The sequence below is a fragment of the Sprattus sprattus genome, assembly GCF_963457725.1.
Source record: "Sprattus sprattus genome assembly, chromosome: 18".
In the NCBI taxonomy this organism is placed as follows: domain Eukaryota; kingdom Metazoa; phylum Chordata; class Actinopteri; order Clupeiformes; family Clupeidae; genus Sprattus; species Sprattus sprattus.
The window spans coordinates 21507253-21578380 of NC_137916.1; the positions used below are offsets into that span (position 1 = coordinate 21507253).

General features: G+C 42.9%; 8 protein-coding genes and 1 long non-coding RNA gene across 9 annotated transcripts in view; 2 read left to right on the forward strand and 7 right to left on the reverse strand.

The window, feature by feature from the left end:
- Window positions 1–616: 616 nt before the first annotated feature.
- cox6a2 (cytochrome c oxidase subunit 6A2) lies at window positions 617–2904 on the reverse strand. Its single transcript, XM_080856338.1, has 4 exons — window positions 2772–2904; window positions 1717–1800; window positions 1222–1367; window positions 617–847 (listed from the first exon to the last, which is right to left on the reverse strand). The coding sequence occupies exons 2-4, from the start codon at window positions 1793–1795 to the stop codon at window positions 758–760; spliced, it is 315 nt and encodes a 104-aa protein (XP_080712464.1). The 5' UTR covers window positions 1796–1800; window positions 2772–2904; the 3' UTR covers window positions 617–757.
- Window positions 2905–9063: 6159 nt separating this feature from the next.
- LOC308378864 lies at window positions 9064–15255 on the forward strand. The gene is made up of 3 exons (XR_013968983.1): window positions 9064–9232; window positions 13610–13669; window positions 15209–15255. It is a non-coding gene; the product is annotated as an uncharacterized lncRNA (long non-coding RNA).
- Window positions 15256–15717: 462 nt separating this feature from the next.
- On the forward strand, window positions 15718–33147 carry LOC308379171 (uncharacterized protein; the record flags this gene model as incomplete). Its single annotated transcript, XM_080856229.1, has 18 exons — window positions 15718–15726; window positions 16463–16489; window positions 17230–17292; window positions 17513–17614; window positions 18115–18180; window positions 18618–18671; window positions 28511–28561; window positions 28894–28944; window positions 29047–29094; window positions 29652–29693; window positions 29962–30021; window positions 30110–30178; window positions 30603–30743; window positions 31082–31138; window positions 31227–31304; window positions 31831–31902; window positions 32643–32702; window positions 33113–33147. Exons 4-18 carry the CDS (start codon window positions 17551–17553, stop codon window positions 33145–33147), a joined length of 948 nt encoding a protein of 315 aa, XP_080712355.1. The 5' UTR covers window positions 15718–15726; window positions 16463–16489; window positions 17230–17292; window positions 17513–17550.
- Window positions 33148–36910: 3763 nt separating this feature from the next.
- LOC308378933 (perforin-1-like) lies at window positions 36911–39642 on the reverse strand (the record flags this gene model as incomplete). The annotated part of the gene is made up of 4 exons (XM_080855959.1): window positions 36911–37769; window positions 37984–38201; window positions 38678–38816; window positions 39110–39642. The coding sequence occupies 4 exons, from the start codon at window positions 39640–39642 to the stop codon at window positions 36911–36913; spliced, it is 1749 nt and encodes a 582-aa protein (XP_080712085.1).
- A 4660-nt stretch (window positions 39643–44302) lies between these two features.
- LOC308378932 (perforin-1-like) lies at window positions 44303–46889 on the reverse strand (the record flags this gene model as incomplete). The annotated part of the gene is made up of 4 exons (XM_080855958.1): window positions 44303–45161; window positions 45393–45610; window positions 45959–46097; window positions 46357–46889. The coding sequence occupies 4 exons, from the start codon at window positions 46887–46889 to the stop codon at window positions 44303–44305; spliced, it is 1749 nt and encodes a 582-aa protein (XP_080712084.1).
- Window positions 46890–51784: 4895 nt separating this feature from the next.
- Window positions 51785–54364, reverse strand: LOC308379270 (perforin-1-like; the record flags this gene model as incomplete). Its single annotated transcript, XM_080856343.1, has 4 exons — window positions 51785–52643; window positions 52922–53139; window positions 53400–53538; window positions 53832–54364. The coding sequence occupies 4 exons, from the start codon at window positions 54362–54364 to the stop codon at window positions 51785–51787; spliced, it is 1749 nt and encodes a 582-aa protein (XP_080712469.1).
- A 2549-nt stretch (window positions 54365–56913) lies between these two features.
- Window positions 56914–59493, reverse strand: LOC308379261 (perforin-1-like; the record flags this gene model as incomplete). Its single annotated transcript, XM_080856333.1, has 4 exons — window positions 56914–57772; window positions 58050–58267; window positions 58528–58666; window positions 58961–59493. 4 exons carry the CDS (start codon window positions 59491–59493, stop codon window positions 56914–56916), a joined length of 1749 nt encoding a protein of 582 aa, XP_080712459.1.
- A 2573-nt stretch (window positions 59494–62066) lies between these two features.
- Window positions 62067–65339, reverse strand: LOC308379260 (perforin-1-like; the record flags this gene model as incomplete). Its single annotated transcript, XM_080856332.1, has 4 exons — window positions 62067–62925; window positions 63140–63357; window positions 63699–63837; window positions 64807–65339. 4 exons carry the CDS (start codon window positions 65337–65339, stop codon window positions 62067–62069), a joined length of 1749 nt encoding a protein of 582 aa, XP_080712458.1.
- A 3612-nt stretch (window positions 65340–68951) lies between these two features.
- LOC308379803 (perforin-1-like) overlaps window positions 68952–71128 on the reverse strand; it is a gene marked incomplete at both ends in the record, with an annotated part of 4260 nt that continues 2083 nt past the window's right edge. The window contains 2 exons of the mRNA XM_080857067.1: window positions 68952–69837; window positions 70527–70750. Of these exons, the coding sequence (XP_080713193.1) occupies window positions 68952–69837; window positions 70527–70750 (1110 nt within the window). The remainder of the gene's footprint in view (window positions 69838–70526; window positions 70751–71128) is intronic.

Consider the following 71128-nt stretch of genomic DNA (forward strand, 5'->3'; position numbering starts at 1 on the left):
GGAGCCAAGTTTGAGTGACAGGTGTCTGGTAAATCTGCTCTGCTCTGTAGTATGGACTTTTGTTAGTCAGAGTCATATGTGGGAGTCATATAAAAGTGGTATTTTTCCATCTTAAACAGGAACACATGTATGATCTACCAGCCATCCTCTCCTTCTCACCAAGTCAGAAATGTGTATATACTGTAAATGCAAAAACATATAGAGAACAAAGATGTATAATGACATGGCTCTTCTTTACGATAAGAAATCTTAATAAACCAGACACCAAGATGTCATTTCACTGTTGACGTTGTTTTCAAAGGTTAAATACAAATGTAGTTAGGCTTATTTACAACCAGTTCACCTGTCTCCTTGAGATGTGCATGATACCAGGTATATGGTGGGAAGAGGTAATCAATGCATAAAATGTGCAATTACCCAGGATAAATACTAATTGTCTGTCACAGTCCTTTATGTAGGCATATGAGCTGCACTTTGAGTTCAATTATTTTCGATTCATTTTTATTTTTATTAACGATATACAGTCATGTCTTCAGGAAAACAAAGGATGTTCCGCAACACCAGTTACATTTAAGCAAGTAAAGACTGAGCAAACCAAGCTACACAGAGGTCATACTTGAGAAAAAAAGGAAGGATTTTATTCCTGTCATTTTTGTATCCCCTTGATTAGTCCCTGTGCCTATGTCATAGAGAGCTAACTAGTTCATAATGGAGGAGTGAACGTAAGGTTTCTGGTAGACACCAGGGGGCGCTGTGATTAGTGGTCATGGCCCTCGTAACCAGTGGGTAAAGCGTTGGTGTGAGGGTTGTGGATGAGAGAGTGGTTGCCATCACCCCAGGGCCAGGCCTGAAAGAGAAAAAGGGAAACAGACTAGGTTTAGATTCCATTTGGATAAATGTCTGTCAGTCATTCTGTTGTTACAGACATTCTGTAATCGTTCTACTTTCTGTAACTGTAATTGTTCTGAACATGTCTGCATAGGTCGCCCTCTTCAACTAACATCCTGTGGATTATATTTCATTACCAGTGGTGCCCTCACGTCTTTGATCATAGCCTCTGTTTATATTGTAATATTATGAAATCATGTTGTTGGGGTGAGACAGCTTAGTGTGATTCCATGGGTCATATTTATTCCTTTCGATGCTCAAACTGGACTGGAGCCTGGCTGCCAGTGAGAAGGTGTGGAAGCTCATGGTAAACAAAGCTTTGTCTGGCCATACCTTGGTGCGGATGCGCAGGTGAGGGTAGGCCACAAACTCTGGCTGTGGGTGACCTGCATGTGCCTGAGCCTTCATGTAAGCATTGGCCATGCACACACCAACTCCAGGCAGAGCCAGGACAAATGACAGGATCTTCCAGGTTTTCGCTGCAGGGGGTTCAAATAGTTTGAATAGTGTGCAACTCACTGATAAAGAAAATCTACTACAGTGAAAAGCATGAGACACCATGACTTCAAAAGTAACTTGACAGATGCACATGGTCTCAACACTAAGTCAAAGCAGAGAGAAAGTTGTTTCAATCACAGTAAGCTTCAAATATTTGTATGGTTCTGGGAATTTTGTAATTTTTTTGTTGATAATTGCATTCCAACATACTATTACGCAGCTCATTTATTCTCTCTCACTCTGTCCTCTCACGTACACAAAGCCATCTCAGACTCCATGGAGAGACACAGGACAGCTACACAAGTGAAAAGATGCTGAATGAATACAAACCTGATCCTTCATGACTTTCATGAGACGCTGCAGCGGCAAAGGATCTGCGGAACAGCAAACGAGCAGGCGATGAAGCCATCTTTCCTACAAGGTGAAGATACAACAACAGGTAAGACTTTTATCCTTACAGTTTTGCATCAATACTTGGTGCATATTAAATAAATATGCATTTCTATCTTGTTTTGATAACATTCCGGTTTGTAATTAATGTATGTGGGTTAGTGGTGTGTTAGCGGTATGAAGGAAAGCAGAACATATTGAAGAAACTACAAAATGCACATATGTGAACTGTACAGCTCAAATTACACCAGTTTCCAGACCATGGCTGGTCAACTGTATTATTTGGAGGTCACTGTATAGGAGTATACATTTGATATAGTAAAAAGGGAAATTGAAAGCCAAAGCCAGCAGCACACTTTTGTAGTTTATCCAATTCAAATCTAATTCCTCATAATAACCACTTTTTGTTCAATATAATCTCAATAATTCACATGGGAACAAGAGATAATCCATGTGTTTCACCGTGTTGATCAGAGAGCACTTTTTGGAGTGAAGTCACTGTAAACATGACCTTACATTGACACCAGAGGGCTCTGTTTCAAAGCTCTGTACTTGAGAGTAGGTGAAACTACTCCACTTCACTTTTCACAGAACATAGTTTCTCACGATCAATTGCTTATCATATTGGAAAATCACTAGTTGTTTGGTTGTGTTGGTGGAGAAAATCATATAATAGCTTACAGTTTTAGTGCCAACATACTTTCACTTGCCCTTTCTTTAACTGCAATTTTTAATAGTAGCTTAGAAATAAGCCATTTTATAAGGCTACAATATGAAATATGAAAACATAAAGATATATCAATTATTTAAGATTTTGCATGCACTGTCTTTTCAATCTAAAAAAAACATCTTAACACGGCCCCTGTGTGACCTATGAGCAATGATCAACAGGAAATATTTAAGATCGGCCTGGTGGTACGATAGCAAATGAGGAAACATAAAAGCGAAAGCAGACCCTAAAGTTCAAATGTAAACAATAGAATTCCCACACTTACTCTTCAGTCTATGTTCCTTCTCTCCTTTTCTTATAAAAAAATGAGTCCTGTTTCCCCTTTTCTCTTTGCACCTTTAGCTGTTTGTCCTTCAGTCTGTCCTGGCAAGACTCCTCCCCTCTGCAGTTTGTCCACCTGCCAAGAAACATGAAGTTTATATTTGGTCAACTGCCCTGTCGAGCAAAACTGTGGTAGAGGTTCAGATAAAGAGGTGGGGTAATATGGGCTAAAGGAGTCTTGGTTGCAGTTTTCTATCATCATTTACCGCTGTGTGAACATGTGTAGGTGTGTCTTTTTTTGGGCAACATGTTAATCTGGGAAAGAATACCTCATGTAAAAATGTTTACTACTTTAATCTTCAATATAACATCCTGAATGTGTCTGCCATGTATTTCAGCTTTAAACAGTGTGCATCTAACTGGTCAGTGACATATATAGGCTATATGTTGTGGTTTACAGTGATATAACCTATTCATGTACAATATATATCAATTAATGATTATACAATTAATACATCAAAATATACATAGGTAGAGTGGTAGTAGAACTGCAAACAAATTAAAAACACCAGAGGGTTGTGATCATTCTAGAAGATAGTAGGCCTACATATAGCTACTGCGTTTGTCCTCGGGTGAACCACTCTACTCCATGGCCCTCCTGAGCAGTTGCCAACTTATGAACCGCCTTCTTGGTACCACATTTGCCTTACGTATGATTGACAGATATTTCCAACAATCGCTGCTCGCATATACAGAGCGCTTCCTCGACATTGAATCCGTTCCAGATGAACTTCGTCCAGGACAAAAAATAGTCAACACTATCGTGGCACAGGACTCGTAAAATGTCGTGTTGGTAGTTTGGTAGTGCGCACGACCCACGTATCTTTGCAACTCTTCGTTTTGAATTCAGAACGCTCTTTCTCTGTCTAACTGAGGAGTAGCCCATGGTAACCTGCCTTTTCAAACAGTTTAGACTCGTTGTTGATATTCTGTGTTATCAGAATATTGTAGATACGTTTAAGGATATATAATCCAATATGGGAAACGTCTGTAAAATCAATTATGTTCATTTTATATGGGTTATTCGATAACAGTATTTGAACATGCTGAAGTCACTGGAGGGATACTAATGATTACCGCCGCAATGTAGGCCTACTTCTACCTTTTTTCACTAGTTTTGTCATCATTGCCTATATAGACTTAGGCCTATGGTTGTAGCCCCATAGGTGTCTGTTTCCATTGGTGCTAGTGGCCACTGGAGTGGAATGGAGTCAAAGCACTTTTTGGGCAAAAGCATGGAAACTGTTTTGAAAAATATTTAGGGAAAGCTGGCCTCTAGGAGGCGAATTCCCCTAGTTCATTACGATTCATTTGTGGAGTGGTGCCACCTGGTGAATAATGTTAACTGCAAAAATGTAACACTTCACTTCCTACTGATGTAAAAGTTAAAACTTTCGGAATATTTGACAGTTTCTTGGAGCTGAAAATGTCTTGTTTTTTCACTTAAATTAACACTATGCAACAATTTTACACATTTTGAAATATGGTTTTATAGGGAGCTAGTTTTGGGACCATCCTCAAATTCATTTTGATAACATATGGTCATGTGAAGGACAGATAAACACACGTGTCTTCCCCACTAGCCATCCAGGATATTCCCTATGTAGTTCTGTGTAACGGGCTGGTACACCAGCAAAAATTGAAAAAAGCTTTAACGCGCATACATTGCCAGCTAAATTGCCAAAAGACACCAGTTAGTTTGTTGGTAAGGTCCAACAGTGTCAGTTGGGCTGTTGGTGGTGTCAGCAAGGTTTTTGCATGACTTTTAGATAGTTAGCTTACTAGTTTTGGAACAGAACTCCGTATTGCTGCTTTAATTCTCGTTCTTTCTTTCACTTAATGTGGCGGTCATGATATTACGCACCAGTATGTGGTAGTTGTCCACTAGATGGCATAGAAGAGCTTTCACTGTGTGGCACTGTAGATGGTATGTTTCTTCCTGGCTGTGTCATTTCATTCTCTTAACACAGAATCAGTTTGGTGGTGTCATCTGCAATGGAAGGAGAAAATAATAGAGACACAGGTCTCCTGGAATATTAACTTTAGTGATAAAACAGTTAACTGCACATCAAGTTACCCCTGCCTGCATATACTACTTTAACTATTACAGATGCTACTAGACTATTGTTTCTGTAATGCCTGGGCCTGAACAGAAGGACTGGAATGTCACCTATGGAGAACTGAGATGAAAGAAATTCCATAATGGAATGGAATTATTCACAGGAATATTTGTTTGATAGTAGCTGATTTCGGAGCACACCCAGTGGCTTTATAAACCATTTGGACGACTATTAAAATGAGAGAGACATCAATGACAATCCAGTGCACCACAGGCTCTGTAGTATTACATGTTTTCATACAATACCTCAACTTAAGTCTTTTTAGTCTTTGAAGCTTTACCTCTGTATAGCCCATCCTAGATGGTGTAATGGCAAAGGGAAGGGAAGTCTCTTTTCATCAGTTGCTTGACAGTTGGAGAATCCAAGAACAGTACCTCTCCCATCACACATATTAACAAATGAATACCACACTCAGCACACACACAGGTCTTCATGAAACTTCCCCTATTCTTGGTCTTAGTGGTGATAGCTTAGCTATGGTGATAAGGTGGCTTCAAATCCCCCTCAACCCCAGTATATATTTCCCTCAGTATCTTCTAGATGTTGATGCGTTAATTTCATATGACTTGGGAGGGTGTAACCACTTTTGTCTTCTTCTACCTTTACTCACCTTCCTTAGATCCTCAGTCTATGCTACCTCAAGTCGTCTCACGATCAACCCAACGCTGTGCTATTAATCACTCTCTCACTGAGATATAAGGTATCGCTTTCATCCAACTGAACATGCTTTGAGTGTCTCTTATTTTATGGGCAGACCTCAGCATTTTTATCACATGGGTTTGGTGGTTTGGTCTCTCTACTAAATTCCTGTGCTGCTTTTCCTATGGGTCCGCTTCCTCATGCTGAGTACGGTGACCCAGCCGATACATTAATCTGGCTTGTTATATAGACTGTGTTCACTCTACCATGTCATATCCTGTAGTCAGTGATGTACAGAAAGCGCACTTCTAAGAGAACCCTGTCAGAGTGGGATATCGGGGATCACCACAAAATCCCATGAGTACTTTGGGGTTTTGAAATATGGTCTGGACTGTGTTATAGCTTGTGAGTTATTGCAGTAAAACAGGAAAGTGATTCTCCTGGGGCGCACATACGTGAGTAAGTGTGTATATTTTATGTGTGAGCAGTGTGCATTTGAATGTATTTGTGTGTGTGTGATGTGTACCACATGAAGTACTCACACAAACACACACCCACATTCATACATGTATGTGCCTTAATCCCTGTGTATTATTTGGATGTGTATTGTTCCGTGACCTGCGCAAAAAGTACAGGCCATTGAACATGTGGAAGAGTGAACATGTGAACACATAGGTGTGTAAGTATGTGTGTGTGTGTGTGTGTGTGTGTGTGTGTGTGTGTGTGTATGTGTGTGTGTGTGTGTGTAGCCTGAGCTTTTTTGTATGCCAAGCTAAAAGTGTGAATCTTTTTATTCCTGCCTGTGTTTGGTGAGCGTTTCCCGGCTCTGTCTGCGCTGCTTCCAGGTCCAATGCAAACAGCTGGAGGAGCCAGGCGTGAAGTCAGTCCAGTGGCCCAGCGAGGGTGAGGGTTAGTCAGTCATGCAGGCCGCCAGTCTGGGCGTCTGGTCCGCTGTTTTTGTGGGCAAGGGTGCCGTCTTACTGTATGTGTTAGACTCTCATCAACACACACAGACAGACACAGAGAAATGCCTACAAAAATATGTGAAAATCTGGCCAGGAGACTCACCCAGACACTCACTCTTACACACACACACACACACACACACACACACACACACATAAACGCACACATGCGGGCACACACACATACACACACACACACACTACGCTATATTCTCTCTCTCTCTCTCTCTCTCTCTCTCTCTCTCTCAAACACACACAAACACACACACACACACACATACACACACACACACACACACACACACACACACACACACACACACACACACACACACACACACACACACACACAAGAGAGAGAGGGATATAGACACAGGGAAATGCAGAAAACCTCACTCTTTCCCTTTTTAAAAACAAACATGAAATTAGATCATTAAAACTACAGTTGAATATTCAGAATGCACTGCATCTCTGGCACACCCCGTACTAGTGCAGACAAACCTGGGGTCGGTCCATGCAGGCACCTTTACATTTACTCATCCTATATAAATTCCCTCTCCCCTCACCAACTGTTTTAAGTCTTTTATTGCCACGAAACTGGCATTTTCATGCCTTGACAAATGCCACAAAATCTGCTCACTTGCGTGTCCTAGTACACCTGCTTTTGTAAACCCTGGCACAGTTCTGTGTAACTTAGCTGAGACATAGACTCAACACAACGCAAGTGTGCATATGCACAAGCAGAATGGGCACGCGCCTCAACAAAGTCTGCATTTACCACTCCCACACACACGCACACACATGCACACACACACACATGCACGCATGCACGCACACACACACAAGCATGTACGCGCACACACACACACACACAAAAAAAACACACACACACAGACACGGCGCACACACACACAGACACACACAGACACACACACGGCGCACACACACACACACATGCATGCGCGCACACACACACACACGCACGCACACACACACACACACGCATGCGCGCACACACATACACGCACATACACAAACACATAAACGCACACACGCACACACGCGGGCACACACACATACACACACTCACACACGCGCGCACACACACACACACACACACACACGTGAACGCACACTCGACACACATACACAGAGCTCACTCCAAACCCCTTGAATATGGCAACACAGAAGCACACTGGACTGGCATGGAACTGCCCTGGCGTCAGGCACTGTGTCTTGGGCAAGGGGTCAAAAGAGGCCATGCCAGACTCTCCCCTGCTGGCTGCGTGCCGCTCTACTGGAGCCCTGTCACAATTGGGTCCAGGCCCTGACTGAATAATATAAACTACAATCCATTGCAGCTAATTGATGAGGCAATCTTTCTCTGGTTTGTGTTATTCTTTCTCTGTTCGAGGGTGCTTAGCCTGTTCCCACCCAGTAGTTCACACTGTGTTTTACCCTTGGCTGTCCTGCTGCCTCTCTGTCCAGCTCTATGTTATTCAGGCCATGTTGTGAAATATTTTTTACACATCACAGCCAGGTGTTGTTCCCATGGAGTTGACATGTCAAGTGGAAATATGGGCATGAATAATAGGCAAAGGTGCAGTTTAGCAATTGCAGTTCTTTCTCTCTCTCTCTCTCTCTCGCTCTCTCTCTCTCTCTCGCTCCCTCCCTCTTACCCCCGCAGTGTCATAGTACAACTCCCTCATTGTGTTAAATTTACCGACCATTTGATGAGGGAGTCTAGCAGAGGAAAGTCTGTGTTCAAGTGTACCAGAGCCCAACCAAAACATGATTCCAGCACACTGTTTTTGACAACACAAGGTCCTCTTTTCTTGCAAGTGAAGTAGAGGCCGAAAGACATATACACACACAGAGATAGGCAAACAAATGAAAATGCATAAATGACAAGGAAAAGTGAGAAGTGCAGAGTGAGTGAGAGTAAAAAAAACATAAAAGTGTTGACCTTTCTCTAGTCTCGATGTTGTCGAAGAGGAAAAACAAGAGGCCGATGAGGGGTGATATGGGGTGACAGTGATCACAGAATAGAGACGCTTTGTGCAGAAACACTTTAATGTGAAATTCTTCAAAACGGAACCCTCTGAAACTGGATGGACATTTGAGTGGAGTGACTAGGAGGGAGAAAAAGAGAAGCAGAATGATGATGTCGATGTGAAAGTGCGAAAGAGATGACGGTAAGGAGGGGACTAACATATGCAAAAGAGCAGGCCATGGATACCCTTCTGGTTCATCTCGACCTAGATCAAATCACAGTTCTGTCTTTGTGCAAACCATTTATTACCGCAGATGCATTCTCTGTTAGCAAGAGCTCTTGCTGCTTACTCAAATGCCAGTGGAACAAAATCTGTCTTACTTGGTGTGACTGTTCTCTAGAATGAGAGAAGGTGTAAGATACACTGTATGGTAACATTTGCTTTTCCTCTCTCCTTTTCCTCTTTCAGTTTCCGGGTATTTTCTTTGTGTCTGTGTTGGACAGGGACTTTGCCCCTGTTTTTGGCGTTGTCCGTGACTGTAGACGCCTAAGCAAACCGACGCTGTGGAAGAACCAACCATCAATATTGTCACTGTCTGACTGAGCCAGCGGGAGACGGAGGCTGAGGGTGAGAGAGGACAAGAGGGGATGGAACCGTGGAGGGGAATCTTCCATTTACTGTCATAAGGTCTGCATACACACACACACATACATTAGACACACACACACCAGCACACGCATACACACACACATACATTAGACACAAACCCCATGCGCACAAGCACACACTCGGTCATGCTTTGCACACACCCTTCCTCATATGTTCCCTTGACCTACAGTTGGAGCCCTCTCTTCAAATGTTACTCATCCCCTCTGGTAAAATGGTCCCCCATAGCATCAAGGCCCAATACATATGCCAACTACAGTCTGTGACCTCACATTCATTCCTTCCCTTCCACCCAGATGTGCCTTGTAAAAGCTCCAGCGAGGGCCAGGAGTGGGGGGTCGAGTGATAGCGGAGGGAAGCACTGGGGCCGGGACCACTGGGCTGATTGGTGACACTGACTAAGTGCTGCCTCCATGATAAATGCGGCAGTTTCAGGCTGTAATGGGTCGAACCCACTCCTCTGGCTGATCTGACCCCGTCAGCGTTTTTTGCCATACATCACCGCCCTGGCCCAACCCACTGACATATTGTTTCAATATGAACTCGACCAAGCAGTAATTTCTGTCTCATTTATGTCTGAGTGTTATTCACCCATTCTCTCTCTTTCTCTCTCTCTCTCTCTCTCTCTCTCTCGCTTTCTCTCTTTCTCTCTCTCTCTCTCTCTCTCTCTCGCTTTCTCTCTTTATGTCCCTGTTTTCTATCTACTTAGTGAATGTCCTCTCCAGGTAGTTTATTTTAAAGGGAGAGCTGGATTTGGCAAGGCTTTGAATCTGGTAGACCCCCTCATGTAGAGTTGAGTATCTAGTCTTCCACTGGGACTTCTTTGGAAACATACACTTTGGCCCAGATTACCTCTGTGTGCCTGTTAACCCTGGTGTAGAATCACCATTTCATCATATTATGAGTAAAGTTGCTTCATTTTTCATAGACTCTCAAGGGAATACTTAATAGGAATGCATATTAACTGGCAACTGTAGTTTACATTCATGTAACATCCAGCAACAACCTATACACTAGCCTACACAGTCAGCAAAGATCTAACACCGATGTGCTGCTGCTGTAACTGTCACAGTTAGGTCTGGAAACCAGTGGGGCCCTCCATCGTACCGATGTGTGAAGATTGTCAGTTTAAACCACTCAGCCTGAATAGTCCAAATATGAATAAGAAAGGAGAGAGAGAAAGAGAGGGAGAAAGAGAGAGAGAGAGAGTGTGTGAGAGAGAGAGAGAGAAAGGGAGAGGAAGAGGAAGAGGGAGGAAAAGGAGCAGACGGACAAGAGGAGTGAGAAGTTGTTGCTGTGGTTTACCCTTACCCATATTGTTGCAACACTCTGCAGAGCAAAACACTACCAACCTGACACCCTCCGATGACTTCCTAGTCTAATACAGCGTGTACACGGATTGCATGAAACCACCAGTGGTGCCACAATAACAAATGGAGGGCCTAAACACACGAGTGCAGTTTCGCAAAAATCTCTCGAGTCCACCACAGTGCCATCTGCTGGCGTGAGGCCAGAGGCGCACCAACTTGGAGTGCAGGGTGAACCCTCAAGAGCTGGGTGGGATGATTGTAGGACACTTCACCAATAATGTGTCAATTAAACAAACCCAAACACTAACATCCACACACACACACACACTCACACACACACACACACACACACATACACCACACACATGTATATACAATAGCACATTCACAGAAGGTGGTCTAGTAGAAAGATTGTTTACCCCGACCACCTCTGTGGTGGAATACAGTCAAAGGTCCAGGCACTATACCTCAGTGTTTCCTACAGACGGTGTGTGTGTGTGTGTGTGTGTCCATGCATGTATATGTTTGGGGATGACGCATCTATTCCTTACTTGTCGTAGCAGCAGGTATCAGCTAATAAAATCTTTGAGTGTGCTTTGTTCTAATCCTGCCACCCTTCTCAGGATGGTGTCTGTAGCAGGTCAGGGATTCTCATAAATGGAGCATCCAGATGTCTGCACCCCTTAGTCATCCAGTGTTTTCTTAGTTTTTGTCTCTTTTCTCCAGTGTTACATCTATTTATTTTTACATGATGAAATTCATGATGACAGAAGACAATAACTGGAACATTTAATATCTTTTTAATGTAGTTCAGCATGATAAGTAATGAGAATATTTACCAGAGAGAGGCATGTAGAGACCAATGCAGTGAAAGTGGAGAAACAGAAACAGGCAGAGAGAGAGAGAGAGAGAAAGAGAGAAAGAGAGAGAGAGAGAGAGAGAGAGAGAGAGAATGAGAGAGAATGAGAGAGAATGAGAGAGAGAGAGAGAGAGATAGAGAGAATGAGAGAGAGAGAGAATGAGAGAGAGAGAGAGAGAGAGAGAGAGCGCACCACCCTATGCAGACACGTTTATGTAGCTGCCTGACATCTTCATCACACTCTTTCCTGTTAACAAACAAAGAGGGGAGTGCATGCAAAACACACACACACACATACTGTATATTCACTGTAACACCCGTTGATGATAACACTGATTGGTGTCAAATGGATAGATAGATGCTGAATGGTCCAAGAGAGCATGAAGCATTCCTCTTTTTTAAAGAGGTGTGGTAAGAACTTTCTGCTACCTGACCAATAAGCACTCGCTCATTGTGATCCAAACAAAACCGAAGAACCCAGGCAGCAGGTTATACAACCTGTTATTGAGTTTGTCAACGAGGCATTCATTTCCCAGGCGGAAAAAAAAGAATAATAATAAACAAGCAGAACCCCTAAAAACAGATACAAACAGCATGTGGTGTTGAAAAATGCCCCATCCCATTGCTGGACAAATATGAAGTCATTGCATTGAGTTCTGAACCAAGGACTGCTAATTGGTGGATGGCAAACTTTTACTGTTGTTTAATGTGGATGGCTGGTTCTCCACATCCTAAGGCAGTGGCTGTTCTCTCTCCCTAAGGCCTGTGCTCTCTAGCTCTCATCTATGGGGAAGTTTCCATCGTTGTACATAGAGAAGGTATTGTCTGTGTGTCTAAACATTTGAGGTCATAAGAAAGTCCTTAGTTAAGACCCCTTTTCTCTTTGAATTCACAAACAACCGTGGGTGTCATCTGCACCTCAGGTGTTGAACTCCTGGAGTCTACCAGACCGATGCTCACCTGACTTGTACCTATACAATGCCCAATGAGCCAGAGCCCAAACATCAACCACTAACTAATTTTCTGCCAGGAATCACAAAAGGCTGCAGTGCCACACAGCTTGACAGACAGACGTAGGGCAAACACTGCATATAGCACCATGTGCTTTCATGGAGTCATTTAAGGATGCATATTTTAAAGCCTGGTAGATCCAGAGCAACGCTTATCCAAACTCTCCAATATGCAGTAGGTCACATCTGACAAAGCCTTGGGGCATGGTGAAGTTGAATAAGGCTGGATGAAAGCCAGGTGGTACACAAAGGCACAAGCAGTAGCGCCGAGGAAGAGAAACTTGTACATTTCCTCTCAGAAAAGTGGCAAATCTCATGCCTAGCCAGAACACACATTCACTAACGTGTTTCCTTTTCTGCTATAAATCGAGACACTGAGGTCATGGCGTGGGTGTGTTACCCTGTCTGAGGAGGAGTTGATGGGGCGGGTGAAAGCACAGGGTCACTGAGGACTTTGTCCGGAGGGGGATCATCTCTTTCTTTTTTTTTCAGTTGTGCATTAGGAAAAGTTGGCCACTGCCTCTCTTTGCCCGAAGTGACCCTCTATGCAAGATTTTTGTCCCCACTTCAAACACAGTACGCACCCCTCTGACAAAAATGCCCCCTGAAATACTCTTCTTAGGTCCTCATATCTTTTAGATTTTTTTTTTTACATTTGGCTGCTTCTGTTATGTGTGCCATCCATCAATTTTCTCCCAGTCCTGCCGTTCTGTTTGCCCTGACTGGTGAATGTTCCTCAGCAGCATTGCACTGCTCTTTCTCTCACTCTCAGGGCCATGTTAATACTTAAAGCTTTCTGCTCTCCCTGGAGCAGTGTGGGCACAGTCTGTGTGGTTGAGGTATAGGTTCTGCTACATGCTTTTTACTGGTGAGTGGGAGAAAGAGACAGGATGGGGTGGGGGTGATCGGGGGATGGCTAGTGTTGGTGGTGGGGGGTGGGGGGGTCGTAATGGGCAGGTGTTGGGCCATGGGTGGGTGCCCAGTTACTGTGGGGAGAGGGCAGGGCTGTCCGGGGGTAGGGCATGGGATCATAGACCATATTTAAAGGATGGGCAGAGTCCCGGGATCTCCAGTTAAGTGGCATCTCTGTCCAGCTAGCTCATCTCTCTCTCTCACTGTCTTACTCTCTTCGTCGTCCCCGAGTCTGGTCTGTTTGTCTGCGTTTCCCTGTCTCACCATCCATCCCTCTGTCTCGCCTGTCTGTTGACCACCATGTTAGGACGGGCTCTCCTGCAGACCTCTCTGGTCCTCTGGCTGGTACAGCACACCTTGCAAAAAAGTAAGTATGTTTTGCTACATTAAGCTAGGAACCGAGGTCAAGAAGACACAAGCATTTAAAAAGGCTACGACATCTTACACATACCGGTATGCATATACACATAAAAAACATATATTGTAATGCTTTTAAAAATATAGAAGTACTGCTATGTGTTAATACTGTAATAAAGTAATTTTGCTTGGTACGAGTTTAGCGAAAATGTGAAAAAATGAACAAACCCATGAGGGCAACGTTAAGAGTACCACAGTACCAACATATTCAGGCCTGATCCAGAGGCTCATGCAACTAGCCTGGATAACCGTAAAAGCTGTTTCTGAAGCAAATTGTCAGTGTAATGTCATAAGAAAGTTGAGTTCAGTTGAATTGTATTTTAATGTTTATTATGCTTCTGCCACTTTCATGGTGTTTTTTCAGTCTGTGTGGCTTTTTGTCATTATTAGTTCCATACAGGGTTTAGACTGATGTCCGTTTCTACTGCCTGTTAACCAGATTAGCCTTAGGCAAAACTAGGACGTTACTGTCAAGATCGGAGTCAACTGCAAGTCTATCTATCTAAATATCTGCTACCAGTGACCACTGTCCAGGCCTCAGGGTCTTAATGCATGCAATATTACAGGTATAATAGATAAAGAACCTGTGTTATTAGGCTGCCTTAAAGTGGCCCCTCAGTTCAAATTATACCAACCAAAACTAATACAGTGACAGGTGTGTTTAGGTGCATGTAAACAAGACAACATGTAATGCCCCCGTTTAACTACCAGATTCTAAAGAAAGTTTATTTCTAATTTTGCTATACTTTTCCAGCATCAACGTGTTAGATTCCCTATGGCTGAATTATATTGAGGGAAACACCTTGAGGCTTTGCGCCTAGTGGATAGTTTCCCAATCAGTGACGCTTTAGCATGCACTCTGCCAAAGATGCATTTTATATCTTCCGTTGTTGGTTAGAATCAAAGTCTGAGACCAGGAGGTGGCAGCGGTGGTCAAAATTTGACAACTCACTGCTAGAGCAGCACTTCACTGTCCTCACAGTGTGCCCACTTCAGTCGTCATTCCCTACTCATCAATGAGCGTCTGTTCCGAAGCCCAGAGTTGGGATGAAACGGCATCCCATAACTCACCTAATTGTTGAACGCAATGGCAGAGACCTACATCTGGACCAAAGATGTTTAATCTGCACAGCCACATTGGCAATACCAGGCTACAGTATACATACAGAAAACTTTTGCGTCTCCACATTTTCACCTTTTGTAGCATTTCTTACATTAATACTATGAAACAGTTAAATCAGCCTGCAGTCCACTTGGCATTGGCACACAGCTAGGTGGTCAAAAACAGAAGCTCTCTTCGGCTAAGTACAAAAACATTTTTAGCATCGTTAAATCATTTTGGGCATCTAGTGGTTCTCAACATGCTTGTGTCTATTGGTAATTTGACGAAGTTGTAAGCCCTTGAGGAATGTAAGGTAAATAGGTTATTGTCTCTGTGGGCAGGGAGTGAGAAAGAATATGTCAACTCTGCACTATTTTTCTTTCTCAGGCATAAGCAGACCTCAGACTGGAGCCTTGGGAAGACTGATGCCAAGAGGTATAGTGCAATCACATTTTGCTCCTGTGTGTTTGTGTGTGTGTGTGTGTGTGTGTGTGTGTGTGTGTGTGTGTGTGTGTGTGTGTGTGTGTGTGTGTGTGTGTGTGTGTGTGTGTGTGTGTGTGTGTAAGATAGTGGGTAAAGTGGAATTCTGTCTTACACAATCTTACACAGTATGATGAACTGACCTGACAGATTAACTACGTTTTTTTTTTGCATTTTTACTGCTTCTTTTTTTCATTTCATTTAGTTTCTTCATTTTTGTTCATTAAATTAAAATAACAACTGATTTCTTCAGTAGACCTAATCAACCCCCCAGTACAGTTAGTATGCAGTCAGCAGTGACACACCTTCTATTCTGTTCCAGAGTACTATGCAGTGTTACAGCTTTGTTGTTTTATGGATATTGTGTGTCTAACCTGTTTGTATGCTAGGGCGTGGTGGCTATGGGGGCGCTCCAAATGCAGGTGGTAAGTAGAGTTTTAGAGTTTATTCCAAAATAATATTATATAAAAATTCACAAGAATAGTTCAGCTCAACTAACCTCACTCACCTCAAGCTATCCCTACAGCATCCCTGTTATCTATCCAGAATAGTAATGAATATTTAAATGTGCGTCCGTGGCATGAAATAACCCCAGCCTAATGAAGCTGCGTCCCTGGAAATAGCCGACCTGCTCTGTTAGCTGCCGGTGACAGTGATGGAATGTGTCCTTGTCACAGAGTGCAGATCAGCCGCACCTGCTGCAGTGTTGGCCATATTTCATCCTCCCAAGTCATTTAATGTGCTCTTAAATGTCATGTGACACAACACAAGCTCCCAGCTCCTACTTTATTACTTTTCCGTGTGATGTTCTAGAATTGTGTGTGTGTGCGTGTGTGTGTGTGTGTGTGTGTGTGTGTGTGTGTGTGTGTGTGTGTGTGTGTGTGTGCCTGTGCATTTGGTTGTTTGCATTATGTATGCCTCTGTTTGTGTGTGTGTGTGTGTGTGCGTGTGCGTGTGCGTGTGCGTGTGCGTGTGCGTGTGCGTGTGTGTGTGTGTGTGTGTGTGTGTGTGTGTGTCTGTGTCTGTGTCTGTGTCTGTGTGTGTGCGTGTGCGTGTGCGTGTGTGTGTGTGTGTGCACATTTCATCTCACACACACACAGGCACATGATCTAGTATTCTGTGAATAATATCTGACAGTCCAATGTTTCTTCCCTAAAACAGCTTATCCAAGTGCTGCCCTTGGTGCAGGTGAGTGACTCTGATACAAGTGTTTTCAGGACCGAATGCATTTAAGGTTTTACACCCATATCCATCATACATCTTTAACATTTTATCAGCTGATTAATAATAGACATAGAAAAGTACAGGCTTTCAAGATACAGAATTGCTTTTGTCTTGCACTTATGCTCGATTGAGCTGTTTTACTAAAATATTTCTGGCACAGATATACTATATTATATGTAGTTTGACAAACTTTTATGAAGCCAAACAAACCAGATAAGGGTCAAGGGATCCACAGGTTATTTCTAGCTGATGTGTTGTCTTTGCATACGCTGTACAGGATGAACACGTTTGGCACCTCCATGCTCGGTTGAGCATAGACTCAGCACATTATAGGGCTCTCCATCATATGCGATAGCCATTCATGGGGTTGCATGGGAATATTTATTTTTCTGTGTGAGATTGGCATGTATGTTCCACTACACGTATATTTGTCTGCGTTGCATGTCTCCAGGTTTATTTAACGTGTTTGCAATGGAGGTTCAGATTATTTATTTTGGCACCAAGTGCCGATTGCCAAGAATGTGTGTGTTTAGTATGTTAGCAATGGATTTTTGTTTGGTTTGACATGTTTGCTTTCTGTATGCCTCTTTGTATGTGTGCACGCGCGTGTGCGTGTGTGCGTGTGTGTGTGTGTGTGTGTGTGTGTGTGTGTGTGTGTGTGTGTGTGTGTGTGTGTGTGTGTGTGTGTCTATTCACGTGACCAGGAGGATACAGACCCTTAGGTAATGGAGGTCGAGGAGGCCTGAAGCAAGGAGGCTATGGGCCAGGTAATGCTTCATACAGCAGATGGGTTAAGGAATGAGAGCATAAGTAAATAAGTCAATGGTGTCATTTATTCATTCGTTAATAATATTTAATTCACGCAATTGATGTATTTTTTTTCATTTATTCATGAGAAGTTACTTGGCTCTGGACCCCGCTGAACTAACTGTCAAAGTTCCTATGTTAGTATCTATTGACTTGATCCGATCCTCCCTTTGACTGCAGGAGCAGGTCTTGGAGCAGGGCTGGGAGCAGGAGCAGGGATGGGCCTTGGTGTAGGCAATGGACTGGGAGCCGGACTAGGAGTGGGGAAACAGGCAGCTAGAGGTGAGAGGAATGTTGGGTGCTGCTATGACTAACCCTGCAAAAACTCAGGCTATCGCAGAGACGATGGATTCTAGACTGGCTAGTTGGTCTGTTTCATATGGTGTCTATGTGTACACTGTGGGAATGGGGGGCTGATGGGGGTATAAGAGAGAAATCTAATCAACCTTGAAATTCACCCAGGCGTCCCGAAGGATGAGAGTGTAACAGATTGCATCTCCTCTAACCAATCAAACTGTGACCTTGGGGTGTGATGACGCCGATCCAGTGTGATTAAAGCACATAAATGATTTATGCTGTCATTTCACAGCAAATAGATTGCATTTAATTTACCTTGCTGAGGGTGTGTACCTCAATGTGTTTGCATGTCTATATGTTAGTTTGTCTTCTGTGTGTATGTGTATTCTATTGAAGCCTGTCAGTGTATGTTGCCTCTCCCTTGTAAACATGTGTTTGTATATCTGTATCTCTGTTAACCTTAGCGTACCTTTTCTCCCTGTCAGGTTATGGAGCTGGACCGGGCGCTTACCCTGGGGCTGGGTACGGTAGCTATCCTGGAGCAGGCCGTGGTAAGTCAATGTTTGCTGAGACTGCACAGTCTACACACATCTCAGTAGCAGCCCACATTAAACGTGAACTGTCTTACATTTCAACTGGGACAAGTATTGGTCATAGAAAATGACCCCATGGATTACAGATAGCCTTAACTGCTGCAGATACTGCTGTTGATAGTCTCCTCTCTCTGTACTACGTCTTGCATCCCTAAGTAAGGTATGGTGAGAAGTGCTGAACTAAAAGCTAGCACTGAGCCAGCACTCTCTTCCCATTTGGGATTTGAGCAATGAAAAATTGGTGAAATAACCCAAAAAACTCCAAACATCTCACCACTGTTTTTCCAAGACTCAACTTTCATGTGTTTATCTGTTCAAACTGTTATTTCTAATGTGCTTTGGACTGTAGGCTGTTTAAGGTTGTTAGTGACAGTACCCCTATTTACCACTGGTAGGCACTGCAGGAGGGAGATATCCCACTGGCCAGGGCTCTAAGGCCCCTAAACCGGGTAAATCCCACCACCGTGTGTCACCGCTGTCTCTGTGTGTGTCAATAACCTTTAATTTCTACAACTCCATTCCAAACATGGCACCCCATACTTTCTTCTTGCGCTCAACATCAGGAGAATCTGAGAAACTAAAGCGTGCTTACATCCAGTCTTTGGAAACCTGTATAGTTTCCAACAGAGTTATGACTGATTTGACCTTTTCAAGGTCTGACTCAGTACATACATGTATGGACTGAATGGCTTATGCATTGTTTTGCATTGTTTTGCGAATGGGATTCTCTACTTTATGAAAGTACGAATTGGAGGATTGGTTTGGACTGGAGTGGCTTTGTGTTTTGTGTGTTCTGTTTTGTGGCCCCTTTGTGTGTCATTGCGCTCTCAACTCTAATTGTGTGTTCTAATTCAGTGTCTGTCTAATCCACCAGCCATGGTGGATGCCATAACAGCATGTGGATGTTTGTCAGTGAAGTGTTTGTCTATTTGTCTGTGCGCTTTTGTGTTTGTGTGTATATGTGTCCACTGTAGCTTGTCCCGCTGTGACAGCTTCTCGTGTGAATTCTGTGTTGTTCTGTGGGCATTTACTCTTTGCATGTGAGTGTGATCATTTCTCTGTGGTTGTTCCGAGCACCACACAGAGCCGATCACACGTGTTTTAAAACACAAACTTTGTTGTAACAAGTGCTGTGGTCTTTAGGAAGCCTGCCAGGAGCTGGAGTCTCTGGTGGCCAGAGATCAACAGGCAATGGTAAACCCACACTACCATGTCTGTCTGTCACTGTTGTTCAGAAATCTCTGCTCTAACCTGTGTTGTCTGTGTGGCTGTGATGATGGCAACAGGCCAGCATCGGCTACTCCATGCTATTGGAGGAACAACACTGATTGTATGACTGTGCTGCTACGTGGCAGCACATATGCTAACAGCATGAAATAGTCAGGACAGTTATTTTTCAAGGCAGATTGAAAAGTTGAACCAGTCAGACTTAAAACAATGTAAAAACATTTGCAGGGGTCAAAGGGATAATTACGTTATAATTGGATGCCAGCTTTCAAAAGATCTACATAATGTGAATCTGCCAACACCTATGCCACAGGTTAAAATATTTATTATCTAGTGAAATAAGACTCATGTTGATAGTAGTAAATGGTTAGTAAGTGGTAGCGATAAAAGTGATAGTTTGGTTCCTGGTGTTGATTAACCAGTGTTGTGGTCTTCAGGATATGGTCGAGGAACTGGCACGCCCACAGGACAGGGCGCCAAGCCATCTAAAGCGGGTAAACGCCTCTTACTATGTCCATCTCCCATATATTTGAGGTGTGCTCTAACTGTTTATTGTGGGTTTTGCTCAGAAATCCCTGTGTGTATTTGCCCCTGCTAAGCACAGGAGGGCAAGTGAATCATCAGAGTGTGAGATTAGTTGATATAATTGAGAATTGCCCAACTGCTAGTCAAACCAAATCTTATTTCTACCCAGCTTTGACTATGTGCGGATATTTATAAATAATACACGCAGGGCAGTGCATTTACCTTACCTAGATAGGGGCTGCTCTTTATGGTGTAGGTGCTTGATTTTATATCCTGACCTGTCAAAAATGGCATCTAGCAGAACTGTAGTCTACATTGTATCTAATTAAGTATGTGTTTGTATGTGCTTGTCAGACTTTGAGGGTTGAATTATTGTTTATGATGCTGTTTTATTATTATGGTGTGCTTTGCTTTTTGTTTTTGTTGTATGCATGTTGTTCTGAAGACCTCTCTGGTGTTTTGTGTTGAGTTAGTTGACTTATTCTCCACACACTAAGCTTGACTGATAAGCTCCATCCATGGCCTAGTTTGATTTGTCTGGTTCCAGTTCTTAGGGGTGGAGCATTCAGTGCTGTCACCAAGAACCACAAACCCAGGGTGACAGAACCGGGTAATGATACCGTTACATCATACGTGATTGTGCTTGATGGATGTGATAAAAACATAGGGTTGCTGTCCTGTCAACCCATATGTCTATTCGTTGAAGAACTGACATATAAAGCCTAATAGTGCCTGTGTTGCCTGCTTTGCACAAGTGTTGTCTGCATTAAGAGTTGTTTGGAGTAGTCTGTGTCACGGTTGAGTCAGAGAAATGCACCGTGTGCCTGGGAGATGCCCTGTGGCTTGAGACATTTTAACCGTGTTTTGTCTCTCTGTACCAATGTCAGACATGAATCAAATTCCTCCAAGTTGGAAAGCTCCAGTTGATTCGTTTTAACTCAGATTATGATCTAATGATTTGTATTTGAATTTGATGCAGGTCTGACTTGGATCTCTTGTCTGTCTTGTCTGGTAGTGTGGTAGTGTAGTGTGGTGTGTCTCTATCAGTTGTCTTATGCCTGCCAGCATCTACCAGTACTTTTCCTCAGTGTTGTCTTGCACCCTGTCATTGGTATGTCCTGTAGTTGTTGTCTTGCTTCTATATCTGTGTACCTAAAGGTACACAGGATCTCTTTTCTGTCTTGCCTGGTAGTGTGGTAGTGTGTCTCTATCAGTTGTCTTATGCCTGCCAGCATCTACCAGAACTTTTCCTCAGTGTTGTCTTGCACCCTGTCATTGATATGTCCTAAAGGTACACAGGGTTCCCATGGTCACTGATATCATAGACTATAACATCTGTTTTTCCATCTGTTGTAAGGTTACATATCTCATGTAATTTCATCATGTTATTTTACTCACAAATAAGTAAACTTTTAGCAAGCACGCAGTTGTAAAATGAATGTACTCAAACATAGTCATGGAAATTGCAAGTTGTGAAACATAGAAATTACAAATTAATTTGAGTTTTTTTATGAACAGTGGGAACCCTGGTCAGATGGATCATTAGCTACCAAAGTGTTTAAGTTGTTTTTGCTAGATATTTCCTGCTTTCATTTATGCTACTGCTTTTTGCCTGATACACTTTTAAATTAAATGTATCATTTATGTGTGGTGATAATCTTGTGACCCTTCAGGTAGAGCTGCTGGAAGTTTAGGAGGTGCTGGCAGTGTCATTATAACAGGAGGGACTGTGGGTCTTAATGCTGCTGCTTCACAACAGGGAACCAAAAGTCTTGATGCAGCAGCTCATTCATTGCAGGGGGCAAAAAGCCAAGGTTATCTTTCTCAGCAGCAACAGGCCACTAAAAGTCTTAGTTCCGCCACTACTCAGCTACAAGGAACCAAAAATGTTGGTCCTGCCAATCCATTCCTCCAAGGATCCAAACGTTCTGGTTTTGGCTCTTCACAACTTCAAGGAACCAAGACCGGCGGTGTACCCCCGGAGCAACAAGGAACTAAAACCCTTGGCTCTGCCAATCCACGACTTGAAGACGCCAAAAGTTTTGCTCTTGCCACTTCACAACTTCAAGGAGCACGTAGTATTGGTTCTTCTACTCCACAACTACAAGGAACAAGAAGTCTTACTCCTTCCAATCCTTTCCCACAAGGAACCAAAAGCTATGGCTATGGTGCTAAACCATCTCAGGGATCCAAAAACCCAAATCCAATTATCTCTCCATCTCAGGGCCAAGGTCCGGTTTCTCAGGAACCTGATGGAACCAAAAGCATAGGGTCTGTTGGTTTGCCTGAGCAAGATGGCAAACGCTTCTTCTCTGCCTCTAGCGTGCAAATGCACAAAAGTAAAAGTTATGATTTTGTAGCATCCTCAGCAAAATCAGCATCTTCAGTGACATCTTACAGTGTCAAAAAGGGCTACAGAGGCCCTGTTGCAGCACCAATACAAGAGGGTTCTCCTGCTGCATCAGTCATATCTGATGACACAAGCCCTGAATATGCTGACATGACACATGCGCTGGATGGCAGAAGTCAGGGTCATAGCATGCTGCAGGCACAAGACAGAGAAAGTCTTGCCTCTGCAGCTGGTACACCAGGACAGGCGGGCAAAACTGCCACCTTGTTCAATCCCCCTTTGGACGCAGCTCCTATGGTACCTGAGGTGGCTGAGGCTAAGAGTCTTGGTCCTGCTGCTGGCCTGCCTGAAGTCGCCGGCAAAAGCATCTGGTCAGATGCAACACCTGCTCAAGTAGGAAAAAGTCTGGGCTCCCAACCTCTGGAGGGAAAGAGTGTGGGTCCTCATGTACCTGGACAACAGGAAGGGAAAAGTCAGGGAGCAGATTCATCAAACACCAGAGGGTTTCTACCACCATATCAGGGTAATCAGTTTCTTGTTCCTCACTGTGCTTTCCTTCAAGAGTCGTGTCACATCCGTGGTTTATATCCGTGAGCACAGGAAGTTTGTGTCATGGGATATTTAACCTTGTTTGTGTACATCTCCATGTTGAATGAGATTTCCCTTATGTTTGTGTCAGGAAGTGAATTCTGTTCCTTCCACTCCATCTTCTGCTCTTTTCATGCTGTTTGGAGAGATCCTTATGTCATGTCTGTGGGTTGTACTGCTGTTCACCTAAGTGTGTGCGTTTGTCCAAGTTGAACCAGTGGTTCCCAGTCCTTCTGTCTGCCTTTTTGTCTGTCTGTTTGTCTATGCACGTTTGATCTGTCTTTCAGTTTGGCCTAGGGCTCTCATCTTTTTGCTTTGTGAAAACTAAGTGGATGTTGTATAGCTGGTCAAAAACACTGTCACTGTTTTTCTTTACACTTAAGTTTAACCAGAGAAATGAATTGGCCTCAGATATATGATCTTGTGCGAAGAGACCTTTGATGAAATGTATAATGTGTGTTTGTGTGTGTGTGTGTGTGTGTGTGTGTGTGTGTGTGTGTGTGTGTGTGTGTGTGTGGTGTCCAGGTAATGGAGGTGGAGGTGCTTTGCCTTTTGAAAAGGGGCAGAAGGGCAATGGTAAAACCAAACTTCATCTAGTCCTTTCTCTGATTTTGTTTATGGCTGCGTTTGCTACTGGACTTGTTTTTGTCCACTGCACAACAGAACAAAAATCCTCCTCTAGTGCACCTATTATTTAGTAGCCTACAGGTACTAATATTTAATGCCCTTGTTCTTTCACACTGTGATAAGACATCTGTGAATCAGTGTCCCGCTGATCTAACTATCCGACCGATTCCACTCGGTGGAAAAGGAATGGCAGGCCTACAAATTATTGACCACAATGGGATAGAAATCTGTTGATGTTTCATCACAACAAACTAAAGACAAGCAATTTGTCAATTATCCTTTCAATAAGGGCATTAAATAATGTACCATTGTTTCCTGAATAGGCCCCTGCCTTTGATAGGTTTCCTCCATATGCTACCCTCTCCTATTTTTTCGCTGAAACTTTGACTCCTTCACACCTTACCTACAGTAAGAAACAGTTTTATCAAGTGTTCCTCCTCAGTTCATATTGTAACTGAATTTCAATCATTCAGTGAGGGAGCCACAGTTTGAGCCCTTTCTCTTCCCATAGCAAGTTATACATACGTACAGTGTGCATTGTTTTAGTAGCTATGGCATGTTAATGGTTGTGTTCAGCATGGTGGCTTTAAGCGAAACAATTTCTAGTGTGTAGCTGAGTGTTCAGTGTAAGTAATTAACCAAACCTTACTGAATAACTCTCAGGATATGGTCCAGGCCCGGCTGTTTCCAACGGAAACGGAGCTAAAGGCAATGGTAATCCGACTCGTACTTCCACTTTTCTGTCCTTCACTGTCTAATTTTTATTATGGAACCTGTTTCAGCTCTGCATTTTGATGTGTATTAACCATGGGTTGTTGTCTTTGGGTGGTGTGTTCTACTCAGGGTGGTGTAGTCTGACTCAGGCTTAGTACAGGAACTGCTATGCACATTGAAATCAGTGATAACTGCTGACAATTGGGTAATCAGTATTGGCATTTCTAGGGTATGGCCCAGGTGCAGGACCCACCAATGGACAGGGACCTTTAAACAATGGTAATCTTAAGCCACCCCTACCTTTGTTTCTTACTAAAGCTGTCACCATTAGAGATGCCATAACTAGTATTGTTGTTTCTAGGCTATGGTCCAGGAGTGGGACCAGCCAATGGACAGGGACCTAAGGCCAATGGTATACTTACTATCCAACCAGTCAGAGCTCATCTTTGGTCTGACAGAACTGCATAAAACCATTTTCTAATTTTCCCCTGTTCGCACCTTCCTTTACACCCGTAAGGGGTCTTGGGTGTAAAATTTGAACTATCCTTTTTCAGTACTGAGTAACCTTAAATTCAATAATCACTGTTGTGGTTTCTAGGCTATGGTCCAGGAGTTGGACCAGCCAATGGACAGGGACCTAAGGCCAATGGTAAACTTACTCTCTAACCAATCAGCGCTCATCTTTGGTCTGACAGAACTGCATAAAACCGTTTTTCAAATTTTCCTCTGTTCCCACCTTCCTTTACTCCCGTAAGGGGTATTCGGTGGAAAAATTGGAACTATCCTTAGTCCAGTGTTATTTATTCAGTGCTGAGTAAACTAATATTCAATAATCACTGTTGTGGTTTGTAGGATATGGGCCAGCACCAGCTGTTCCTAATGGACAGGCACCTATAAGCAACGGTAACACAAAACTATCTTGCCAGAATGTGTAACTGCTACTTTTTCATTTTTTTCATTGCCTGTCTTTGGCTAAAAAACTTTCAAGTTAACATTATTACTGAGAATGTGACAGTAAAGAGTATACTGATCCCACAGATGTAGTGTAGAAAAAGCAGTATGTACTGGACGGGGGCGTAGAGGCACAGTCTTGTCTGTGTCTATACTCTGGTTTGGGATTCTTTGCTAAATATTTCATTCTTTGAGGGACTGGCACACAATCCGCCAAGACAGACTCCCTTTATTTAAGCTCAGTTTTCAGTGGGCCCAGTCCATCATTAATAATCTGATAGGGCATGAAGTGTTGCTTTAGCCCCAGAGTGTCAAAAAGGGACCTACTACACCGAGATAGCACTTCCTCTATGTAATCATCAAGTTGTCAGACCAGAATATCTCACTGATTGACATTTTTAGGCTTTCTTTCTTTATGTAGTGCATTGACATATTTATTGTGAGCACTTTTCAGTAGGTTGTGCTTTATGGGAGTGTATTGAAGATATTTTCATACTGTGAAGGAAAATGTGTTAAATTCATTTTAACTCATACTGTGGTATCTAGGATATGGTCCTGGACCAGCAGTTTCCAATGGACAGGGAGCCAAACCTTATGGTAAACACACTCCACTTGTGTGTGCACCTCTCTCTCTCTGTCTCTGTCTCTGTCTCTGTCTCTGTCTCTGTCTCTGTCTCTGTCTCTGTCTCTCTCACTCTCTCTCTCTATGTATCTCTCTCTCTCTCTCTCTCTCTCTGTCTGTCTCTATTTTTCTTTTTGTCTTGAAAATGGAAAAAAGTCATCCTTCCTTTTAATGCTCATTGTTTACAATATGCAATATTAGCAATATGTATTACTAGTCTACTGACTGGGTGGTGTTAAAGTGATTCCTGTTGATCTTGGTGGTTCAGGAGCTGGAGGGCCTGAGGGGCAGGGGGCCAAACCTTCGAAGACTGGTAAACAAACCTCATGGAGTGGTCCCACGCCGTTAAGGCTCTTCTGCATGTCAGTCACCCTCGGTTGCCCCTTTTCTGACTTAGGACGTGCGTGTGTAACTCAACAGTCACACAAAATCAAATCTAAAGGCATCTTTTGGAGACACACAAGACTTTACATTTTTGGGGAAAAGGTTGAGTTGCACACGCTTGTTTTAACTGAGAACCTAGCTCCGTGTGCACGTGGCAATCACACTTTAAATAAATGCAACACTTCTGCAGAAGGCACCGCCTTCTTTTTTTGCTGTTACGTCGTGTGAGTGTTTTGTTTATTACTGGTATCCTGGGACGTTTTCAGAGAACAACAACTCAGACTAATTGCATTTAAATCCTTTTTCCTGGCAACTTCTATTTAGTTCACTACATTGGATTTTCCACAAAAATTCCATCTGTATTGTTTTGTCAGTGAAATTCTTTGAATACGATTCCCATTTTCCCACTGCTAGTTCTACCAGTACTATATTACATGCATGGTGTTACAGCAACTGGTCAGATTCCTTTTGATGTGCATGTTCATTCTTTTTTTTAACAACTTTTGTGGAATTGGAACTATCCTTAGTCCAGTGTTATTTATTCAGTGCTGAGTAACCTTAAATTCAATAATCACTGTTGTGGTTTGTAGGATATGGGCCAGCACCAGCTGTTCCTAATGGACAGGCACCTATAAGCAACGGTAACACAAAACTGTCTTTTTGCCAGAATGTGTAACTGCTACTTTTTCATCCTCAGACAATGATTAGTAAATCAAATGTTTGTGGAGAATTTTCATTGCCTATCTTTGGCTAAAAATCATTCTGGTTAACATTATTACTGAGAATGTGACAGTATAGAGTATACTGATCCCACAGATGTAGTGTAGAAAAAGCAGTATGTACTGGACGGGGGCGTAGAGGCACAGTCTTGTCTGTGTCTATACTCTGGTTTGGAATTCTTTGCTTAATATTTCATTCTTTGAGGCACTGGCACACAATCCTTATCCACAATCCGCCAAGACAGACTCCCTTTATTTAAGCTCAGTTTTCAGTGGGCCCAGGCCATCATTAATAATCTGATAGGGCATGAAGTGTTGCTTTAGCCCCAGAGTGTCAAAAAGGGACCTACTACACCGAGATAGCACTTCCTCTATGTAATCATCAAGTTGTCAGACCAGAATATCTCATTGATTGACATTTTCTTTCTTTTACGCAATGCATTGCCATATTTATTGTGAGCACTTTTCAGTAGGTTGTGCTTTATGGGAGTGTATTGAAGATATTTTCATACTGTAAAGGACAATGTGTTAAATTCATTTTAACTCATACTGTGGTATCTAGGATATGGTCCTGGACCAGCAGTTTCCAATGGACAGGGAGCCAAACCCTATGGTAAACACACTCCACTTGTGTGTGCACCTCTCTCTCTCTCTCTCTCTCTCTCTCTGTCTCTCTATCTCTCTCTGTCTGTCTCTATTTTTCTTTTTGTCTTGAAAATGGAAAAAAGTCATCCTTCCTTTTAATGCTCATTGTTTACAATATGCAATATTAGCAATATGTATTACTAGTCTACTGACTGGGTGGTGTTAAAGTGATTCCTGTTGATCTTGGTGGTTCAGGAGCTGGAGGGCCTGAGGGGCAGGGGGCCAAACCTTCGAAGACTGGTAAACAAACCTCATGGAGTGGTCCCACGCCGTTAAGGCTCTTCTGCATGTCAGTCACCCTCGGTTGCCCCTTTTCTGACTTAGGACGTGCGTGTGTAACTCAACAGTCACACAAAATCAAATCTAAAGGCATATTTTGGAGACACACAAGACTTTACATTTTTGGGGAAAAGGTTGAGTTGCACACGCTTGTTTTAACTGAGAACCTAGCTCCGTGTGCACGTGGCAATCAATTAAATAAATGCAACACTTCTGCAGAAGGCACCGCCTTCTTTTTTTGCTACTACATCGTGTGACAGTGTTTGTTTTACAGCTTTGTTTATTACTGGTATCTTGGGACGTTTTCAGAGAACAGCAGCATCTCATCTCATTAATTGTGTTTACATCCTTTTTTCCAGGCAACTTCTTTTTAGTACAGTAGTACATTGAATGTTTCACAAACATTCCTCCTGTATTGTTTTGTCAGTGAAATTCTTTGAATACGATTCCCATTTTCCCACTGCTAGTTCTACCAGTACTATATAACATGCATGGTGTTACAGCAACTGGTCAAAATCCTTTTAATGTGCATGTTAATTCTTTCTTGCAGGCTATGGACCACTGCATAGTGTTTGTCAAGTTCCTTGATTATTGCAGTGCACTGGTTATGAACAGACCTAAATGTTTAACTATTTGTTGGCTGTACGTTTCACACAGGCTATGGACCTGGTGCAGGCTACGGTGGAGGTCCTGGCAATGTCTATGCAGGTATGTAATGAATATGATGTTGAGTGAAAAAAGGCTCTGAAATAGCATACAGATCAAAGCTAAAAGCCTTGATCAACTTTCCTGTGCTGCATTTGTTGGTGCTGGTTTGGGCCTTGGTCATTGAAAGGACCCAGTAGTGGCAACATATTTTTCACACTACTTAATTAATTAGAATTGAGAAGGAGTTGATAAGTATCCAAATTAACTTTCAGTAGAGTGATAGAAGTCGCATGGAGTTCATAAGTTCATATTATAAAAGTCAATTATATCAGCATTATTATAATCAAATGTGGCTTGAGATGAGCTAATTACTCGCTGCTCCACTGACGCAGGCCTGGGACAGGGTGGATACCCCATGGGAGGCCGAGGAGGCAAGCAAGCCGGTGAGGACCCCCCCACCACCACCCAACCCCCACCCCTCTTCCCAACATAGCAATATCTTGTTTGTATGTATTACTTGACTGTTCTCTCTGCTGTGCCCACAGGTTATGGAGGATATGCTGGAGCCGGCCTCGGTGATGGTTTGGGTCTTGGTTGGTATTCTATATCTACCTACAGTCTTTCAGCAGCAGGACTCTTCTTTGCTCGCTAACTGCTCCTGTCTTGTGTAGATACACAGCAGCATACACAGTAAATCTCTCTGTAAATGTCAGAAGTTTACAACATGTACAGAATATAAAGAACACAATCACTGATAGATTTTAATGGCTTGGTCTGAATGAGTAGGTCATTATGTCTCTGATTGAAACCCTATTCTAACTGATCCAGGATGTAATTAGAAGGATTAAACCAACATTCCTGCGTGTTTCATGAAGGAGAGCAAGACAGATGTTTAAAGAATGATTTAGGGCACAGATAATTAAAGGTTAATTATGAGGAGATGACGCCTCAGCTGCACTGTCCCCATAAGACCCAGCAGAGTCAGACAGCGGAGGCCTGGGGAGCCTGCTCGAGCTGTCCTTCCTGATAAGAGATGGACGGGGCAGCGGGGGGGGGGGGGGGGGGGGGGGGGGGGGGGGGGGGGGGGGGGTCAAGGACAGAGTCCCCTGAGGCTGCCCAGAGTGACACGGCTCCCACATTTCTCCCACAGGTATGGCAGGAGTTGGTGCAGGAACCAAGCCTCTGACTACAGGTACTTCCATCTCTCGCTCTCTCTCTCTCTCTCTCTCTCTCTCTCTCTGTCTGTCTGTCTGTTTGTTTGTCTGTTACTTTCACTCTGCTAAACTGATAGAAAAACCTTCTGACAAACCTGACACTTGTTCAGACTTTCCAACTTCTGGTCACACTGCTGTACAAACAGTGTGACGGTGTCAGTTTCAGTATGATGTGTATGCGTCTGGTGAACTGTGAGTTTGACAACCATGTCTTTACACCCCCCCCACCAATTTTCCTGTCTGTAGGCTATGCTAATGGCTACACCAATGGTAATGGCTACGCCAATGGTAATGTTTACGCCAATGGTGAGTAGCATCATACTTTCCATTAGACAGAGGGTAAAAGGCTAACAGGCATAATTATAATTCAGAGATGATTATAATTATGTTACAGGAGCTGGTGGCTACCCGGCAGAGTTAGCCGATGGGGCTGGGATGGGAGGCAAAGCAGGGAAGGGAGCAGGTAAACGGCCCAACCAGGGGCCAAATGATCACGCATAATTAGTCCTGTCAGCAATGATGAGCGGATGTGCATACAACTAATTATACAGCATACGCAAAAAGACCCAACTTAACATTAATTAAAATAACATTGTCAAGTTTCATACAAATATTTAACAGTTATAGTGTCTTAGTTAAAATGATTAGGAGAGAATGTATGCATTCAACATTTTGTATTTCAGTCTGTTCATTGACACATTACCAAAATTGTATCGCTTACTTTTCACATGTTGCTTTTAGTTTTGAACTCCTCTTCATTTAACACAGAATTTGGCCAATGAGGCAAACCGATATCTTTGAATGTGTGTCAGTTAATAGGGGTCCATCCAGTCGATCTGCCATATTTTGTGCTGATTCCCCTGTAATTAATCTATGTCTGCCTGTAGGTGGAGCTGGTTTGGGGCCTGCTGGTTCTCTGCCCTATGGGGGCCAGCCTGTGGTCGCAGCTGGGCTGGGTGTTGACGCAAAGTCTGGAGGGTATGGAGCCGGCCCAGTGCCTTTGGGACTTAGTCCTGATGCCAGCCTCGGTAAGTAGGGCACTATTCCACTCATGCTGGTCTGATAGAGTGTATATACAGGAAGGAAAGGAAACATTATAAAACACGGTTATGCTATACAGCAGGGTCCTATCATTAACATGAACATGAAATGCAACAGTTAACATTATTTTCCTTAAAGTCAGTTCTAGTTCAAGTTAATTATTTGGATTAAGTACACAGTGCCTAAGGACACTTACTTTAAAGCCTGAAAATAGCATCCTGCTGTCTTTCCCACAGGTACATGTGTGTGTTTCAGAATGGTTTGACTGTAGGTTGGTCTGTTGGTCACTCCGTGAAAACTGAGTGTCTTTTTTCCCCGCAAACAGGTGGTTACGGTCAGCTTCCATACAATGGCGCCCCACTTTTCCCAGCTGGTCTAGAGGGTAAGTGTGTGTGTGTGTCTTTAGTTTGTGTGTGTGTATATGTTATTTTACTGTCAAGGTGATAATAGATGACTCCTGAATCCCGCAGGTGATGGTGGGTACCCATATGGTGCTACTCAGCAACTCGGCCTGGGGGCTGATGCAGGCAAATCTGCCAGCAAATATGGTAAGTGTGTGGGTTTGCTATATGTAGTTTTCAGTAGGTGTGTATGGTAGGGTCTGTGTTTTTGTGCGTGTGTGTTTTTGTGTGTTTTGAATTTACTATGAGGTGTATGCTTGTGCCCTGTGTATGGTGCACAGATGTCTGTGAGTGAGAGAGGATGAGAGAGGGAGAAAGACACAGTGTGTGTGTGTGTGTGTGTGTGTGTGTGCGTGTGTGTGTGTGTGCGTGTGTGCGTGTGTGTGTGCGTGCGTGTGTGTGTGTGTGTGTTTGTGTGTGTGGTTGTGTGTGTGTGTGTGAGAGAGATAGAGACAGAGTGTGAGAGACAGACAGAGAAGGGGAGAAAGAGACCGTGTGTGTGTATGGGAGAGAGAAAGAGAAAGAGAGAGAGAGAGAGAGAGAGAGAGAGAGAGAGAAAGAGAGAGAAAGCATGTATAGATGGTGAGTTTGCGTGTAAGGCTTGCTGTAATGACATCTATCTTGCTTGTGCCGTGTCTCTGGGCCTCTTCCTTCCCCCTGCTCTCTCTCTAAGGAGACGCTGGGGCAGCACTCGGTGCCCAGCCTAATGGACCACAGACTGGGGCCAAACCTAAATGCAAAACTGGTACAAGTCTATGTGTGTCTGTCTGTGTGTGTGTGTCTATGTGGTGTGTCTATGTGTGTGTGTCTGTGTGTGTGTCTGTGTGTGTCTGTATGTGTCTGTGTGTGTCTGTGTGTGTGTGTACCTATCAGTGTTGGTGTCCGTCAGTCTGCCTTTCTATCGCTCTCTCTGTCCTTCTGCCTGTCTGTCAGTTAGTCCTCTGCCTTGCAATATGTGTCACACTCAGTAACAAATCCTGCCATGTTCTAGGTAATGGCCGAGGATATGGAGGATCTCAGCCAGCTGGTAAATACACTTCCACACACAGACAAAGACACAGACACACACACACACACTCATTTTGTCATACTCAACACCCATTTTACCATTTAAGTCCCAAATCCAGGATAATTCGATTTCTTTTTCAAACAAGGCAAAGTGGTGAAATGAAAAGATGTGTAATGTATCTTGTTTGTCTTAAGACCCTGGGAGTGTTTAGAGTGTCTCAATTGAAAAGCATTCATTCTGAGTATGTTCCTTTGCAGCCTATGCTGGACCCCTTGCAGCCAGCCAGGGTGGCTATGGTGAGTACCGAAACAGTGAGGTTCTACATTGTCCAGGCCTTATGTGTTACTACCGTCTCCTACTGAATTAAGCCCTTAGATTGTCCTTGATGTTTAGTCCTGGATCCTATAGTCATAGTATAAACTCACAACACAAGATGAAGACGTAACTAAGCCCTTTATTCTTTTTTTTTTCTACAGGAGGCAAAGATGGGAGCAAGTATGGTTTGAACAACTACTATGGCAACGGCGGCTACAAAGGTGAGAGATAGTTTTGCCGGATTTAAAATCAAATAAGTTGACACACCTTTTATGTTGTAGTCCTCCTTCTGTCTTCTAAGGCACCCAGTAAAAAAAGATATGTATGAGATGATTTGAACTGCTAGGAAGATCAGCAACAACTTAAAGGTTTATCATTCATTTAGTTTGACACTTCCCTCTGTTTCTTCAATCCTCTGTCTGTCTGACTATAGGTTGATTGAAGAGGCCTCAGCATCAAGAAGTGAATTTGTGTTGATTCCCCCTTGTGTTCTGTGTTTGTGTCAATCTGTTTGTTCATGTCTTTCTGTGCATCTAACTGAGTTGATGTGTGTGATCTTTTTCGTTTGATGTTCGTTCGTCTCTATGTCGTTGTTGTTCTCTGACCACCCTCCTTTTGTGTTTTCCCTAAGTGTCCCCTGCCACGTTGTCTCTGTATCTTTGCTGAATTTGTCATGAAGTTTGCTGTTTGATGATTTCTGCACATGAAACACTAAACAGTTTTTTCACCCCAAATGTCTGACTCCTCGTTGTTCATAAACAAACACACATTTTCAAACCCTGAAGCCTGCATCATATTATAAAATACCCTTTGCCTTTATTGTGGGCCATGTCAGAAGATAACAGTGTTCACATAGTGAACTAATGATCACGAAGGGCATCAGTGTGAGATCTCCACCACGGCTTTCTTGCTCAGCAGTGCTCTGTTCTGCAAAGGTGTCATGACAGGGGTATTAATAAACATGTGAGTGGTTGTCCTGCGAACAGCTGGTTTGAGCTAGTTTGTCTCCAGTGAGGTTTTCACCCTAATGCGTCTCAAGCCTTTGTCAACTTTTTGTGGTCAGACTTCAGTGTGCATCAGCTAGCACAGTTTGTGGTGCCATGGTTGACAAGTCTGAGCTGATAACAACATACACAGACAAATAACATGGCAACATGCAGGGCCACTTCACGTGTCTGTGTTGAGTTCCTTAGATAACCTCATAAACAGGAACAGGAAGCCACAGGCCTGTCATGCACACAATGTTCTACAGACCGAGGGTACGCCCATATAAAGACGCAACAAGATGTTAGCCATGGCTGTTAACAAAAATTGAAAAGCAAATATCTTTTTCCACTTCATATTGACTTGTCCTTGTTACTTGTTAATAACTGCTTGTTGGTCACATCATTTGAGTCAGCCTGGGTGTTGCACTCCACACTAACCACAGTATCCCCTGTGGCCACATTTTCATTTGGAATATTTCTCAGATTTGTTGTGAGGCTCCTGTAAAATACGACGATATGCTGCACTGAATCGTTTTCTGTTTTTTTTTTTAATTCGGCTAGCATTCTGTACTGTTCACACTGAAAAAGAGTATTTGTGCTTATTGACATTCTGAAAAGCCAGGAACCAGGATCATCACAAAGCTGGTGGTGTCCTCTCTGTTGCCACACCAATGCGAGTGCTGACAGGGACTCATTTCTGAGTTTATTGTTGTTTGCACTGGACTGTTCTCACATTGTAGCGTTTTACTTGGATATATTTATTTTATATATTTTATATGACCTGTTGGGGAAGTAGCATTAACAAATACATTGACAACAAAATCAGAATCAATCGAGTAGAAAACACACAAATCCCCAAAACAAGTGTATTTTGTTGTGTGTATTTTGCAGCCCATTTGTGTATGTGTTTGTGTTGTGCATTTGACCTTGTCGACTACCGTAAGGAGGAGGTACATTTGGTCCCCACCAGGCAGGGTTATATATATATGGTCCCTTCCTGGCAAATCACACACTGAACAGGCCTGTCCCCCACTTTAGGAGTCAGTCACTTGGGACGGCATCTCCTGAGTGGCCCTGCACATCTTATGCTCCACTGAGGAGATTAGCTGCTGCAGACCACAGGAGCTCCTGGACATAGTGTCGCTGTGATGTCAGCTGTCCTCATGCCCACAGCCAGATCACAGCTGTGGGGATATCCTTGACCAACTCCACTCTCACCCGTATCATATTGCTTAAATAATTGACATACCATACAATCACTTATTGACCATACCATATCATTCACTAAGGCTAGCCTACAGAGTATCTACTGAGTCTGTATGCAGCTACCTAAACTCCATCAATCAAACTTCTGCTCCTTTTTGCCCTTTGCTTTCCTCTAAGAAACAATGTCTGGCCATACCATCACAGAAGGTTCTTGAATTAAGTTGTATTGACAATTGTGTCTTTCACATCAATATATGCATTTCATAAACTGAACTAAAATGTTACTGTAACCTGGGTTCTACCCAAGTTTAGCCCTTAAAGTAGCACAACGGATCAATAGCTATTCGCGAACGGCATGCTAGCAGCTAAAACTAACGAAATCTCTTGAAATATGCTGACTTGTACATTATGACAAACTAGTTACTCAACGACTGTCCTTACACAGTCAAACATCAAGCAAGTGCAATACAAGACAAAGCAAGACGGCAAATAAGCTACTTACTAGATCTGCAGAAAATCAACAAGTCAGGGCGGCGGGCTGCGGCAGGCAAAACTACAGAACGTAGTTATATGCCTAAGGACCCTTGTATCGCAATGGCACGGAGGTGATTCTCCATATTAAAAGTCATTGTAGTGACCCAATTTTTTTTAAGCTGTTATTTTAAGGTTAAACTGCTTATCCTAACCCTAATTCTGAAGTATAATTGTTGCATAATGGGGCTTTAATCTATATGATTTAGTATAATGATTTAATATTTAGTAAGTGTTTTCTAGCGAGTATTCAGACATTAAGAGTGTGTGTGGGTATTTGCCGTTTTCTGTTCTTGCCAGTCTTTTAAGTTTAGCTCTTCCAACGGAAATATTAACTGCTACATTCCTCCTTTCCTCTTTTTAAGGCAGCCTTTTTTCTCTTCCTTTTGCCTGGATCTCAGCATCCTTAGACTCTTAGGCTGGCCTGTTATTCCTGCAGTAAAGGGCTTCATGTTTCAGGGGAGAGTGACGTCCCCTTGTAGCAAAGGGAAAAAGCAGTCGTTCTGAGAGTTGAGTCGCAGCCTTGAACCTACACCCTGACCACGATGCCAAAGAGCCACTGATATGGCAGTCAGCGCTCATAGTCAGTCATAGTGACGGCACTTAATCACACCAGCCGGTAGAGGATGGGTGGTAACCAGACAATGAGTGGTAAGTAAATAAGTAATTCTGGTATCTGATTGGTAAAGACCTGTCACCCGACCCCTCACTATGAAACATCACATTCTGGGCTGTGCAGTTTCCCTTAATTAATAATGTGCACACCTGTGTTAGGTAAGCTACGTCTACTGAATTTGCACACCTGAGGTAGGTTTGTTACTTCTACTGAATTTGCACTGCTTAAGCCAAACTGATGACCAGCTTTGAAATTAGTAACTAAACCAAAATGAATGAGAGATTAATTCTACGTTGCCCTTGACATTACATTTAATCAAATGCTGCTGGTCCCTTTCGGAAATCATGTTCAGATACTCAAATGTAGCACACGTATAAATTACTTAATGACTTTTGGACTATCAACACAATTCTTAATTGTGTACACACACACACACACACAAACACACGCACACACAAAAACACACACACACACACACACACAATGAATACGATAGCAAAATCACAGATTCTTGTTGTGCCAGTAAAATGTTTATTGTGTTGCATAATGAAGCAGAAACCTGAAGACTTCGGAGATAAAAAAAAAAGAGGTTGAACAATATTGCACAATAATTGACCTTCCATAAAATCACTAATTTACCATACCATATCATCACATCTGTTCCATTTGCTTTTTTTGCACTCAGATTGTCTATAATTAATACTTTGTGCTTACTCTGGTGTGAGGGACCAAGACGGCCACCCCACGAGTTGGGATGTGCAACCACGTAACTTTCAATTTGTTAAAATGTCCATAGCAGTATGGAAAGGGTGTCCAGCAAAATACGTGGATATGAATAACCAAGAGTTTGAGTGTGTGAGTCAAATTCTCTCTCCAGCTCTTGTGGGGCAACACGAATCAGACTCCATTCTGGTGGGAGTGCGAAGCAGTTTAAAGGAGGGATTTCCCCTTCTCACATCTGGAAAGATCCCCAAACTCTCAGTAGCTTGATTGTTATAAGTGGATTTGGACAAAAGCATTCACCCAGTGAATAAAAGTAAATATAATAAAATATGAATCTTGCTGAGACATAAAAAAAGACAGAGAATATTCAGTTTGGATTAGTTTGATTGAAATGCGTAGGGTGTTCATCCCCAAACACTCCCATTTTTATGAGCATGTCCTTTGGTATGGGCCGGGAATGGCGAGACACATACAGCCTCTCCAGGTGACCGTTCATGGGAGAGCTCACGTACTCAGAACAGGACGGACCACTCAGGCTTGGGCCACAGGTCACTTGGAGTTTGTAGAAGAACATCCCGTGGTTCAGGCGACACGCACCCTCCTTTGTCCCTTCCTTGAGGTCCACGGTGCATGTTCCGAGCAGGTCGTCATCCCACTTGTTATCCTCATCCCATACCTCAAACTTCACCGTCCTGGTCTGAGAGAGAAGGACATCACCGATGTCAAAGGCCGAGTTCCATCGAGGTGAGTTGTTGTTCCAAATCACATGGGTTCTTTCGAGTCGCAAGTTCTGAGAGGAGAACACCTTCACGTAGGCATCTGTACGTGAGGTGGTGTCTCCCCACAAACCAGTGGCCCTCACCGCAGTGATGATGACCCGAGCAAGACCACGTTTAGTGGGACAACAGTCACTTCCTACACCAGGATCACCATGGCAACTGCACATACAGGGCTCCTTTGCGTTTCTTTTGATGCCAGACTTGCACGGCTCAGTGCAGTTTTGCCAGAGTCCACTCTCTAGGACATAATGTCTAATTGCTTTGCGTAACTGTTTCCTCAGTGGAAGTTTGGGGGGCAGCAACTCATGGAGGGGATCCAGTGAATAGGAGATCACATCTGGGTTGAGTGGCAGGGAGGAGAGCCACTCCTTGTAAGCAGCCGGGTCTTTGTCTGCAGAGAAGAGAAGCTCAGGCTCGGTGGTGTGGCCACCAAAGATCTCTGTGAGCCTGGTAGGATGAATGAGAATGAAATCCAGTTTTATTCATTTACAGTGCGCCATTCACAGTTAACATTGTCTTAAGGCCTAAACACTTTAGAGCAAACAAACAAGTGACTCTGACAAGAAAGAACTCCCTTTTAAAAAGCAAAAAACTTAAGACAGTAGAGTATACCACGGCTGGACTACCAAACAGGCATATTATCATAAACTTCTTAGGTCACCTGTCACTGAAGTTGTTGGAGAAACTGTTCTTGCCCTCTATCTTCTCCTTTGCCTCCTGACAGTGCTTCATCTCTGCCCCTGACTTGACTTTGTCTCCCACACTGGCTGAGGCTTCCACATCCAGACACATCTTGATCTCGTCTGTGGAGAGGCCCTGTAAAGAGGCCATGCACTGCCTGATGCTGGTCACCGACTGCACCATCCCGCCCAGAGTCACCTAAAGAAAAGCATGGGGAAAGTGTCCACCTGATGTGAGTTCCAAACATGTTTGAAAACAATTTTTGTCATTTATGTATTGATGTCACATTTGTATTTATGTCATTGTTTTCGTTGAAAATCTTATTTCAAACCAGTGGTGCAGACTAAAATTGCTGGTGACTGCCATTTAGAATTCATACAAATATTGAAAATCTCATTATATAAGATATGCCTGGCATCAGAGCTCTTCTGTATTTGACATTTGACAACAACTATCGTAACGGGGTATAGTAGCGGCATGCATGTGTTATCGGCTACATTCGCGTTGTCATGTTGATCTATAAATACATTTAGCATATCGATTGTTTAAGAAAGTGGCCGATAGCCAAGGCAGCTACGCTAAGTGTTATAAACATAATTTTAGGAATTAAATAAGTGATATGAAGGGACTGCATTTTGTACATGTGACATGGATAATCTGTTCCAAATGCTTGCCTTTGTCATGTAATGAGTGCCATAGTTGTTGATAAGCTTGTAGAATTGCTGTTTGCTCACACTGCTGTATTTATTTGGAAGTTGATTAATGGCGTGCTGAAACTCTGGGTGGAGAGGGGGCTGGTTGGAAACCCTGTAGCTGGACATGGCAACAGAAGGATTTAGTAACAGGTAAAAAGTCGAATAAAGTTTATTTTGATATCATATTTCAGAGTGTGGTACTAGTCATTACATCTCAATCTGTGCTCATTTCCAACCACAATAACATTGTAAAACCAGAAACTGGTTTATTCAGTTTGGCTTCTTTGGCTCTGTGCCACTCACACAAGCACATATACTACACACTGCAGTTACTATATACTATGCAGTGACGCATGTTGCATTAAGAACACTACATCTAATAATGTAGGGTTCTAAAAAGCCTTTCCATACCTGTAGTAACTACAGACCATCTTATGGCTCAAGAAGGTAAACTTGTCCCTTTTAGTTTTTTCCATGGAGTACTCAGCCAGTTTGGACTGGCTTCCAGCCAGCGTCAAGGATCCAGCTCCCCTTTTGGTCGTTATTCCTAAATCAATTTTCCAGTTGTTCTCCACACTGGAGGTACTGGCTTTGACCAGGGACTCACTGGACTGGTACTGTGAGCTGGCAACCTTGATGCTGCATTTCTGACTGGCTCTCCAGTCCACCACAGGAAGTGGGACCTTCTGCATCTTCCCCTCTTGATACGGGTTCCTGCACAGCAGGCAGGTGTTATTTTCCCGCCTCCATAGGTTCATGTCAATGACGAAGGCTCCCTTGCGTTGCATCTTGGTGATGTCAAAGCCCTCACCGGCCAGGTTGGATCCTGGGGCAAACTCAGCCTCTTTGCACTCACGGGGGAGACCTCTAGTGCATGACTGGGTAGTCAGGGGTATGAGGGTGAGATAGACAGCCATCCAAAAGGTAACGGTTGAAACACCCATGGTCAAACGGCCTGGAGCTGTGTTCAAGAAAGGAGCAGGGCCTGATTAGTACAACATATAAAAACACAAACAGAAATCTCTGAAAGGGCCAATTCCATACACTTTTTGGCAAATTCATTGAATTCCTCCTGAAGGTCATCTAGCTATCAGTATAATGTATACACCTGAAAAACGTCAGTGTATGTACACAGTTTTGGTTCTGTAAATGAGAAACTCTGTTAATCCATTTGTTTGTGACAAACCTGAAGTAAAAAAGGAAGTCTTACCTTGCTACTGTGCTTGTAGTGGCCGTTATATTAAATGAGTCATCTGACTGATGACTGTAAGGGGTGACTTGCAACCTGACAATATAAAGACAAAGATGGGAGGTGGAGCAAAGGTAGTGGTTTGCAAATGGAAATCTTTGGTGGTCTGAGTTATGGTTTACATGATTAAGAGACAAAAGAATAGAGATAGAGGGAGGGAGAGAGAGAGAGAGAGAGAGAAAAACACAAATGGATGTGGGCAAATGGTGGTGTGATAAGGTGACTGAGAAACTGACACGATTTTTCATGTGCATTGATCTTCCAGTCTAATGTTTGTGTCGTCATGTCATTTCTCTGAAGCGAGATCTGAAACCTTAAACCCCATCATGCTAAAGTCATTCCCTGATAAAAAATGCATTGTCAGATCACCACAAGGTAAATTGACTGAAATTGATGACAATAAAACCACAGCTGATTGAAACAATTGAAACAACAACTTATCTTGAAAATCCTTGAAGACCATAAACAAGAATGCAGAATAATCCTTTCTAGTTTAGCTACATCAAATGTTTAGGACTAATCTGTCACGTGTAGCTGAAGTTATTTCTGTATCCCTGTGTGTTTAAAAAAAAAAAGAGGAATGTGTTGGAGAAGTTTTTCATTGCCCTTTCGTCTGAATGTTTAATAAGTAATATAAGGGCAATGTTTAATGAAGACATAAAACCCTCATTTAATGAAGAAATATAAGGTGTTTGTATATAGAAATGAGCATAGAATAGAATGCTACAGACATTTTTAAATCATACCACTATACTGTATATCACATTGCATTACAATAGCGAGATCACATGGATTATTCTGGAAATGCTCAAATTTCAAACTCAGTGAGCTTTTGGTTTCAGTTTACTGTGGCTGGGTGGTCTGCGGTGTTCTTGTTAAGCGTCATCTCAGCAACCGGGGGAGGAAAGGGGGAGGTTGGACTTGGAAGGTGTGATCTTTCTGATGAGTGATAAATGTGTCTTTGCTTCATATACAAGTGATTATACATACCATGTAATGTATGTACTCCATATGTCTCTTGTATGTGTTTGTTGCCACACTAATAATATGCAAAACTTGCCTATAGATTGCTAAACATCATAGCAATATGCCATTCATTTTCTAGAGAAAGTTTGATTATGGGATATTTTTCATATGTGTGTTTCTCCTTCATTCCCTGTTAGAGAGTAGCAACATGGAAACCTCAAAAGAACTCCCTAATGACATAAAAAAATAAGATGATTTCGTCAATATGAATTAGGAGAGGGATTTAAAAAGTTAGTGTGAAGGAAAGATGTGGTAGACGGAGATGAAGAATGGTTAGAGTCGTCACAAACAAACCACAGACCACCTCTTAAGGGCTACAAGAACATCTTGCTGCTGATGGTGTCATTGTACATCGTTCCACAGTGCAGCACACTTTGAACAGGGAGCAGCTCAATGGAAGGGTAGTGTGTAAAAACCCTTTTCTGCGTAGTCGCCACAAGAGGTTTAGGCCAAGGCGATCAACAAGCTGTTTGGCGGGGGCGGCGTCCAAACCGCCGGCACTGCGCAAAGTCACCCTGCTGCTGGTGTCTCTGTCAGAACTGGCCATTCATTCCCCCATGAGCTCGCTGGAGACGGTGGAGGAGAGTCACCTGGCACCTGGGGCAGCCCTGCATCTAGAGAAGACGTGGTGGTGGGCGGCATGCAGAAAAGCAGGTGGGGGTTACTGACTAGTTTCCTGACTGCCCTGGTGGCAAGCCCAAGCGTGCAGGACGGAGCCCAAGGTTGGGTTGTAAGTCTGGTGTTAGGTCTGGGGCAATTAAGTATGCTTTCATACAGAACCTGGGTCACTAAAAGCCCTATTCCAACATGACATTTCCCCACCCCTGCCCCTGCCCCTGACAGCACAGACACTAGTGACAGCCGGATTAGCCAAGGCTGAGTGAAATGGCTTCACTCGTTCCTTAGAAGTGGAGTCCCATGCCCAGTAACTATCGATTCTGCACTCTACTAGATGCTGCTACACTGCAAAACGTATTGGCTAGTGCTGATGCAACACCCCTGGTCAGTGGTGTAGTGGTCCCTGGAGAAGTGGGTATATGATTTTTAAAAGCAGCCCATACAGCACAGGATAAATGCCCTGTTTTGAGAAGTGGGTATACGCAAAAAAAAATAAGTGGGTATACTCCGTATACCTGCGTATACCCTGGACTACACCACTGCACCTGGCTATGTCTCAGCTGGGGGTAAAGCAACACCCACCACTGTGGTTTGGGGTTTATGTCAGGGTCTAAGGTCTGTGTATTATTGTCAGTATGTATCTTTTCCCCAGCCAAACACTGTTAAAGCATTTCTCTACAGAGAGAAGAATTTACTGATAAAGCAATTGTCTTGCCAATAACCACGCTCAGGTCCCAGGTCCTCCCTGGTCACAGACAACACGCAGGAGCAGGAATGTTTTACAAATGTTTATTACATATGACAGGACTGTGGCCACAGAGCAACTGTACACAGAACACCACTAGGCACTAGGCAAAACCCCCACTGATGGCCACTTGTCTTAAAAGGAGTGCCCCACACAATGTTCACACCACCGCAATATTCCTGCCAAAAGGTATGATGAATATGATTCAAAGCCCCACACAAAAGCCCACAGCAGCATGGCACCCCACATCAAAAGTCATACTTGTCCAGGCAATAGTCAACAATGGCTATTACTACCCACACCCCTTGTAGTCTCTTGCCCTCCCCCAACAGCCTGTAGTAGGGGAGAAATATTAAGTTTGTACTGGTCGGTCCGTACCCACCGACCATGACAAAAAACACCATGATGGATTCCAGTTTTATTTAAACACAGTGTTGAGATCACTGGGCAGAATGTAAATGCACTGTAAGAGTCACATGATGCACTGGCAGAGATGTCGTGAATGGAGCAGCGGGGGTGAACATTCAGAAGCTCTGGTTTTTGGTGAGCTGCTCAACATACAGACCCAGATGTATGGTTGGGTCATGTAGTTCAGGTGAGACAGTGATGTGTGGAAGGAGGAGGAGGAAGAGTGTTGAAGCTTGTGATGATGAGTCCCTGGTGGCTCTGGCTGCCCCCTGGTTGTCCCTCCAGAGATATTCCAAGATGTTTGTTCTCATTCCATTAGTTTCAGTTTGTTGAATTTCAGGCTGATGTACAGTAAATAGTCCACATCATCATAATCTGTCAGGAAACACAGTTTTATAACCTCCAAAGTGTTGGTATGGGGTTAAACACCATGCTTAGATCCAGATATTTCAGTTAGGATGTCAGTTAGATGGGATGCATTAATCATATGGCAATAGTATGACTACCAGCTGAATGAGATGTCATCAAGGTGCTTGTTTTTGTCAGTGTCAGTTATCAGTTGTATGGGGTGTTCAAAAAGTAACAAAATGTAATTGAAAAAGAATTGCAATGTATTGCCTACTACCAAATGCTTTATTAGTCATTAATCACAGTGAAACACATGAAAGATCTCCACTACTTGCAGTTATATATGTAAATATAGATATAATGTAAAGATAGATAATTATTAATCTTGCTGAGTACATAACTTCTTTCTCGATTAAAAAAAAAACGCAAAAAAAAAAGAAAGAGAACATTTCAGTTTGGATTAGTCAGATTGAAATGCGAAGTGTTCATCCCAAAACAATCCTATTTGTATGAGCATGTCCTTTGGTGTTAAAAACAGGATAGGCCGCTTAGGCTTGGGCCACAGGTCACTTGGAGTTTGTAGAAGAACAGCCCTGGATTCAGGCGAAACACAACCCCGACCCCGAGCAAGACCACGTTTAGCGGGACAACAGTCACTTCTTCCACCAGGTTCGTCATGGCAACCGCACATAGAGGGCTCCTTTGCATCTGTATTCAGCTACATAAACTCCATCATTCAAGCTAATGCTCCTTCCCGCCGACTGCTTTCCTCTGAGGAACCCAGTCTGACCATATTATCCCTCCAGAGAAGACAATTACAGTCCAGACTGTTCTCATTTGGTGTACTTTGATGGTGGAACAAGCTACCAAATCTTATCACAGCAGGAGCATCCCTCTCTATCTTGAAGAATCTCTCCAAGATCACCTTTTTCACCCGAGATCACCCTAATTCGCCTAACACTATCGCACATACAGTGCATTACTTCTATCTGCTTTCTTTTGCACTTTGTCAGATTGACTAGAATTAGAACTTTGTGGTGACTCTGTTTACTCTGGAAAGGTCCAACTGGCAGTAATTGATTGTTATAAGTGGCTTTGGACAAAAGCGCTTACCCAGTGAATAAATTTAAATATAATGTAGGATAGATAAATATGAATCTTGCTGAGTACATCAATCCTTTCTGAGACATGAAAAAAGACAGAGAAAATTTTAGTTTGGATTAGTCAGATTGAAATGCGAAGGGTGTTCATCCCCAAACACTCCCATTTTTATGAGCATGTCCTTTGGTATGGGCCGGGAATGTCGAGACACATACAGCCTCTCCAGGTGACCGTTCATGGGAGAGCTCACATACTCAGAACAGGACGGGCCACTCAGGCTTGGGCCACAGGTCACTTGGAGTTTGTAGTAGAACATCCCGTGGTTCAGGCGACACACATCCTCCTTTGTCCCTTCCTTGAGGTCCACGGTGCATGTTCCGAGCAGGTCGTCATCCCACCCGCTGTCCTCATCCCATACTTCAAACTTCACCGTGCTGGTCTGAGAGAGAAGGACATCACCGATGTCAAAGGCCGAGTTCCACTGAGGTGAGTTGTTGTTCCAAAACACATGGGTTCGTGCGAGTTGCAAGTTCTGAGAGTTGAACACCTTCACGTAGGCATCTGTAGCTGTAGTGGTGTCCCCCCACAAACCAGTGGCCCTCACCGCAGTGATGATGACCCGAGCAAGACCACGTTTAGTGGGACAACAGTCACTTCCTACACCAGGATCACCATGGCAACTGCACATACAGGGCTCATTTGTGTTTCTTTTGATGCCAGACTTGCAGGGCTCAGTGCAGTTTTGCCAGAGTCCACTTTCCAGAACATAATGTTTTATTGCTTTGCGTAGCTCTTTCCTCAGTGGAAGTTTGGGGGGCAGCAACTCATGGATGGGATCCAGTGAATAGGAGATCACATCTGGGTTGAGTGGCAGGGAGGAGAGCCACTCCTTGTAAGCAGCCGGGTCTTTGTCTGCAGAGAAGAGAAGCTCAGGTTCGGTGGTGTGGCCACCAAAGATCTCTGTGAGCCTGGTAGGATGAATTAGAATGAAATCCAGTTTTATTAATTTACAGTGCGCCATTCACAGTTAACATTGGTTCAAGGCACTTTACAGAGCCTGAGGCCCAAGCACTATAGAGCAAGCACACAAGTGACTGTGACACAGACCAAACGTTATCTTAAAAGGTAATCTGAGGACAGTAGAGTATACCACGGCTGGACTACCAAACGGGCATATTATCATACACTTCTTAGCCCACCTGTCACTGAAGTTGTTGGAGAAACTGTTCTTGCCCTCTGTCTTCTCCTTTGCCTCCTGACAGTGCTTCATCTCTGCCCCTGACTTGACTTTTTCTCCCACACTGGCTGAGGCTTCCACATCCAGACACATCTTGATCTCGTCTGAGGAGAGGCCCTGTAAAGAGGCCATGCACTGCCTGATGCTGGTCACCGACTGCACCATCCCGCCAAGAGTCACCTAAAGAGAAGCATGGGGAAAGTGTCCACCTGATGTAAATCACATACATGTGTAAAAACTATTTAAATAATGTTGGGTATGTCATAGTTTTCGTGCAAATCTTATTTCAAACCAGTGGTGCAGACTCAAATTGCTGGTGACTGCCATTTAGAATTCATACAAATATTGAGGGTCTCATTATATAAGATATGCCTGGCATCAGAGCTTCTGTAATAGCCTAATACAATGTAAGGTATTTGACATTTAGGACATCTAAGTGTTATAAACTTCATGTCAGGAATAAAATAAGTGATAGAAAGGGACTGCATTTTGTACATGTGACATGGATCATCTGTTTTCCATGCTTGCCTTTGTCATGTAATGAGTGCCATAGTTGCTGATAAGCTTGTAGAAACGCTGCTTGTTCACACTGCTGTATTTCTTTGGAAGTTGATTAATGGCGTGCTGAAACTCTGGGTGGAGAGGGGGCTGGTTGGAAACCCTGTAGCTGGACATGGCAACAGAGGGATTCAGTAACAGGTAAAATGTCAAATAAAGTTTATCTTTATATCATATTTCACAGTGTGGTATTAGTCATTACATCCAAATGTTTCCAACCACAATAACAATGTAAAACCACTAAATGGATTATTCATTCTCTGTGTCTCTTAGACAAGCACATATACTATGCACTGTAGTAGCTATATACTATGCAGTGACGCATGTAGCATTTAGAACACTACGTCTAATAAAAGGCCTTTTCATACCTGTAGTAACTACAGACCATCTTATGGCTCAAGAAGGTAAACTTGTCCTTTTTTGTTTTTTCCATGGAGTACTCAGCCAGTTTGGACTGGCTTCCAGCCAGCATCAAAGATCCAGCTCCCCTTTTGGTCTCTACTTTTAAATCAGCTTTCCAGTTGTTCTCTACACTGGTGGTACTGGCTTTGACCAGGGACTCACTGGACTGGTACTGTGAGCTGGCAACCTTCATGCTGCATTTCTGACTGACTCTCCAGTCCACCACAGGTAGTGGGACTTTCTGCATCTTCCCCTCTTGATACGGGTTCCTGCACAGCAGGCAGGTGTTATTTTCCCGCCTCCATAGGTTCATGTCAATGACGAAGGCTCCCTTGCGTTGCATCTTGGTGATGTCGAAGCCCTCTCCGGCCAGGTTGGATCCTGGGGCAAACTCAGCCTCTTTGCACTCACGGGGGAGACCTCTAGTGCATGACTGGGTAGTCAGGGGTATGAGGGTGAGATAGACAGCCATCCAAAAGGTAACGGTTGAAACACCCATGGTCAAACGGCCTGCAGCTGTGTTCAGGAAAGGTGCAAGGCCTGATTAGTACAATAGATTAAAACACAAACTAGAATCCCTTAAAGGGCCAATTCCATACACTTTTTGACAAATTCAGTGAATTCCTCCTGAAAGTCATCGAGTTATCAGTTTAATGTATGCACTCAAAAAACTCCAGCGTATGTACACATTTTTGGCTCTGTAAATGGGAAAGGCGATGTGGTCAGTGAAAGAACAAATAAACAATACTAAGCCTCCTTTGAAGTACACCCCATTTAAGAAAACACTTAAAGCCAGGTCAACCACCAACATATAAAATACGACAAAACAGTAGTTTTAAATTATAATACATATCCTGAGACCTGTGCAAGACTTACATCAACTGTTTCTGTGATGTTCATATTTGATTTTGTAATAAAAAATGTCATGAATAAATACGATATTTCAATAGTTAGTTATAATAATAAATAAGCAATTGTATATACATTCATTGTGAATACATACATAATTGATCGATATCATTTCCAAACACTGTTAATGACTTCAGAATATAATAATCAAGTGCCTTGTATTATTAATGAACTTATATGAATCATGTACTTCTGTAAGCAGGAACATGGCTTTTCTGTGTTTCTGCGTGTGTAACTTAGAATATTAGGAGCCACTTAGTCTGCATATCTACAAGAGCATGTGGACTGAATGGAAATTTGGTGAGTGGACCTTTTGGGTTTCTAATTAAGGACCCCTTGACTATAGACTATAAAGACTTATATGCACAACATCCCTAAAAACCCAACATCTGCCTGCCTCTGCCATCCATGCCCCCCTCAAAACTCCCCATCCACTGCCGCCGCCGCCGCCGCCGAAATCTCCCGGATTTTGCCACTCAAATTTTGGCAGGTATGCTTTAAATGTGTCTTTAACTTTTGTTGTAGTAGCCATCTTAGAAATTGGGTTTCGACTAATTTAGTGTTTAAATGTTGTTAATCCATTTGTTTGTGATAAACCTGAAGTCAAGAAGGAAGTCTTACCTTGCTACTGTGGTTGTAGTGGCCGTTGGATTATAACAGTCATCTGAATGATGACTGTAAGGGTCTCTGAGTTTATGTGGCAATGCTTGCAACCATACAGGTGTTATACAAAAGACAGAGGTGGGAGGTGGAGCAAAGGAAGTGGTTTACGAATGGAAATGTTTGGTGGTCGAGTAATGGTTTACATGATTCAGAGGCAAAAGAATAGAAAAATGCAAGATAAGATCACCACGAGGTAAATTGAATGAAATTGATTTCATGACAATAAAACCACAGCTGATTGAAACATTTATCCTGCATAATTTATCTCACTTATCCTTCAAGACCATTAACATGAATGCAGAATGATCTTTTCTTGTGTAGCTACTGTCTAGGACTAATCTTATATGTGTAACAGTTATCACACAGAAATTAGTTTTGTATTCCTTTTTTTTGGTTGTGCTTTGAGGAGAAGTTTTTCATTGCCTTTTCGTCTGCATTTTAATTGTTGAAGAAGCAATTACATGAAGACATATATCCCTCAGTTCTAAATCATACCAATACATATCACAGTGCATTACAATAGGGAGATCACATGGATTATGCTTTAATCACATATCTGATCACATATCTGTGATTGTTTTGCTGAAAGATGAAAAGAATAAAAAATGTGCTTTAATCATTTAAAAAGTTGCTAATGTTGGACTTGAAACCTTGAAATTCTTGTTGTGTTGTACTGTGCAATGTAGTTTATTGTAGCAGATAGGCACAAAGTGGGACACATTTAGATTTGCTTGTTCTTCCACTGAGAATAATTATCTGACAGTTCACGCTGGGCCTCATTCTCGATCATGTTCTGAAATTCTTCTGAAGTTCAGAAGAAATCCCAGATGAGAAAACTATCGAGAATGGCAAATGTTTTCCTAAATCCTCCAAGTGGAGTTCAGAAGAAAGTCCTTCTTAAAGTCTTCTCAACTGCTGTCAAGAATGAGGCCCACTGACCTGATTAGACTACATGGTAAGACAACGGAGCAGATACACACAGGCCTAATATCACAAAATCAGGTAGACCAGAAGTGGATTATGGATGGCTATGTGAGTTCTTCAATCATGAATAGCACTGTGTTATTCTGGTGTTGGCAAGAATGTGGTAACAAACAGACAAGCAAGAAAGAATATAACATACTGGAAATGCTCAAATTTCAAACTCAGTGAGCTTTTGGTTTCAGTTTACTGTGGCTAGGTGGTCTGCGGTGTTCTTGTTAAGCATCATCTCAGCAACCGGGGGAGGAAAGGGGGAGGTTGGACTTGTAAGGTGTGATCTTTCTGATGAGTGATAAATGTGTCTTTGCTTTATGTAAAAGTGATTATACATAGGCTACCATGTAATGTATGTACTCCATATGTCTCTTGTATGTGTTTGTCGCCACACTAATAATATGCAAATCTTGCCTATAGATCGCTAAACATCATAGCAATATATCATTCATTTTCTAGAGAAAGTTGGATAATGGGACGTTTTTCAGACAACAATTCTTAATGTAGCAGAGTATTGAGTTGTATGAAATAAAATGTGAAAAATAGGCTGTGCAAAAATGTGGTCACCCTTTAAGTGTGTTGATTTGAATACCTGTAGTCACTTAATGCTGATTGATTGAAACACAAAATTCTTTTGATAAGCTGATTGAACCTTAAACTTCAAATAAAGTTGCAACCAATCATGAAAAAGCTAATTTAACATAGCTAATTGCAAAGTGTGCCTCTCCTTCATTCTCTTTTAGAAAGTAGCACATGGGAACCAATAAAGAACTCTCTAATGACCTAAAAACTAAGATGATTCGTCAATATGAATTAGGAGAGGGATATTAAAAGTTATCAAAAAAGGTTTGAGGTGTCTGTCTCCAGAGTCAGAAATGTAGTAAAAGAATGGAAGGCCACATGGACAGTCACAAGAACAGTGTGAAGGAAAGATGTGGTAGGCGGAGACGAAGAATGGTTAGAGTAGTCACAGACAAACCACAGACCACCTCTAAAGAACATCTTACTGCTGATGGTGTCATTGTACATCGTTCCACAGTCCAGTGCACTTTGAACAGGGAGCAGCTCAATGGAAGGGTAATGCGTAAAAAGCCTTTTCTGCGTAGTCACCACAAGAGGTGGAGGCCAAGGCGATCAACAAGCTGTTTGTGGGGGGCGGCGTCCAAACCGCCGGCACTGCGCAAAGTCACCCTGCTGCTGGTGTCTCTATCAGAACTGGCCAACCATTCCCCCATGAGCTCGCTGGAGACGGTGGAGGAGAGTCACCTGGCACCTGGGGCAGCACTGCATCTAGCGAAGACATGAGAGCGGGATGCAGAAAAGCAGGCAGGTGGTTATTTCGGACTGGCTTTCTGTCTGCCCTGGTGGCAAGACCAAGTGTGCATGACAGAGCCCAGGGTTGTGTTGTACGTCTGGTGAGTAATGCCCTGGTGCAATTAAGCTGGCTTTCATATAGAACCTGGGTCACAAAAAGCCCAATTACAACATGTCACTTCCCTTCCCCTGCCCCTGATGGCACAGACACTGGTGAAATGGCTTCACTTGTTTCTTAGAAGTGGAGTTCTAGGCTCAGTAACTATCAGTTCTGCACTCTACTAGATGCTGCTACACTGCAAAACATATAGGCTAGTGCTGGTGCAACACCTCTGGCTATGTCTCAGCTGGGTGTGCAGCAACACCCACCATTGTGGTTTGGGTTTATGGTCTGAGTGTATTATTGTCAGTGTACATCCTTTCCCCAGCCAAACATTTCTCTACAGAGAGAAGATTTTACTGATTAAACAATGACAAAAAAAAAATGGCGGTACAATTTAAACCCAGTGTTGATATCGCTGGGCAGAATGTAAATGCACCATAAGAGTCACAATGGCAGAGATGTCAGAGTGGATGGAGCAGCGGGGGTGAACATCCAGAAGCTCTGGTTTTTGGTGAGCTGCTCACCATACAGACCCAGATGTATGGTTGGGTCATGTAGTTCAGGTGTGTCAGTGATGTGTGGAAGGAGGAGGAAGAGTGTTGAAGCTGGTGATGATGAGTCCCTGGGGGCCCTTGCTGCCCCCTGGTTGTCTCTCCAGAGATATTCCAAGATGTTTGTTCTCATTCAGTTAGTTTAAGGTAAATAAACTTTCAGGTTTTATAACCTCCTTAAGTTTTGGTATGTGGTTGATCACCATGCCTATATCTAGATAGTTCAGTTAGGATGTCAGTTAGATGGGCTGCATTAATCATATGGCAGTAATTATTTTACCAGCTGAATGAGATGTCATCAAGGTGCTTGTTTTTGTCAGGGTCAGTTATCAGTTGTATATATGTGTTTATATCATAAAGAAGTGACAACATTTAAATTAAAACGAACTTAATGTATTGCCTACTACCAAATTCTTTATTAGTCATGAATTCACAGTGAGAAATAAATACAATGTAAGTACATTTAATGTAATCACATTTATTTTTTGGCATTTTGATTTCTTGCTGATATCACATATAACTGCTCAATACTGTGGCTTGATCTAACTATAGGGCTTGTTAAAATACTTTGACAAGCAAAACAGACTTCTTCATTGTCAGGAAAGAATACCAGTATTTGTGCTTGAACTTACAGCTTTGCTACCATCCTAAACCTAATATGCCTAACACTATCGCACAACTCAGGGACTATGGTGCACTACTTCTACCTGCATTCTATCTACTAGGATTAGTACTTTGAGCTTACTCTGGAAATATCTCTACTACTTGCAGTAGTGTGAATGTAAATATAAATACAATGCAGGATAGATAAATATTCTTTATAATCTTGCTAAGTACATAGATCCTTTCTGAGACAGCAATACAAAGAAAGAGAAAATATCAGTTTGGATTAGTCAGATTGAAATGCCAAGGGTGTTCATCCCCAAACACTCCCATTTTTATGAGCATGTCCTTTGGTATGGGCCGGGAATGGCGAGACACATACAGCCTCTCCAGGTGACCGTTCATGGGAGAGCTCACGTACTCAGAACAAGACGGGCCACTCAGGCTTGGGCCACAGGTCACTTGGAGTTTGTAGAAGAACATTCCGTGGTTCAGGCGACACACATTCTCCTTTGTCCCTTCCTTGAGTTCCACGGTGCATGTTCCGAGCAGGTCGTCATCCCACTTGTTGTCCTCATCCCAGACCTCAAACTTCACCGTCCTGGTCTGAGAGAGAAGGACATCACCGATGTCAAAGGCCGAGTTCCATCGAGGTGAGTTGTTGTTCCAAATCACATGGGTTCGTCCAAGTTGCAAGTTTTGAGAGTTGAACACCTTCACGTAGGCATCTGTAGCTGTGCTGGTGTCCCCCCACAAACCAGTGGCCCTCACCGCAGTGATGATGACCCGAGCAAGACCACGTTTAGTGGGACAACAGTCACTTCCTACACCAGGATCACCATGGCAACTGCACATACAGGGCTCCTTTGCGTTTCTTTTGATGCCAGACTTGCACGGCTCAGTGCAGTTTTGCCAGAGTCCTCTCTCCAGAACATAATGTCTAATTGCTTTGCGTAGCTCTTTCCTCAGTGGAAGGTTGGGGGGCAGCAACTCATGGATGGGATCCAGTGAATAGGAGATCACATCTGGGTTGAGTGGCAGGGAGGAGAGCCACTCCTTGTAAGCAGCCGGGTCTTTGTCTGCAGAGAAGAGAAGCTCAGGCTCGGTGGTGTGGCCACCAAAGATCTCTGTGAGCCTGGTAGGATGAATGAGAATGAAATCCAGTTTTATTAATTTCTAGTGCGCCATTCACAGTTAACATTGGTTCAAGGCACTTTACAGAGCCTGAGGCCAAAACACTACAGAGCAAGCACACCAGTGACTCTGACAAGGACCAAACTCCCTTTTAAACAGCAAAAAACCTTGAGCAGACTCAAAAAGGTCTTAAAGGTCTTAAAAGGTAATCTTATGACAGTAGAGTATACCACAGCTGGACCAACAAACAGGTATATTATCACAAACTTCTTAGCCCACCTGTCACTGAAGTTGTTGGAGAAACTGTTCTTGCCCTCTATCTTCTCCTTTGCCTCCTGACAGTGCTTCATCTCTGCCCCTGACTTGACTTTGTCTCCCACACTGGCTGAGGCTTCTACATCCAGACACATCTTGATCTCGTCTGAGGAGAGGCCCTGTAAAGAGGCCATGCACTGCCTGATGCTGGTCACCGACTGCACCATCCCGCCCAGAGTCACCTAAAAGGAACCATTGGTGCAGACTCAAATTTCTGGTGAATGCCATTTAAAATTCATACAAATATTGAAGGTCTCATTATATAAGACATGACTGGAATCAGAGATGTTATGTAATACCGTAATAAAATGTAAGGTGCATGTACAGTTTTTGACATTTAGAACAACTTAGGGTTATAAACATTATGTCAGGAATAAAATAAGTGAAATTTAGGGACTGCATTTTGTACATGTGACATGGATAATCTGTTCCCCATGCTTGCCTTTGTCATGTAATGAGTGCCATAGTTGCTGATAAGCTTGTAGAAACGCTGCTTGTTCACACTGCTGTATTTCTTTGGAAGTTGATTAATGGCGTGCTGAAACTCTGGGTGGAGAGGGGGCTGGTTGGAAACCCTGTAGCTGGACATGGCAACAGAGGGATTTAGTAACAGATAAAAAGTCAAATAAAGTTTATCTTCATATCATATTTCAGAGTGTGGTATTAGCCATTACATCTCAATCTGCGCTCATTTTCAACCACAATAACATTGTAAAACCAGAAACTGGATAATTCAGTTTGGCTTTTTTGGCTCTGTGCCACTCACACAAGCACATATACTACACACTGCAGTTACTATATACTATGCAGTGACGCATGTTGCATAAAGAACACTGCATCTCATAATGTAGGACTCTTAAAGGCTTTTCCATACCTGTAGTAACTACAGACCATCTTATGGCTCAAAAAGGTAAACTTGTCATTTTTAGTTTTTTCCATGGAGTACTCAGCCAATTTGGACTGGCTTCCAGCCAACGTCAAGGATCCATCCACGCGTTTGGTCTCTACTTCCAAGTCAGCTTTCCAGTTGTTCTCCACACTGGAGGTACTGGCTTTGACCAGGGACTCACTGGACTCGTACTGAGAGCTGGCAACCTTCATGCTGCATTTCTGACTGGCTCTCCAGTCCACCACAGGTAGTGGGACTTTCTGCATCTTCCCCTCTTGATACGGGTTCCTGCACAGCATGCAGGTGTTATTTTCCCGCCTCCATAGGTTCATGTCAATGACGAAGGCTCCCTTGCGCTGCATCTTGGTGATGTCAAAGCCCTCTCCGGCCAGGTTGGATCCTGGGGCAAACTCAGCCTCTTTGCACTCACGGGGGAGGCCTCTAGTGCATGACTGGGTAGTCAGGGGTATGAGGGTGAGATAGACAGCCATCCGAAAGGTAACGGTTGAAACACCCATGGTCAAACGGCCTGGAGCTGTATTCAAGAAAGGTGCAAGGCCTTATAAGTACAACAGAAAAAAACACAAACAGGAATCTCTGAAAGGGCCAATTCTGTACACTTTTTTAAAAAATTCAGTGAATTCATCCTCAGTCCTCTAGCTTTCAGTTTTAAGTGTGCGCTCAAAAAATTCCAGTGTATGTACAGTTTTGGCTCTGTAAATGGGAAACTAACACAGCGTCTCAGACTGAGCCATAAACAATTCCAGCTAATCAACATATTATGTCAGGAGCATGGAAGGCAGGGCTGTAATTTGATTGGCTGTTGAGCTAAAATAGCAACAAACATTTTCCAGATCTGTGGACTGTGCCTTTAAGTCAAAAACTTGACAATGCATGACTTCTGAACCTCACTTTATTTTATTGTGCAACTTAGAACAATTATTATCTCAGGGCCCCATTTATACACCCCAAATGCAAGTTGCGTGTGTCTAAGAAAAGAAAACGGCTTATAAAAAGGTTATCAGCCGAGGTTGTGGCACTACAAGGACCGAAGCAGACATTACTAAGACACTGCTGATTTCTTGCAGTGCTGAAGAAGTGATGTTAGACAATGTTTGCATACGTGTTCACAATGAGGGTCATATCCTGTTTGATGTACCTCATGTCACATTTGACCACAGATCGCACCATAGAGAATGAAACAGAATGAGTCACACTTCTAAGTCACATGCTAATCTGTTAAAGTTCTTCAATTGATCAATTTAAGTCAACCGCTGTTTTTAGGCCCGTTTAACAGTCTTCATATCCATGCTTTTTAACAGATTTTATAGTATCTCACAAACAATACATTTGATGAACGATTGGAAGGACTTGCAAGACAATTGAAACTGATATTTGTTCTTATTACATTTAAAAACATAACATGTTTTAGTGCAGTAATCACTCTTGTGTGTAATGAGGAAATTACCCGAGCAGACATGGTGGGCCTTGGTTATTTCCTGAAAAGTTCTTCCTTAGCAGTAGCTATATAGACAGGTTTAATAGCTGTCATATAGCACTTTGTGAATCTTCTCCTAAATAAAACTTGAAATTTACAGTCAAAACAACATGAAACATATGTGTCTTTAAATGTAAATGAAAATGTAAACTTTTGTTGTAGTAGCCATCTTAGAAATTTGGTTTAAAGTGTGTAAATGTTGTTAATCCATTTGTTTGTGACAAACCTGAAGTCAAGAAGGAAGTCTTACCTTGCTACTGTGCTTGAAGCGGCCGTTGTATTATATTAGTAATCTGAATGATGACTCTAAGGGTCTCTGAGTATTTGTGGCAATGCTTGCAACCTTACAAGTGAGTCATACAAAAGACAGAGATGGGAGGTGGAGCAAAGGTAGTGCTTTGTGGATGGAAATGTTTGGTGGTCTGAGCTATGGTTTACATGATCCAGAGACAAACAAATAGATATAGAGAAAGGGAGATAGAGAGAGAGAGACAAACACAAATGGATGAGGGCAAATGGTGGTGTGATAAGGTGACTGAGAATATGCAGTGTGTCTTTTTGTGTCTTGTGGTGGCTTCATCAAGAGTTGAAGGGGGCCGGGGTAGTGTGTGGTTTTCTCGTGAAACTGACACGATGTTTCGTGTGCATTTATCTTCCCGTCTAATGTTTGTGTCGTCATGTCGTTTCTCTGAAGTGGCCGAGACCTGAAACCTTAGACCCCTCATGCTTAAGTGATTCACTGACAAAAATGCATTATCAGATCACCACAAGGTAAATTAAATGAAATTGATGTCACGATTGAAACATTTATGCTGCACAATTTATCTTGATAATCCTTGAAGACCATTAACACGAATGCAGAATGATCCTTTCTGGTGTAGCCACATCAAATGTCTTGGACTAATTTGACAAGTGTAGCAGTTATCACACAGAAATGTTTCTTTTGGGGGGGTGGTTACTGTACAATCAGTTGTATGAGGTGTTCATATCACACAAAAAGTGACAAAATGTAATTGGAAAAGAACTTAAATGTATTGCCTACTTCCAAATGCTTTATTAGTCATTATTTCAAAGTAAGAGGTGAATACATCAAATGTACCTACATTGTAATCATATTTATTTTTCAGTTTTTGCTTTTTTTTGTCATTTGATTTTTCTTGCTGATATCACATATATAACTGGACAAGGCTGTTGCCCGATCTAACTGTATAAGGGTTTTTAAAATACTTTGACAAGCAAAAAAACCAGCTTCATTGTCAGGAAAGAAACTCAGCATTTGTGCTTGAACTTACAGCTGATCAGCTTTAATACCATTCTGAGCCATTCTCTAACACCCTAATACACCTTACACTATCGCACATAGGACTCAGGGACTATGGTACACTACTTCTATCTGCTATCCACATAGTCAGATTGACTAGAATTAGTACTTTGTGCAAACTCTTGTGCATTGGTCTCGCCTACTTGCAGTAGTATATTGCAAATATAGATATAATGTAGGATAGATAAATATGAATCTTGCTAAGTACATAAATCCTTTCTGAGACATTAAAAAAGAAAGAGAAAATTTTAGTTTGGATTAGTCAGATTGAAATGCGAAGGGTGTTCATCCCCAAACACTCCCATTTTTATAAGCATGTCCTTTGGTATGGGCCGGGAATGGCGAGACACATACAGCCTCTCCAGGTGACCGTTCATGGGAGAGCTCACATACTCAGAACAGGACGGGCCACTCAGGCTTGGGCCACAGGTCACTTGGAGTTTGTAGAAGAACATCCCGTGGTTCAGGTTGCACACACCCTCCTTGGTCCCTTCCTTGAGGTCCACGGTGCATGTTCCAAGCAGGTCGTCATCCCACTTGTTGTCCTCGTCCCATACCTCAAACTTCACCATACTGGTCTGAGAGAGAAGGACATCACCAATGTCAAAGGGCATGGTCCACTGAGGTGAGTTGTTGTCCCAAATCACAGGGGTTCGTCCAAGTTGCAAGTTCTTAGAGTCAAACACCTTCACGTAGGCATCTGTAGCTGTAGTGGTGTCCCCCCACAAACCAGAGGCCTTCACTGCAGTGATGATGACCCGAGCAAGACCACGTTTAGTGGGACAACAGTCACTTCCTACACCAGGATCACCATGGCAACTGCACATACAGGGCTCCTTTGCGTTTCTTTTGATGCCAGACTTGCAGGGCTCAGTGCAGTTTTGCCAGAGTCCTCTCTCTAGAACATAATGTCTAATTGCTTTGCGTAGCTCTTTCCTCAGTGGAAGGTTGGGGGGCAGCAACTCATGGATGGGATCCAGTGAATAGGAGATCACATCTGGGTTAAGTGGCAGGGAGGAGAGCCACTCCTTGTAAGCAGCCGGGTCTTTGTCTGCAGAGAAGAGAAGCTCAGGCTCGGTGGTGTGGCCACCAAAGATCTCTGTGAGCCTGGTAGGATGAATGAGAATGAAATCCAGTTTATTAATTTCTAGTGCGCCATTCACAGTTAACATTGGTTCAAGGCACTTTACAGAGCCTGAGGCCAAAACACTACAGAGCAAGCACACCAGTGACTCTGACAAGGACCAAACTCCCTTTTAAACAGCAAAAAACCTTAAGCAGACTCAAAAAGGTCTTAAAGGTCTTAAAAGGTAATCTTATGACAGTAGAGTGTACCACAGCTGGACCAACAAACAGGTATATTATCACAAACTTCTTAGCCCACCTGTCACTGAAGTTATTGGAGAAACTGTTATTGGCCTCTGTCTTCTCCTTTGCCTCCTGACAGTGCTTCTTCTCTGCCCCTGGCTTGACTTTGTCTCCCACACTGGCTGAGGCTTCCACATCCAGACACATCTTGATCTCGTCTGAGGAGAGGCCCTGTAAAGAGGCCATGCACTGCCTGATGCTGGTCACCGACTGCACCATCCCGCCCAGAGTCACCTAAAAGGAACCATTGGTGCAGACTCAAATTTCTGGTGAATGCCATTTAAAATTCATACAAATATTGAAGGTCTCATTAAATAAGACATGACTGGAATCAGAGATGTTATGTAATACCGTAATAAAATGTAAGGTGCATGTACAGTTTTTGACATTTAGAACAACTTAGGGTTATAAACATTATGTCAGGAATAAAATAAGTGATATGAAGGGACTGCATTTTGTACATGTGACATGGATAATCTGTTCCCCATGCTTGCCTTTGTCATGTAATGAGTGCCATAGTTGCTGATAAGCTTGTAGAAACGCTGCTTGTTCACACTGCTGTATTTCTTTGGAAGTTGATTAATGGCGTGCTGAAACTCTGGGTGGAGAGGGGGCTGGTTGGAAACCCTGTAGCTGGACATGGCAACAGAGGGATTCAGTAACAGGTAGAAAAGTCAAATAAAGTTTATCTTTATATCATATTTCAGAGTGTGGTATTAGCCATTACATCTCAATCTGCGCTCATTTTCAACCACAATAACATTGTAAAACCAGAAACTGGATAATTCAGTTTGGCTTTTTTGGCTCTGTGCCACTCACACAAGCACATATACTACACACTGCAGTTACTATATACTATGCAGTGACGCATGTTGCATAAAGAACACTGCATCTCATAATGTAGGACTCTTAAAGGCTTTTCCATACCTGTAGTAACTACAGACCATCTTATGGCTCAAAAAGGTAAACTTGTCATTTTTAGTTTTTTCCATGGAGTACTCAGCCAATTTGGACTGGCTTCCAGCCAACGTCAAGGATCCATCCACGCTTTTGGCATCCACTTCTAAACCAGCTTTCCAGTTGTTCTCTACATTGGAGGTACTGGCTTTGACCAGGGACTCACTGGACTGGTACTGTGAGCTGGCAACCTTCATGCTGCATTTCTGACTGGCTCTCCAGTCCACCACAGGTAGTGGGACTTTCTGCATCTTCCCCTCTTGATACGGGTTCCTGCACAGCATGCAGGTGTTATTTTCCCGCCTCCATAGGTTCATGTCAATGACGAAGGCTCCCTTGCGCTGCATCTTGGTGATGTCAAAGCCCTCTCCGGCCAGGTTGGATCCTGGGGCAAACTCAGCCTCTTTGCACTCACGGGGGAGACCTCTAGTGCATGACTGGGTAGTCAGGGGTATGAGGGTGAGATAGACAGCCATCCGAAAGGTAACGGTTGATACACCCATGGTCAAACGGCCTGGAGCTGTGTTCAAGAAAGGAGCAGGGCCTGATTAGTACAACATATAAAAACACAAACAGGAATCTCTGAAAGGGCCAATTCTGTACACTTTTTAAAAAAATTCAGTGAATTCATCCTCAGTCCTCTAGCTTTCAGTTTTAAGAGTGCGCTCAAAAAATTCCAGCGTATGTACAGTTCTGGCTCTGTAAATGGGAAACTTACACAGCGTCTCAGACTGAGCCATAAACAATTCCAGCTAATCAACATATTATGTCAGGAGCATGGAAGGCAGGGCTGTAATTTGATTGGCTGGTGAGCTAAAATATCAACAAACATTTTCCAGATCTGTGGACTGTGCCTTTAAGTCAAAAACTTGACAATGCATGACTTCTGAACCTCACTTTATTTTATTGTGCAACTTAGAACAATTATTATCTCAGGGCCCCATTTATACACCCAAAATGCAAGTTGCGTGTGTCTAAGAAAAGAAAACGGCCTATAAAAAGGTTATCAGCCGAGGTTGTGGCACTACAAGGACCGAAGCAGACATTACTAAGACACTGCTGATTTCTTGCAGTGCTGAAGTGATGTTAGACAATGTTTGCATACGTGTTCACAATGAGGGTCATATCCTGTTTGATGTACCTCATGTCACATTTGACCACAGATCGCACCATAGAGAATGAAACAGAATGAGTCACACTTCTAAGTCACATGCTAATCTGTTAAAGTTCTTCAATTGATCAATTTAAGTCAACCGTTGTTTTTAGGCCCAATTAACAGTTTTCATATCCATGCTTTTTAACAGATTTTATAGTATCTCACAAACAATACATTTGATGAACGATTGGAAGGACTTGCAAGACAATTGAAACTGATATTTGTTCTTATTACATTTAAAAACATAACATGTTTTAGTGCAGTGATCACTCTTGTGTGTAATGAGGAAATTACCCGAGCAGACATGGTGGGCCTTGGTTATTTCCTGAAAAGTTCTTCCTTAGCAGTAGCTATATAGACATAGGTTTAATAGCTGTCATATAGCACTTTGTGAATCTTCTCCTAAATAAAACTTGAAATTTACAGTCAAAACAACATGAAACATATGTGTCTTTAAATGTAAATGTAAATGTAAACTTTTGTTGTAGTAGCCATCTTAGAAATTTGGTTTAAAGTGTGTAAATGTTGTTAATCCATTTGTTTGTGACAAACCTGAAGTCAAGAAGGAAGTCTTACCTTGCTACTGTGCTTGAAGCGGCCGTTGTATTATATTAGTAATCTGAATGATGACTCTAAGGGTCTCTGAGTATTTGTGGCAATGCTTGCAACCTTACAAGTGAGTCATACAAAAGACAGAGATGGGAGGTGGAGCAAAGGTAGTGCTTTGTGGATGGAAATGTTTGGTGGTCTGAGCTATGGTTTACATGATTAAGAGACAAACAAATAGATATAGAGAAAGGGAGATAGAGAGAGAGAGAGAGAGAGAGAGAGAGAGAGAGACAAACACAAATGGATGAGGGCAAATGGTGGTGTGATAAGGTGACTGAGAATATGCAGTGTGTCTTTTTGTGTCTTGTGGTGGCTTCATCAAGAGTTGAAGGGGGCCGGGGTAGTGTGTGGTTTTCTCGTGAAACTGACACGATGTTTCGTGTGCATTTATCTTCCCGTCTAATGTTTGTGTCGTCATGTCGTTTCTCTGAAGTGGCCGAGACCTGAAACCTTAGACCCCTCATGCTTAAGTGATTCACTGACAAAAATGCATTATCAGATCACCACAAGGTAAATTAAATGAAATTGATTTCACCACGATTGAAACATTTATGCTGCACAATTTATCTTGATAATCCTTGAAGACCATTAACATGAATGCAGAATGATCCTTTCTGGTGTAGCCACATCAAATGTCTTGGACTAATTTGACAAGTGTAGCAGTTATCACACAGAAATGTTTCTTTTGGGGGGGTGGTTACTGTACAATCAGTTGTATGAGGTGTTCATATCACACAAAAAGTGACAAAATGTAATTGGAAAAGAACTTAAATGTATTGCCTACTTCCAAATGCTTTATTAGTCATTATTTCAAAGTAAGAAGTGAATACATCAAATGTACCTACATTGTAATCATATTTATTTTTCAGTTTTTGCTTTTTTTTGTCATTTGATTTTTCTTGCTGATATCACATATATAACTGGACAAGGCTGTTGCCCGATCTAACTGTATAAGGGTTTTTAAAATACTTTGACAAGCAAAAAAACCTGCTTCATTGTCAGGAAAGAATCTCAGCATTTGTGCTTGAACTTACAGCTGATCAGCTTTACTACCATTCTGAGCCATTCTCTAACACCCTAATATGCCTTACACTATCGCACATAGGACTCAGGGACTATGGTACACTACTTATATCTACTATCCACATAGTCAGATTGACTAGAATTAGTACTTTGTGCAAACTCTTGTGCGTTGGTCTCGCCTACTTGCAGTAGTATATTGTAAATATAGATATAATGTAGGATAGATGAATATGAATCTTGCTAAGTACATAAATCCTTTCTGAGACATTAAAAACGAAAGAGAACATTTTAGTTTGGATTAGTCAGATTGAAATGCGAAGGGTGTTCATCCCCAAACACTCCCATTTTTATAAGCATGTCCTTTGGTATGGGCCGGGAATGGCGAGACACATACAGCCTCTCCAGGTGACCGTTCATGGGAGAGCTCACGTACTCAGAACAGGACGGGCCACTCAGGCTTGGGCCACAGGTCACTTGGAGTTTGTAGAAGAACATCCCGTGGTTCAGGTTGCACACACCCTCCTTGGTCCCTTCCTTGAGGTCCACGGTGCATGTTCCGAGCAGGTCGTCATCCCACTTGTTGTCCTCGTCCCATACCTCAAACTTCACCATACTGGTCTGAGAGAGAAGGACATCACCAATGTCAAAGGGCATGGTCCACTGAGGTGAGTTGTTGTCCCAAATCACAGGGGTTCGTCCAAGTTGCAAGTTCTTAGAGTCAAACACCTTCACGTAGGCATCTGTAGCTGTAGTGGTGTCCCCCCACAAACCAGAGGCCTTCACTGCAGTGATGATGACCCAAGCAAGACCACGTTTAGTGGGACAACAGTCACTTCCTACACCAGGATCACCTTGGCAACTGCACATACAGGGCTCCTTTGCGTTTCTTTTGATGCCAGACTTGCAGGGCTCAGTGCAGTTTTGCCAGAGTCCACTCTCTAGAACATAATGTCTAATTGCTTTGCGTAGCTCTTTCCTCAGTGGAAGGTTGGGGGGCAGCAACTCATGGATGGGATCCAGTGAATAGGAGATCACATCTGGGTTGAGTGGCAGGGAGGAGAGCCACTCCTTGTAAGCAGCCGGGTCTTTGTCTGCAGAGAAGAGAAGCTCAGGCTCGGTGGTGTGGCCACCAAAGATCTCTGTGAGCCTGGTAGGATGAATGAGAATGAAATCCAGTTTTATTAATTTACAGTGCGCCATTCACAGTTAACATTGTCTCAATGCACTTTACAGAGCCTGAGGCCCAAATACTGTAGCGCAAGCACACAAGTGACTCTGACACGAAAAAACTTGAAAAAGGTCTTAAAAGATCTTAAAAGGTAATCTTTAAAGGTAATCTTATTACAACCTTCTTAGGTTACCTGTCACTGAAGTTGTTGGAGAAACTGTTCTTGCCCTCTGTCTTCTCCTTTGCCTCCTGACAGTGCTTCATCTCTGCCCCTGACTTGACTTTGTCTCCCACACTGGCTGAGGCTTCTACATCCAGACACATCTTGATCTCGTCTGAGGAGAGGCCCTGTAAAGAGGCCATGCACTGCCTGATGCTGGTCACCGACTGCACCATCCCGCCCAGAGTCACCTGAAGAGAAGCATGGGGAAAAGTGTCCACCTGATGTTAATCACATACATGTGTAAAAGCATTTTTTGTCAAATAATGTTGGTTATGTCATAGTTTTCGCAAAACAAAATCTCATTTCAACCTGTTATAAAGACCCAAATTGCTGGTGACTGCCATTTAGAAATTCAAACAAATAGTAAATCGATTTAAATCAACAATAAATCAATATATCATTACATATGATATGCCTGGCATTTCATGTTCTGTAATAGTGTAATTAAATGTGAGGTATTTGATATTTAGCACAACTAAGGGTTATAAACTTCATGTCAGGCAATAAAAAAGTGCTCCCCCATGCTTGCCTTTGTCATGTAATGAGTGCCATAGTTGCTGATAAGCTTGTAGAAACGCTGCTTGTTCACACTGCTGTATTTCTTTGGAAGTTGATTAATGGCGTGCTGAAACTCTGGGTGGAGAGGGGGCTGGTTGGAAACCCTGTAGCTGGACATGGCAACAGAGGGATTTAGTAACAGATAAAAAGTCAAATAAAGTTTATCTTTATATCATATTTGTGTGTGTATTAGCCATTACATCTCAATCTGCACTCATTTCCAACAACAATAACAATGTTAAACCAGAAACTGGTTTATTCAGTTAAACCTTCTTTTGGAACACTCATTAGGTACATTATGGCCGAATCTCGATTCTTCCCCTTACCCCTTTTGCTTTGTCTTTGTCTTGTCTTAACCCTAGCACTTGCAAGTGTAAGGGCCAAGGGCTGAAAACTTTCCCCTATGAAATGAGACGCAACTCGGTTTCGGGTACGTCATGCGTGACTGTATGAGCTACGAAACTAGCGATTTAAAAAAAAGTCTAATGAAGAACATGGTTGCAAATATATATGTATACAACTGTGTAGAGCACGAAACAAGACTGTCGTCATTTTTAAATTAATTATAAGCCAAAAATACTTACATGTAGTGTATGTAGCATGATAGCTGGCAAGCTACCATATAAGCCAATGGAGTGGTGGTATACGCGCTAATTGTATCCTAAAACTACCGTTTGAAAGCTTCAGTTAAGACCTACAATACTATGCATCGTTCGTGTAGTACATTTCAGATCAAACCGAGTCATTATAAACATATAAAAAGTTGTGTAGATAGCTTTATTCATGTAAAATATTCCTCGCTTCAAGCAGCCATTTTTTTTTGAAAATTCCCGAACTGGTTTCGCTATGTGCTCTGGGATAGCCCTTGGAGGTAAGTGAGCTCTCAAATAATCTTAAAAATAAGGGGTACATAGCACTCGCTCTTATCCCTTAGTCTTGATCAAATTGGGTATTGAGACACCACTAGCTCTCACATGAACGCGCAATTTCAAGGGTAAGGGGTAAGATAAGGGGTAAGGGGAAGTATTGAGATTGGGCCTATGTCTAATAATGTAGGACTTTTAAAGGCCTTTCCGTACCTGTAGTAACTACAGACCATCTTATGGCTCAAGAAGGTAAACTTGTCCTTTTTAGTTTTTTCCATGGAGTACTCAGCCAATTTAGAGTGGCTTCCAGCCAGCATCAAGGAGCCACCCACACGTTTGGTCTCTACTTCCAAGTCAGCTTTCCAGTTGTTCTCTACACCGGAGGTACTGGCTTTGACCAGGGACTCACTGGACTCGTACTGTGAGCTGGCAACCTTCATGTTGCATTTATGACTGACTCTCCAGTCCACCACAGGTAGTGGGACTTTCTGCATCTTCCCCTCTTGATACGGGTTCCTGCACAGCAGGCAGGTGTTATTTTCCCGCCTCCATAGGTTCATGTCAATGACGAAGGCTCCCTTGCGCTGCATCTTGGTGATGTCAAAGCCCTCACCTGCCAGGTTGGATCCCGGGGCAAACTCAGCCTCTTTGCACTCACGGGGGAGACCTCTAGTGCATGACTGGGTAGTCAGGGGTATGAGGGTGAGATAGACAGCCATCCAAAAGGTAACGGTTGAAACACCCATGGTCAAACGGCCTGGAGCTGTATTCAAGAAAGGTGCAAGGCCTGATAAGTACAACAGAAAAAAACACAAACTAGAATCCCTTAAAGGGCCAATTCCATACTTTTTTTTTGACAAATTCAGTAAAGAGTGGGCCATAAACAATTCCAGCTTATCAACATATTATGTTAGGAGCATGGAAGGCAGGGCTGTAATTTGATTCGTCTTTATGTGAAGAACTTGACAGCGCATGACTGCTTAACCTCACTGTATTGCATTGTGCAACTTAGAACAATGATCTGCTTAAGGCCCCATTTTTACACCCAAAAAACGACTAATTGAACGTTCAGCAGCAGTCATTACTAAGACAATTCTGATTTCTTGCAGTGCTGAATAAGTGATGTAAGACAATGTTTGCATACGTGTTTACTTTTTTTTTATTTTTTAAAGTGAAAGTCCTCTCTATGGCAGAGGTGGTGTAGAGACACACACTCTGAAATCCACCTCTGCATTTAACCCATCCAGTGAAGTGATGTTTCACACTAACCCGGAGCAGTGGGTTGCCATTGACGGTGCCCGGGGAGCAGTGATCGGGGTTAGGTGCCTTGCTCAAGGGCACCTCAGCCGTGGATGTGGGCATGGGAGAGGAGTGCGCTCTACCACTTTCCCCGCCCACATTTTTCCTATTGCTCGGGGATTGAACCGGCCACCCTCCGGTTACCAACCCGAAACCCAAACCAGTAGGCCACGTGTGTACCTCATGTCACATTTGACCACAGATCACATCATAGAGAATGAAACAGAATGAGTAACACTTCTGAGTAACGCTAATCAGTTCCAGTCCTTCAACTGATCAGTTTAAGTCAACAGTTGTTTTGAGGCCCGTTTAACTTTATATCCATGCTTTTACACAGATTTTAAAGTACGTCACAAACAATACGTGTCATGAACGATGGAAGGACATGCAAGACAATGGAAACTGATATTTGTTATTCATACATTTACAAACATAACATGTTTTAGTGCAGTAATCAGTCTTGTGTATTATCAGAAAATAACCCCAGGCATGGTGGGCCTCGGTTATTTCCTGAAAAGTTCTTCCTTAGCAGTAGCTATAGAGATTTATCGGTTAAATAGCCATCATCTTACACTTTGTGAATCCTCTCCTAAATGTAACTGGAGATTTACAGTCAAAACAACATGAAACGAGGGGGCACTGTGGTGCAAGCAGTTGCCCTCATATACGGGCTTGAACGTCCCCTGGGGACACAGGTTCGAATCCGACCTCATTTCCCGATCCCACTCCCAACCTCTTCTCTCCACCTCATTTCCTGTCCAAACCTTCACTGTCCTACCAATTTAAGGCAAAAAGCCCCAAAACAAATCTTTAAAAAATATATATATAAAAAACAACATGAAACATATGTGTCTTTAACTTTTGTTGTAGAAGCCATCTTAGAAATTTGGTTTAAAGTGTTTAAATGTTGTTAATCCATTTGTTTGTGACAAACCTGAAGTCAAGAAAGAAGTCTTACCTTGCTACTGTGCTTGAAGCGGCCGTTACATTATATAAGTCATCTGACTGAAGACTGTAAGGGTCTCTGAGTATTTGTGGCAATGCTTGCAACCTGCCAATATAAAGACAGAGATGGGAGGTGGAGCAAAGGTAGTGGTTTGCAGATGGAAATGTTTGGTGGTTTCAGTAGTGACATGGGCAAATGAATGAGGGCAAATGTGGGTAAATGGTTAGACAAGCGAATAGAGAGCGTGCGAGAGAGGAACACTGAGACTGACTGAGAACATGCAGTGTGTCTAACTGTGTTTTGTGGTGGCTTTATCAAGAATTAAAGTGGGATGTGGTAGTGTGTGGTCTTTCTCATGAAACTGCCAGTATTTTTCGTGTGCATTTATCTTCCAGTCTAATGTTTGTGTCGTCGTGTCCTTTCTCTGAAGTGGCAGAGACCTGAAACCTTAGACCCCTCGTGCTAAAGTGATTCGCTGATAAAAATGCATTTTCAGACCACCACAAAGTAAATTGAATGAAATTGATGACTAGTGAATAAATGAATAAAACCACAGCTGATTGAAATATTTATCCTGCACAATTTATCTCGATAATCCTTGAAGACCTAGTCTGGGAAGTCCCGCCCCACTTCTTCCGGCCAAATTGATTTTGCCTCTGCAGTGGGTCTGGCCAACTTCGGATAGCCGTTCATTTCAAGATTTCCAGAATCCTTGGAGCCAATCACAAACTGGCTTTTGGCTACCTGGCGCGCCATTGGCGGATTTAAACTTACCACGGCTACGTTACAAAATCTACTGCACGGAGAGTTTTTAAACATTGGACATGGTGGCCGCCGAAGCACCGCAAAACTTCGATAAGGCAAGTTTTCTTTGAAAACAGAACAGAAACTTGCCCTGGAACAATTCATACAGAAAAAATATGTGTTTGCTTTATTACCGATCGTTGTATCGTTGTATAGTATCGTTGGTCTGATTGGTTAAAGGCGTGTCCAATTACGTGAGTGAAGTGGATCGCTAATGAGTAGTTGGCCAGACTAACTGAGCAAATGGAATGCAGTGAAGGGGCAGGGAATTCCCAGACAATTGAAGACCATTAATGAATGCAGAATGATCCTTTCTGGTGTAGCTACGTCACCCTCCTGCTGGTGTCTCTGTCAGAACTGGCCAACCATTCCCCCATGAGCTCGCTGGAGACGGTGGAGGTGAGTCACCTGGCACCTGGGGCAGCCCTGCATCTAGAGAAGACATGAGAACGGGACGCAGAAGAGCAGGCAGATGGTAATGCAATGACAAAAAACACCATGATGGATGGCAGTAACATTTAATCACAGTGTTGAGATCGCTGGGCAGAATGTCAATGCACTGTAAGAGTCACATGGTGCACTGGCAGAGGTGTCAGAGTGGATGGAGCAGCGGAGATGAACATCCAGCAGGTCTGGTTTTTGGTGAGCTGCTCACCATACAGCGCCAGATGCATGTGATGTGATGTGTGGAAGAAGGAGGAAGAGTGTTGCAGCATGTGATGATGAGTCCCTGGTGGCTCTGGCTGCCCCCTGGTGGTCCCTCTGCCACCTTGCAGGGCAAGATGTACAAGAGTTAATAGTCCACGTCATCATAATCTGTCAGGAAACACAGTTTATAACCTCCTAAATGTTGGTATATGGTTGATCACCATTCCCAGATCTAGATATTTCAGTTGGGATGTCAGTTAGATGGGCTGAATTAATTATTTGGCAGTAGTTATATTACCAGCTGAATAAGATGTCCTCAAGGTGCTGGTTTTTGTCAGGGTCAGTTGTCAGTTGTATGTGGTGTTCATATCACAAAAAAGTGACAAAATGTAAATGAAAGAACTTCAATGTATTTATTTACTTCCAAATGCTTTATTAGTCATTAATTCACAGTGAGAAGTGAATACAATGTAGGTACATTTTATGTATTTATTAATTTTTCAGTTTTTGCTTTTTTTTTTTTTTTTTTATTGCTGATATCACACATATAACTTGTAAAGACTGTAGCTCGATCTCACTGCATAAGGCTTTTTAAAATACCTTGACAAGCAGAATAAACTGCTTCATTGCTAGAAAAGAATCTCAGCATCTGTGCTTGAATTTACAGCTGATCAGCTTTACCACCAGTCTGAACTGAGCTTTGGTCTGTGAACGTGTAATTCAATGCCTGCCTATCGAACCGCATACCCATTTGGGAAAGCATGTGCTTCGGAATGGGACGAGCATGACGAGACACGTACAGCTTCTCCAACAGACTGTCCATGGGAGAAGCCACGTATTCAGCGCAAGATGGGCCTCTAAGACTCGGAGCGCAGGTCACCTTCAGCCTGTAAAACAGAACCCCATATTGAAGAGGGCAAGCTTTCTCCCCTTGGTCACCTGATTCAAGTTTTGCGAAGCACGTCCCAAGGAGGTCATCGTACTTGTTGTCTTCATCCCACACTTCAATTTCGAGTTTGCTGTTCCCAGACAAAAGCATGTCACCGATGTCGAACTCCCTGTTCCAGTAAGGAGAGTCGTTACCACCGATCGTGCGCGTCTTGCCAAGCAGTATTTTGTTCTCATCGTAGATCTTCACGTACCCATCAGTCTGAGAGCTGACGTCGCCATATAGACCATGTGCCCTTATGATGGTCAAAACAACATTAGCTAAGCCACTGCGTGTTGGACAGCAGTTGCGGCCTAAGCCCTTGTGACTCTGACAGTGGCAGGCACAGGAGTCTCGATTGGTTCTCCTTCCAACCTGACATTTGTCAGAGCATTCTCTCTTCAGGCCCCTGCTGAGGATGTAGTCTTTGATAGCCAGTTGCATTTCTCTCCTCGTCTTTGGATCTGGAATCAGCTTGTGAAGGGGCTCCAGCATGTAAGAGATCACATCTGGGTTGACTGGCAGGGATGCAAGCCACTTCTTGTAGGCAGACGCATCTCGATCTGCAGAGAAAAGGAGCTCACCCTCTGTTGTTTGCCCACCGATGATTTCTGTGACCCTTTAGCCAAAATATGGAAAGATGTGTCAAATATCAGCACAGCATGTAGAAGTCAATGCTTTGGTTGTTAATGTACCTGCATAACTAGCCCCTTTCCCACATGGATATCCGTAATATTGCCGGGGGAAACCCAACCGGTGAATTTACTGTACACTCAGTAAAATGTGTGTATTTGTTTATTCTATTCACATGTTATCTAATTTTCTGAACAACTTTGGGAGGAAACAGTGGACAGAGCGCAACTGTTGAACTGGACCTCAATGAAGACTGGTGATAGTTTTGTGGCGGTGGGACACCCTGAGTGAGCACCGACACATCAGTTATCTTTTTGGAGTAGAAATGGACGCAGTCTGTAAGATAGTACACCAGGTTACCACTAGCGATGTACCATGATACAGAAACGTTCTGGCTTCAATTTCCAGTCAAACTACAGCTGCAGATGTTACAAAGTCGAGAGGAGGGGAGATTTATGGGACGGCTTTTCCAAAATATTTGCTCATATTCACATGTAACGCCAGCATGGAAATCTTGGTGTGAAAATAGCAGCTTTGTCTTGGGGAATAAGGTTATTGTTTGTGTGTGTGTGCCGATGTTTTTTTATGTGCAGGGGAGTTGTTAGGTTAATTTGTTTGCATGTAAATTCTGTGGATTGTGTGTATTTTGGTGATGCACATGCCATCCTGACTCACCTGTCTTGAAAGACGTTTGAGAAGCTTCTTCTCCCCTCAAGTTTCTCTTTCATGCCGTTACAGAACCTCATTTCTGCGCTAAGGTCAACGTCAACCTTGTATGGGATTTTTCCAGCAATTTCAACAGCGAGGCACGACTTGACCTCATCAGAGCTCAGGCCCATAAGGGAGGCTTTGCACTCCCTGATACTGGTCATTGACTGTGTCTTGCCACCGGTCTTCACCTGCAGAGGAGAGCCAAGGAGAAGAGTCAAAGTTCTCACAAGGCCAAAAACGAGTCACTATTGAGCTAGATCCTGGCCAAAGAGCTTAATGTCTGTTTAGCCACAAGCATGTTTGTAGAAACTCTAGCTAGTTTTCAATTAACTTTAGTAGTCCAAATAAAAAATCTTCGAATATTAATCGACGACACTAATGACAATTAACTTCATTAAATGTATGTGGTTGAAATTCTGAGGTAAAGGCTTAGGAGTGCAGTACAAGAAGAGGGCAATATGAATATTAGTATATACATTTTTGAACCTGAATGAGAAAATTCACTTTTAACTTCACAATCTCTTGTGAGCATATTTAGAAATATTCACATAAAAGAAAGGAGACGT

What these genes read in the sequence shown, in the direction of transcription:
- cox6a2 (XM_080856338.1), bottom strand. Translation starts at nt 1,795, where the DNA reads ATGGCTTCATCGCCTGCTCGTTTGCTGTTCCGCAGATCCTTTGCCGCT. An exon ending in TGAAAGTCATGAAGGATCAG is followed by an intron (nt 1,368 to 1,716) that starts GTTTGTATTCAT and finishes AACCCCCTGCAG; the next exon opens with CGAAAACCTGGAAGATCCTG. An exon ending in ACCTGCGCATCCGCACCAAG is followed by an intron (nt 848 to 1,221) that starts GTATGGCCAGAC and finishes TTTCTCTTTCAG; the next exon opens with GCCTGGCCCTGGGGTGATGG.